Here is a 72089-nt window from a genome sequence, read left to right as displayed (position 1 = left end):
TCTCTCCGGACAGAGGTGAGGAAAGAAAAAAGCAGTGGGGGCCGGGACAGGAGGGGTATCTCAGGCAGGGCAATAGAAAGCTTCCAGAAGAGCGCACGGGGCCAGGACCATCCTGGCTGGCCTGCAGGCACCAAGTTGGCCTGCGTGCTGTCGCTGGTGTGGCTCCAGGGCCCTTCCTCTAGGCTTTCAAGCCCTTGTACATATTCAGGTGTTTTACCTGGGAAGGGTGGGAACAGTTCAGCAGCAGCTGGCCTGGGGCTCAGCTCACGTTTACTCACAGATGCCTCAGCACGGTCCACCAGCTTCGCAATGAGGACGCTCCTTGCATGGGGTGTGGGTTGCTGGCTGTATGGGAGGTGATTCCCCACCTCTGACCAATTTCAGAATTGTTTACCGCTGGAGCAAGTGCCCTGATAGGGTTTCCCTCTGTATAACTGGTGGGTTCAGGTATTTTTTTTTCTTTTATGGTTCAAGTTAGATTTTATTCCTCTTTTATGTATTTATAGATATAAGCATGGAAATAATTCATTCCTATAAATACATCTGTGTGAAGGGAAGAACTTTTTTTCTGTTTTATTTTATTTTTTTTTAATTTTGAAATTTAATTGTATTTATCTTTTTATACTGTAGGTTATTATTAGTTATGTATTTTATGCATATACATGTATACAGGTCAATCCCAATCTCCCAACTCATCCCACCACCACCACCCCATGGCTTCCCCCACTTGGTGTCCATACGTTTGTTCTCTACCTCTGTGTCTCTATTTCTTCCCTGCAAACCAGTTCATCTGTACCATTTTTTCGGTTCCACATATATGCATTAATATATAATATTTGTTTTCCTCTTTCTGACTTACTTCATTCTGTATGACAGTCTCTAGATCCATCGATGTCTCTACAAATGACCCAGTTTCATTCCTTTTTATGGCTGAGTAATATTCCATTTTATATATGTACCACATCTTTATCCATTCATCTGTCTGTGGGCATTTAGGTTACTTGCATTACCTGGCTATTGTAAATAGTGCTGCAATGAACATTGTGGTGAATGTGCCTTTTTGATTTATGGTTTTCTCTGGGTATATGCCCAGAAGTGGGATTGCTGGATCAGATGGTAATTCTATTTCTAGTTTTTTTAAGGAAACTCCATACTGTTCTCCATAGTGACTGTATCAATTTACATCCCCACCAATAGTGGAAGACGGCTCCTTTTGTCCACACCCTCCCCAGAATTTGTTGTTTGTAGATTTTCTGATGATGCTGATTCTAACAGGTGTGAGGTGATACCTCATTGTAGTTTGATTTGCATTTCTCTAATAATTATTGCTGTTGAGCAGCTTTTCATGTGCGTCTTGGCCATCTCTGTGTCTTCTTTGAAGAAACGTCTCTTTAGATCTTCTGCCCATTTCTGTATTGGGTTGTTTGTTTTTTGAATATTAAGCTGCATGAGCTGTTTATATATATATTGGAGATTAAACCTTTGTCCATTGATTCATTTACAATGAATTTCACCCATTCTGAGGGATGCCTTTTTCCATTCCCGTTTTTTTAACAAAAAAGGAACAAAAGAAAAAGAAGCAGAACACTAATGTGCGTAAAATATGCCTTTTGAAATGGTCGTTTTGAAATATGGACGTCCTTTGAATTTTTTGGTCGATATGTGACCCCAGGATTTGTTTTCAGGGCAGGTGTCATTTACAGGCCTGCAATGATTTTGAATATCAACTGACCATTAGCGCTGGGATTAAAGCTGCTGTTGCGTGAAACGGCCACAAGGTGGCAGCAGTTCTCCCGTACCAAATCTGGTAAGTAGAGCAACAGAGCCTCAATGGAAGTCGTGTTCTAGATTGGAATTTAGAATGGAATGTGCCAGGAGAAAGCCCCTCAAGTTTGTCTCACTACTTCTTGTTTGTGTTTTTAATGTTTTTTTTTTTATTATTTTCTGTTACAGCAAGTTTGATTACAATGTTTGGCTTGTTGTAGGTGTGGAAGATGTGGTTCTTTTACACATATACAGATGTCTGTTCTTCCTGGGATCCTTTTCCCATGTACGTTAGGACAGAATGTTGAGTAGTCTTCTCTTGGTATTCCGTAGGTCTTTGGTGATTATATATGTCACCTGTTTTGATTATGTCTATTAACCACGAAATCGTAATGAAACCAATCCTCACACCTTTCCATTGGTGAACCATAAGTTTGTTTAATGAATCTGTGATTGCCGTTCTCCGTGGAAATATCTGCCCTGGTATCCATTTTTAGGTAACACCTATAAGTGATATGATACGATATGTGTCTTTCACTTTCTGACTTACTCCAAGTCACGTGATTACCTCTAGACTCATCTACGGGGCTGCAAATGGCATTGTGTCCTTTTTTTCCTTGGCTTCTATTCTGCCTTAGCGAGGTCTATTTTCAACAATGTGATTCCCTGAGGGTTGTGGATTAGCTGACCTGGGCAACCTTACCCTGCCGGCCGGCGCTCTCCAGGTGTGCCTGGTTGAGGTCAATATAAACAGCGCTCCAGGCAGCAATAGCCCCTGAAGTTGTGCCTGACTCCATATTCTCTGCCCTGTCAGCAGTCTCGAGGCTGTGCTGGTGGGAGGGAGTGAGGGGCCAAGGCTTTGTTGGTGGCCCGGTGTGAGTGGGGCTCTGCTGGCCTTTCTGCAGGAGTTGCCAGGCTGCCAACTGTAAGGAAGAGGATGTGTCACCCATACCTTCCGATGGAATTTCTCTCCGGACAGAGGTGAGGAAAGAAAAAAGCAGTGGGGGCCGGGACAGGAGGGGTATCTCAGGCAGGGCAATAGAAAGCTTCCAGAAGAGCGCACGGGGCCAGGACCATCCTGGCTGGCCTGCAGGCACCAAGTTGGCCTGCGTGCTGTCGCTGGTGTGGCTCCAGGGCCCTTCCTCTAGGCTTTCAAGCCCTTGTACATATTCAGGTGTTTTACCTGGGAAGGGTGGGAACAGTTCAGCAGCAGCTGGCCTGGGGCTCAGCTCACGTTTACTCACAGATGCCTCAGCACGGTCCACCAGCTTCGCAATGAGGACGCTCCTTGCATGGGGTGTGGGTTGCTGGCTGTATGGGAGGTGATTCCCCACCTCTGACCAATTTCAGAATTGTTTACCGCTGGAGCAAGTGCCCTGATAGGGTTTCCCTCTGTATAACTGGTGGGTTCAGGTATTTTTTTTTCTTTTATGGTTCAAGTTAGATTTTATTCCTCTTTTATGTATTTATAGATATAAGCATGGAAATAATTCATTCCTATAAATACATCTGTGTGAAGGGAAGAACTTTTTTTCTGTTTTATTTTATTTTTTTTTAATTTTGAAATTTAATTGTATTTATCTTTTTATACTGTAGGTTATTATTAGTTATGTATTTTATGCATATACATGTATACAGGTCAATCCCAATCTCCCAACTCATCCCACCACCACCACCCCATGGCTTCCCCCACTTGGTGTCCATACGTTTGTTCTCTACCTCTGTGTCTCTATTTCTTCCCTGCAAACCAGTTCATCTGTACCATTTTTTCGGTTCCACATATATGCATTAATATATAATATTTGTTTTCCTCTTTCTGACTTACTTCATTCTGTATGACAGTCTCTAGATCCATCGATGTCTCTACAAATGACCCAGTTTCATTCCTTTATATGGCTGAGTAATATTCCATTTTATATATGTACCACATCTTTATCCATTCATCTGTCTGTGGGCATTTAGGTTACTTGCATTACCTGGCTATTGTAAATAGTGCTGCAATGAACATTGTGGTGAATGTGCCTTTTTGATTTATGGTTTTCTCTGGGTATATGCCCAGAAGTGGGATTGCTGGATCAGATGGTAATTCTATTTCTAGTTTTTTTAAGGAAACTCCATACTGTTCTCCATAGTGACTGTATCAATTTACATCCCCACCAATAGTGGAAGACGGCTCCTTTTGTCCACACCCTCCCCAGAATTTGTTGTTTGTAGATTTTCTGATGATGCCGATTCTAACAGGTGTGAGGTGATACCTCATTGTAGTTTGATTTGCATTTCTCTAATAATTAGTGCTGTTGAGCAGCTTTTCATGTGCGTCTCGGCCATCTCTGTGTCTTCTTTGAAGAAACGTCTCTTTAGATCTTCTGCCCATTTCTGTATTGGGTTGTTTGTTTTTTGAATATTAAGCTGCATGAGCTGTTTATATATATATTGGAGATTAAACCTTTGTCCATTGATTCATTTGCAATGAATTTCACCCATTCTGAGGGATGCCTTTTTCCATTCCCATTTTTTTTAACAAAAAAGGAACAAAAGAAAAAGAAGCAGAACACTAATGTGCGTAAAATATGCCTTTTGAAATGGTCGTTTTGAAATATGGACGTCCTTTGAATTTTTTGGTCGATATGTGACCCCAGGATTTGTTTTCAGGGCAGGTGTCATTTACAGGCCTGCAATTATTTTGAATATCAACTGACCATTAGCGCTGGGATTAAAGCTGCTGTTGCGTGAAACGGCCACAAGGTGGCAGCAGTTCTCCCGTACCAAATCTGGTAAGTAGAGCAACAGAGCCTCAATGGAAGTCGTGTTCTAGATTGGAATTTAGAATGGAATGTGCCAGGAGAAAGCCCCTCAAGTTTGTCTCACTACTTCTTGTTTGTGTTTTTAATGTTTTTTTTTTATTATTTTCTGTTACAGCAAGTTTGATTACAATGTTTGGCTTGTTGTAGGTGTGGAAGATGTGGTTCTTTTACACATATACAGATGTCTGTTCTTCCTGGGATCCTTTTCCCATGTACGTTAGGACAGAATGTTGAGTAGTCTTCTCTTGGTATTCCGTAGGTCTTTGGTGATTATATATGTCACCTGTGTTTGATTATGTCTGTTAACCACGAAATCGTAATGAAACCAATCCTCACACCTTTCCATTGGTGAACCATAAGTTTGTTTAATGAATCTGTGATTGCCGTTCTCCGTGGAAATATCTGCCCTGGTATCCATTTTTAGGTAACACCTATAAGTGATATGATACGATATGTGTCTTTCACTTTCTGACTTACTCCAAGTCACGTGATTACCTCTAGGCTCATCTACGGGGCTGCAAATGGCATTGTGTCCTTTTTTTCCTTGGCTTCTATTCTGCCTTAACGAGGTCTATTTTCAACAATGTGATTCCCTGAGGGTTGTGGATTAGCTGACCTGGGCAACCTTACCCTGCCGGCCGGCCCTCCCCAGGTGTGCCTGGTTGAGGTCAATATAAACAGCGCTCCAGGCAGCAATAGCATCTGAAGTTGTGCCTGACTCCATATTCTCTTCCCCGTCAGCAGTCGCGGGGCTGTGCTGGTGGGAGGGAGTGAGGGGCCAAGGCTTTGTTGGTGGCCCGGTGTGAGTGGGGCTCTGCTGGCCTTTCTGCAGGAGTTGCCAGGCTGCCACCTGTAAGGAAGAGGATGTGTCATCCATACCTTCCGATGGAATTTCTCTCCGGACAGAGGTGAGGAAAGAAAAAAGCAGTGGGGGCCGGGACAGGAGGGGTATTTCAGGCAGGGCAATAGAAAGCTTCCAGAAGAGCGCACGGGGCCAGGACCATCCTGGCTGGCCTGCAGGCACCAAGTTGGCCTGCGTGCTGTCGCTGGTGTGGCTCCAGGGCCCTTCCTCTAGGCTTTCAAGCCCTTGTACATATTCAGGTGTTTTACCTGGGAAGGGTGGGAACAGTTCAGCAGCAGCTGGCCTGGGGCTCAGCTCACGTTTACTCACAGATGCCTCAGCACGGTCCCCCAGCTTCACAATGAGGACGCTCCTTGCATGGGGTGTGGGTTGCTGGCTGTATGGGAGGTGATTCCCCACCTCTGACCAATTTCAGAATTGTTTACCGCTGGAGCAAGTGCCCTGATAGGGTTTCCCTCTGTATAACTGGTGGGTTCAGGTATTTTTTTTCTTTTATGGTTCAAGTTAGATTTTATTCCTCTTTTATGTATTTATAGATATAAGCATGGAAATAATTCATTCCTATAAATACATCTGTGTGAAGGGAAGAACTTTTTTCTGTTTTATTTTATTTTTTTTTAATTTTGAAATTTAATTGTATTTATCTTTTTATACTGTAGGTTATTATTAGTTATGTATTTTATGCATATACATGTATACAGGTCAATCCCAATCTCCCAACTCATCCCACCACCACCACCCCATGGCTTCCCCCACTTGGTGTCCATACGTTTGTTCTCTACCTCTGTGTCTCTATTTCTTCCCTGCAAACCAGTTCATCTGTACCATTTTTTCGGTTCCACATATATGCATTAATATACAATATTTGTTTTCCTCTTTCTGACTTACTTCATTCTGTATGACAGTCTCTAGATCCATCGATGTCTCTACAAATGACCCAGTTTCATTCCTTTTTATGGCTGAGTAATATTCCATTTTATATATGTACCACATCTTTATCCATTCATCTGTCTGTGGGCATTTAGGTTACTTGCATTACCTGGCTATTGTAAATAGTGCTGCAATGAACATTGTGGTGAATGTGCCTTTTTGATTTATGGTTTTCTCTGGGTATATGCCCAGAAGTGGGATTGCTGGATCAGATGGTAATTCTATTTCTAGTTTTTTTAAGGAAACTCCATACTGTTCTCCATAGTGACTGTATCAATTTACATCCCCACCAATAGTGGAAGACGGCTCCTTTTGTCCACACCCTCCCCAGAATTTGTTGTTTGTAGATTTTCTGATGATGCTGATTCTAACAGGTGTGAGGTGATACCTCATTGTAGTTTGATTTGCATTTCTCTAATAATTAGTGCTGTTGAGCAGCTTTTCATGTGCGTCTTGGCCATCTCTGTGTCTTCTTTGAAGAAACGTCTCTTTACATCTTCTGCCCATTTCTGTATTGGGGTGTTTGTTTTTTGAATATTAAGCTGCATGAGCTGTTTATATATATATTGGAGATTAAACCTTTGTCCATTGATTCATTTGCAATGAATTTCACCCATTCTGAGGGATGCCTTTTTCCATTCCCGTTTTTTTAACAAAAAAGGAACAAAAGAAAAAGAAGCAGAACACTAATGTGCGTAAAATATGCCTTTTGAAATGGTCGTTTTGAAATATGGACGTCCTTTGAATTTTTTGGTCGATATGTGACCCCAGGATTTGTTTTCAGGGCAGGTGTCATTTACAGGCCTGCAATGATTTTGAATATCAACTGACCATTAGCGCTGGGATTAAAGCTTCTGTTGCGTGAAACAGCCACAAGGTGGCAGCAGTTCTCCCGTACCAAATCTGGTAAGTAGAGCAACAGAGCCTCAATGGAAGTCGTGTTCTAGATTGGAATTTAGAATGGAATGTGCCAGGAGAAAGCCCCTCAAGTTTGTCTCACTACTTCTTGTTTGTGTTTTTAATGTTTTTTTTTTTATTATTTTCTGTTACAGCAAGTTTGATTACAATGTTTGGCTTGTTGTAGGTGTGGAAGATGTGGTTCTTTTACACATATACAGATGTCTGTTCTTCCTGGGATCCTTTTCCCATGTACGTTAGGACAGAATGTTGAGTAGTCTTCTCTTGGTATTCCGTAGGTCTTTGGTGATTATATATGTCACCTGTGTTTGATTATGTCTGTTAACCACGAAATCGTAATGAAACCAATCCTCACACCTTTCCATTGGTGAACCATAAGTTTGTTTAATGAATCTGTGATTGCCGTTCTCCGTGGAAATATCTGCCCTGGTATCCATTTTTAGGTAACACCTATAAGTGATATGATACGATATGTGTCTTTCACTTTCTGACTTACTCCAAGTCACGTGATTACCTCTACACTCATCTACGGGGCTGCAAATGGCATTGTGTCCTTTTTTTCCTTGGTTTCTATTCTGCCTTAGCAAGGTCTATTTTCAACAATGTGATTCCCTGAGGGTTGTGGATTAGCTGACCTGGGCAACCTTACCCTGCCGGCCGGCGCTCCCCAGGTGTGCCTGGTTGAGGTCAATATAAACAGCGCTCCAGGCAGCAATAGCCCCTGAAGTTGTGCCTGACTCCATATTCTCTGCCCTGTCAGCAGTCTCGGGGCTGTGCTGGTGGGAGGGAGTGAGGGGCCAAGGCTTTGTTGGTGGCCCGGTGTGAGTGGGGCTCTGCTGGCCTTTCTGCAGGAGTTGCCAGGCTGCCACCTGTAAAGAAGAGGATGTGTCACCCATACCTTCCGATGGAATTTCTCTCCGGACAGAGGTGAGGAAAGAAAAAAGCAGTGGGGGCCGGGACAGGAGGGGTATCTCAGGCAGGGCAATAGAAAGCTTCCAGAAGAGCGCACGGGGCCAGGACCATCCTGGCTGGCCTGCAGGCACCAAGTTGGCCTGCGTGCTGTCGCTGGTGTGGCTCCAGGGCCCTTCCTCTAGGCTTTCAAGCCCTTGTACATATTCAGGTGTTTTACCTGGGAAGGGTGGGAACAGTTCAGCAGCAGCTGGCCTGGGGCTCAGCTCACGTTTACTCACAGATGCCTCAGCACGGTCCCCCAGCTTCGCAATGAGGACGCTCCTTGCATGGGGTGTGGGTTGCTGGCTGTATGGGAGGTGATTCCCCACCTCTGACCAATTTCAGAATTGTTTACCTCTGGAGCAAGTGCCATGATAGGGTTTCCCTCTGTATAACTGGTGGGTTCAGGTATTTTTTTTCTTTTATGGTTCAAGTTAGATTTTATTCCTCTTTTATGTATTTATAGATATAAGCATGGAAATAATTCATTCCTATAAATACATCTGTGTGAAGGGAAGAACTTTTTTCTGTTTTATTTTATTTTTTTTTTAATTTTGAAATTTAATTGTATTTATCTTTTTATACTGTAGGTTATTATTAGTTATGTATTTTATGCATATACATGTATACAGGTCAATCCCAATCTCCCAACTCATCCCACCACCACCACCCCATGGCTTCCCCCACTTGGTGTCCATACGTTTGTTCTCTACCTCTGTGTCTCTATTTCTTCCCTGCAAACCAGTTCATCTGTACCATTTTTTCGGTTCCACATATATGCATTAATATACAATATTTGTTTTCCTCTTTCTGACTTACTTCATTCTGTATGACAGTCTCTAGATCCATCGATGTCTCTACAAATGACCCAGTTTCATTCCTTTTTATGGCTGAGTAATATTCCATTTTATATATGTACCACATCTTTATCCATTCATCTGTCTGTGGGCATTTAGGTTACTTGCATTACCTGGCTATTGTAAATAGTGCTGCAATGAACATTGTGGTGAATGTGCCTTTTTGATTTATGGTTTTCTCTGGGTATATGCCCAGAAGTGGGATTGCTGGATCAGATGGTAATTCTATTTCTAGTTTTTTTAAGGAAACTCCATACTGTTCTCCATAGTGACTGTATCAATTTACATCCCCACCAATAGTGGAAGACGGCTCCTTTTGTCCACACCCTCCCCAGAATTTGTTGTTTGTAGATTTTCTGATGATGCTGATTCTAACAGGTGTGAGGTGATACCTCATTGTAGTTTGATTTGCATTTCTCTAATAATTATTGCTGTTGAGCAGCTTTTCATGTGCGTCTTGGCCATCTCTGTGTCTTCTTTGAAGAAACGTCTCTTTAGATCTTCTGCCCATTTCTGTATTGGGTTGTTTGTTTTTTGAATATTAAGCTGCATGAGCTGTTTATATATATATTGGAGATTAAACCTTTGTCCATTGATTCATTTGCAATGAATTTCACCCATTCTGAGGGATGCCTTTTTCCATTCCCGTTTTTTTAACAAAAAAGGAACAAAAGAAAAAGAAGCAGAACACTAATGTGCGTAAAATATGCCTTTTGAAATGGTCGTTTTGAAATATGGACGTCCTTTGAATTTTTTGGTCGATATGTGACCCCAGGATTTGTTTTCAGGGCAGGTGTCATTTACAGGCCTGCAATGATTTTGAATATCAACTGACCATTAGCGCTGGGATTAAAGCTGCTGTTGCGTGAAACGGCCACAAGGTGGCAGCAGTTCTCCCGTACCAAATCTGGTAAGTAGAGCAACAGAGCCTCAATGGAAGTCGTGTTCTAGATTGGAATTTAGAATGGAATGTGCCAGGAGAAAGCCCCTCAAGTTTGTCTCACTACTTCTTGTTTGTGTTTTTAATGTATTTTTTTATTATTTTCTGTTACAGCAAGTTTGATTACAATGTTTGGCTTGTTGTAGGTGTGGAAGATGTGGTTCTTTTACACATATACAGATGTCTGTTCTTCCTGGGATCCTTTTCCCATGTACGTTAGGACAGAATGTTGAGTAGTCTTCTCTTGGTATTCCGTAGGTCTTTGGTGATTATATATGTCACCTGTGTTTGATTATGTCTGTTAACCACGAAATCGTAATGAAAGCAATCCTCACACCTTTCCATTGGTGAACCATAAGTTTGTTTAATGAATCTGTGATTGCCGTTCTCCGTGGAAATATCTGCCCTGGTATCCATTTTTAGGTAACACCTATAAGTGATATGATACGATATGTGTCTTTCACTTTCTGACTTACTCCAAGTCACGTGATTACCTCTAGACTCATCTACGGGGCTGCAAATGGCATTGTGTCCTTTTTTTCCTTGGCTTCTATTCTGCCTTAGCGAGGTCTATTTTCAACAATGTGATTCCCTGAGGGTTGTGGATTAGCTGACCTGGGCAACCTTACCCTGCCGGCCGGCGCTCCCCAGGTGTGCCTGGTTGAGGTCCATATAAACAGCGCTCCAGGCAGCAATAGCCCCTGAAGTTGTGCCTGACTCCATATTCTCTGCCCTGTCAGCAGTCTCGGGGCTGTGCTGGTGGGAGGGAGTGAGGGGCCAAGGCTTTGTTGGTGGCCCGGTGTGAGTGGGGCTCTGCTGGCCTTTCTGCAGGAGTTGCCAGGCTGCCACCTGTAAAGAAGAGGATGTGTCACCCATACCTTCCGATGGAATTTCTCTCCGGACAGAGGTGAGGAAAGAAAAAAGCAGTGGGGGCCGGGACAGGAGGGGTATCTCAGGCAGGGCAATAGAAAGCTTCCAGAAGAGCGCACGGGGCCAGGACCATCCTGGCTGGCCTGCAGGCACCAAGTTGGCCTGCGTGCTGTCGCTGGTGTGGCTCCAGGGCCCTTCCTCTAGGCTTTCAAGCCCTTGTACATATTCAGGTGTTTTACCTGGGAAGGGTGGGAACAGTTCAGCAGCAGCTGGCCTGGGGCTCAGCTCACGTTTACTCACAGATGCCTCAGCACGGTCCCCCAGCTTCGCAATGAGGACGCTCCTTGCATGGGGTGTGGGTTGCTGGCTGTATGGGAGGTGATTCCCCACCTCTGACCAATTTCAGAATTGTTTACCGCTGGAGCAAGTGCCCTGATAGGGTTTCCCTCTGTATAACTGGTGGGTTCAGGTATTTTTTTTCTTTTATGGTTCAAGTTAGATTTTATTCCTCTTTTATGTATTTATAGATATAAGCATGGAAATAATTCATTCCTATAAATACATCTGTGTGAAGGGAAGAACTTTTTTCTGTTTTATTTTAAATTTTTTTTTAAAAAAATTTTGAAATTTAATTGTATTTATTTTTTTATACAGCAGGTTATAATTAGTTATGTATTTTATACTTATACATGTATACAGGTCAATCCCAATCTCCCAACTCATCCCACCACCACCACCCCATGGCTTCCCACACTTGGTGTCCATACGTTTGTTCTCTACCTCTATGTCTCTATTTCTTCCCTGCAAACCAGTTCATCTGTACCATTTTTTCGGTTCCACATATATGCATTAATATACAATATTTGTTTTCCTCTTTCTGACTTACTTCATTCTGTATGACAGTCCCTAGATCCATCGATGTCTTTACAAATGACCCAGTTTCATTCCTTTTTATGGCTGAGTAATATTCCATTTTATATATGTACCACATCTTTATCCATTCATCTGTCTGTGGGCATTTAGGTTACTTGCATTACCTGGCTATTGTAAATAGTGCTGCAATGAACATTGTGGTGAATGTGCCTTTTTGATTTATGGTTTTCTCTGGGTATATGCCCAGAAGTGGGATTGCTGGATCAGATGGTAATTCTATTTCTAGTTTTTTTAAGGAAACTCCATACTGTTCTCCATAGTGACTGTATCAATTTACATCCCTGCCAATAGTGGAAGAGGGCTCATTTTGTCCACACCCTCCCCAGAATTTGTTGTTTGTAGATTTTCTGATGATGCCGATTCTAACAGGTGTGAGGTGATACCTCATTGTAGTTTTGATTTGCATTTCTCTAATAATTAGTGCTGTTGAGCAGCTCTTCATGTGCATCTTGGCCATCTCTGTGTCTTCTTTGCAGAAACGTCTCTTTAGATCTTCTGCCCATTTTTGTATTGGGTTGTTTGTTTTTTTAATATTAAGCTGCATGAGCTGTTTATATATATTGGAGATTAAACCTTTGTCCATTGATTCATTTGCAACGATTTTCGCCCATTCTGAGGGATGCCTTTTTCCATTCCCGTTTTTTTAACAAAAAAGGAAAGAAAGAAAAAGAAGCAGAACACTAATGTGCGTAAAATATGCCTTTTGAAATTGTCGTTTTGAAATATGGACGTCCTTTGAATTTTTTGGTCGATATGTGACCCCAGGATTTGTTTTCAGGGCAGGTGTCATTTACAGGCCTGCAATGATTTTGAATATCAACTGACCATTAGCGCTGGGATTAAAGCTGCTGTTGCGTGAAACAGCCACAAGGTGGCAGCAGTTCTCCCTTACCAAATCTGGTTACTAGAGCAACAGAGCCTCAATGGAAGTCGTGTTCTACATTGGAATTTAGAATGGAATGTGCCAGGAGAAAGCCCCTCAAGTTTGTCTCACTACTTCTTGTTCGTGTTTTTAATTTTTTTTTTATTTTCTATTACAGCAAGTTTCATTACAATGTTTAGCTTGTTGTAGGTGTGGAAGATGTGGTTCTTTTACACATATACAGATGTCTGTTCTTCCTGGGATCCTTTTCCCATGTACGTTAGGACAGAATGTTGAGTAGTCTTCTCTTGGTATTCCGTAGATCTTTGGTGATTATATATGTCACCTGTGTTTGATTATATCTGTTAACCCCGAAATCGTAATGAAACCAATCCTCACACCTTTCCATTGGTGAACCATAAGTTTGTTTAATGAATCTGTGATTGCCCTTCTCCGTGGAAATATCTGCCCTGGTATCCATTTTTAGGTAATACCTATAAGTGATATGATACGATATGTGTCTTTCACTTTCTGACTTACTCCAAGTCACGTGATTACATCTAGACTCATCTACGGGGCTGCAAATGGCATTGTGTCCTTTTTTTCCTTGGATTCTATTCTGCCTTAACGAGGTCCATTTTCAACAATGTGATTCCCTGATGGTTGTGGATTAGCTGACCTGGGCAGCTTTACCCTGCCGGCTCGCCCTCCCAAGGTGTGCCTGGTTGAGGTCAATATAAACAGCGCGCCAGGCAGCAATAGCCCCTAAAGTTGTGCCTGACTCCATATTCTCTGCCCCGTCAGCAGTCTCGGGGTTGTGCTGGTGGGAGGGAGTGAGGGGCCAAGGCTTTGTTGGTGGCCCGGTGTGAGTGGGGCTCTGCTGGCCTTTCTGCAGGAGTTGCCAGGCTGCCACCTGTAAAGAAGAGGATGTGTCACTCATAACTTCCGATGGAATTTCTCTCCGGACAGAGGTGAGGAAGGAAAAAAGCAGTGGGGGTCGGGACAGGAGGGGTATCTCAGGCAGGGCAATAGAAAGCTTCCAGAAGAGCGCCCGGGGCCAGGACCGTACTGGCTGACCTGCAGGCACCAAGTTGGCCTGCGTGCTGTCGCTGGTGTGGCTCCACGGCCCTTCCTCTAGGCTTTCAAGCCCTTGTACATATTCAGGTGTTTTACCTGGGAAGGGTGGGAACAGTTCAGCAGCAGCTGGCCTGGCGCTCAGCTCACGTTTACTCACAGATGCCTCAGAATGGTCCCGAGCTTTGCAATGAGGACGCTCCTTGCATGGGGGGTGGGTTGCTGGCTGTATGGGAGGTGATTCCCCACCTCTGACCAATTTCAGAATTGTTTACCGCTGGAGCAAGTGCTCTGATAGGGTTTCCCTCTGTATAACTGGTGGGTTCAGGTTTTTTTTTTCTTTTATGGTTCAAGTTAGATTTGATTCCTCTTTTATGTATTTATAGATATAAGCATGGAAATAATTCATTCCTATAAATACATCTGTGTGAAGGGAAGAACTTTTTTTTATTTTAAATTTTTTTTTTAATTTTGAAATTTAATTTTATTTATTTTTTTATACAGCAGGTTATTATTAGCTATGTATTTTATACATATACATGTATAGAGGTGAATCCCAACCTCCCAACTCATCCCACAACCACCACCCCATGGCTTCCCACACTTGGTGTCCATACGTTTGTTCTCTACCTCTGTGTCTCTATTTCTTCCCTGCAAACCAGTTCATCTGTACCATTTTTTAGGTTTCACATATATGCATTAATATACAATATTTGTTTTCCCTCTTTCTGACTTACTTCATTCTTTATGACAGTCTCTAGATCCATCGATGTCTCTACAAATGACCCAGTTTCATCCCTTTTTATGGCTGAGTAATATTCCATTTTATATATGTACCACATCTTTATACATTCATCTGTCTGTGGGCATTTAGGTTGCTTGCATTACCTGGCTATTGTAAATAGTGCTGCAATGAACATTGTGGTGAATGTGCCTTTTTGATTTATGGTTTTCTCTGGGTATATGCCCAGAAGTGGGATTGCTGGATCAGATGGTAATTCTATTTCTAGTTTTTTTAAGGAAACTCCATACTGTTCTCCATAGTGACTGTATCAATTTACATCCCCACCAATAGTGGAAGAGGGCTCCTTTTGTCCACACCCTCCCCAGAATTTGTTGTTTGTAGAATTTCTGATGATGCCGATTCTAACAGGTGTGAGGTGATACCTCACTGTAGTTTTGATTTGCATTTCTCTAATAATTAGTGCTGTTGAGCAGCTTTTCATGTGCGTTTTGGCCATCTCTGTGTCTTCTTTGAAGAAACGTCTCTTTAGATCTTCTGCCCATTTTTGTATTGGGTTGTTTGTTTTTTTAACATTAAGCTGCATGAGCTGTTTATATATATATTGGAGATTAAACCTTTGTCCATTGATTCATTTGCAACGATTTTCGCCCATTCTGAGGGATGCCTTTTTCCATTCCCATTTTTTTAACAAAAAAGGAAAGAAAGAAAAAGAAGCAGAACACTAATGTGCGTAAAATATGCCTTTTGAAATGGTCGTTTTGAAATATGGACGTCCTTTGAATTTTTTGGTCGATATGTGACCCCAGGATTTGTTTTCAGGGCAGGTGTCATTTACAGGCCTGCAATGATTTTGAATATCAACTGACCATTAGCGCTGGGATTAAAGCTGCTGTTGCGTGAAACGGCCACAAGGTGGCAGCAGTTCTCCCTTACCAAATCTGGTTACTAGAGCAACAGAGCCTCAATGGAAGTCTGTTCTACATTGGAATTTAGAATGGAATGTGCCAGGAGAAAGCCCTTCAAATTTGTCTCACTACTTCTTGTTCGTGTTTTTAATTTTTTTTTTATTTTCTATTACAGCAAGTTTCATTACAATGTTTGGCTTGTTGTAGGTGTGGAAGATGTGGTTCTTTTACACATATACAGATGTCTGTTCTTCCTGGGATCCTTTTCCCATGTACGTTAGGACAGAATGTTGAGTAGTCTTCTCTTGGTATTCCGTAGGTCTTTGGTCATTATATATGTCACCTGTGTTTGATTATGTCTGTTAACCCCGATATCGTAATGAAACCAATCCTCACACCTTTCCATTGGTGAACCATAAGTTTGTTTAATGAATCTGTGATTGCCCTTCTCCGTGGAAATATCTGCCCTGGTATCCATTTTTAGGTAACACCTATAAGTGATATGATACGATATGTGTCTTTCACTTTCTGACTTCCTCCAAGTCACGTGATTACCTCTAGACTCATTTACGGGGCTGCAAATGGCATTGTGTCCTTTTTTTCCTTGGCTTCTATTCTGCCTTAGCGAGGTCCATTTTCAACAATGTGATTCGCTGAGGGTTGTGGATTAGCTGACCTGGGCAGCCTTACCCTGCCGGCCGGCCCTCCCCAGGTGTGCCTGGTTGAGGTCAATATAAACAGCGCTCCAGGCAGCAATAGCCCCTGAAGTTGTGCCTGACTCCATATTCTCTGCCCCGTCAGCAGTCTCGGGGTTGTGCTGGTGGGAGGGAGTGAGGGGCCAAGGCTTTGTTGGTGGCCCGGTGTGAGTGGGGCTCTGCTGGCCTTTCTGCAGGAGTTGCCAGGCTACCACCTGTAAAGAAGCGGATGTGTCACTCATAACTTCCGATTGAATTTCTCTCCGGACAGAGGTGAGGAAGGATAAAAGCAGTGGGGGTCGGGACAGGAGGGGTATCTCAGGCAATAGAAAGCTTCCAGAAAAGCGCCCGGGGCCAGGACCATCCTGGCTGACCTGCAGGCACCAAGTTGGCCTGTGTGCTGTGGCTGGTGTGTCTCCATGGCCCTTCCTCTAGGCTTTCAAGCCATTGTACATATTCAGGTGTTTTACCTGGGAAGGGTGGGAACAGTTCAGCAGCAGCTGGCCTGGGGCTCAGCTCACGTTTACTCACAGATGCCTCAGAATGGTCCCGAGCTTTGCAATGAGGACGCTCCTTGCATGGGGGGTGGGTTGCTGGCTGTATGGGATGTGATTCCCCACCTCTGACTAATTTCAGAATTGTTTACCACTGGAGCAAGTGCCCTGATAGGGTTTAACTCTGTATAACTGGTGGATTCAGGTTTTTTTTTCTTTTATGGTTCAAGTTAGATTTGATTCCTCTTTTATGTATTTATAGATATAAGCATGGAAATAATTCATTCCTGTAAATACATCTGTGTGAAGCGAATAACTTTTTTCTGTTTTATTTTAAATTTTTTTTTTAAAAAAATTTGAAATTTAATTGTATTTATTTTTTTATACAGCAGGTTATTATTAGTTATGTATTTTATTCTTATACATGTATACATGTCAATCCCAATCTCCCAACTCATCCCACCACCACCACCCCATGGCTTCCCACACTTGGTGTCCATACGTATGTTCTATACCTCTGTGTCCCTATTTCTTCCCTGCAAACCAGTTCATCTGTACCATTTTTTCGGTTCCACATATATGCATTAATATACAATATTTGTTTTCCTCTTTCTGACTTACTTCATTCTGTATGACAGTCTCTAGATCCATCGATGTCTCTACAAATGACCCAGTTTCATTCCTTTTTATGGCTGAATAATATTCCATTTTATATATGTACCACATCTTTATCCATTCAACTGTCTGTGGGCATTTAGGTTACTTGCATTACCTGGCTATTGTAAATAGTGCTGCAATGAACATTGTGGTGAATGTGCCTTTTTGATTTATGGTTTTCTCTGGGTATATGCCCAGAAGTGGGATTGCTGGATCAGATGGTAATTCTATTTCTAGTTTTTTTAAGGAAACTCCATACTGTTCTCCATAGTGACTGTATCAATTTACATCCCCACCAGTAGTGGAAGAGGGCTCCTTTTGTCCACACCCTCCCCAGAATTTGTTGTTTGTAGATTATCTGATGATGCCGATTCTAACAAATGTGAGGTGATACCTCATTGTAGTTTTGATTTGCATTTCTCTAATAATTAGTGCTGTTGAGCAGCTTTTCATGTGCGTCTTGGCCATCTCTGTGTCTTCTTTGCAGAAACTTCTCTTTAGATCTTCTGCCCATTTTTGTATTGGGTTGTTTGTTTTTTTAATATTAAGCTGCATGAGCTGTTTATATATATTGGAGACTAAAACTTTGTCCATTGATTCATTTGCAACGATTTTCGCCCATTGTGAGGGATGCCTTTTTCCATTCCCGTTTTTTTTAACAAAAAAGGAAAGAAAGAAAAAGAAGCAGAACACTAATGTGCGTAAAATATGCCTTTTGATATGGTCGTTTTGAAATATGGACGTCCTTTGAATTTTTTGGTCGATATGTGACCCCAGGATTTGTTTTCAGGGCAGGTGTCATTTACAGGCCTGCAATGATTTTGAATATCAACTGACCATTAGCGCTGGGATTAAAGCTGCTGTTGCGTGAAACGGCCACAAGGTGGCAGCAGTTCTCCCTTACCAAATCTGGTAACTAGAGCAACAGAGCCTCAATGGAAGTCATGTTCTACATTGGAATTTAGAATGGAATGTGCCAGGAGAAAGCCCCTCAAGTTTGTCTCACTACTTCTTGTTCGTGTTTTTAATTTTTTTTTTTTTTTATTTTCTATTACAGCAAGTTTCATTACAATGTTTGGCTTGTTGTAGGTGTGGAAGATGTGGTTCTTTTACACATATACAGATGTCTGTTCTTCCTGGGATCCTTTTCCCATGTACGTTAGGACAGAATGTTGAGTAGTCTTCTCTTGGTATTCCGTAGGTCTTTCGTGATTATATATGTCACCTGTGTTTGATTATGTCTGTTAACCACGAAATCGTAATGAAACCAATCCTCACACCTTTCCATTGGTGAACCATAAGTTTGTTTAATGAATCTGTGATTGCCGTTCTCCGTGGAAATATCTGCCCTGGTATCCATTTTTAGGTAACACCTATAAGTGATATGATACGATATGTGTCTTTCACTTTCTGACTTCCTCCAAGTCACGTGATTACCTCTAGACTCATTTACGGGGCTGCAAATGGCATTGTGTCCTTTTTTTCCTTGGCTTCTATTCTGCCTTAGCGAGGTCCATTTTCAACAATGTGATTCGCTGAGGGTTGTGGATTAGCTGACCTGGGCAGCCTTACCCTGCCGGCCGGCCCTCCCCAGGTGTGCCTGGTTGAGGTCAATATAAACAGCGCTCCAGGCAGCAATAGCCCCTGAAGTTGTGCCTGACTCCATATTCTCTGCCCCGTCAGCAGTCTCGGGGTTGTGCTGGTGGGAGGGAGTGAGGGGCCAAGGCTTTGTTGGTGGCCCGGTGTGAGTGGGGCTCTGCTGGCCTTTCTGCAGGAGTTGCCAGGCTACCACCTGTAAAGAAGCGGATGTGTCACTCATAACTTCCGATTGAATTTCTCTCCGGACAGAGGTGAGGAAGGATAAAAGCAGTGGGGGTCGGGACAGGAGGGGTATCTCAGGCAATAGAAAGCTTCCAGAAAAGCGCCCGGGGCCAGGACCATCCTGGCTGACCTGCAGGCACCAAGTTGGCCTGTGTGCTGTGGCTGGTGTGTCTCCATGGCCCTTCCTCTAGGCTTTCAAGCCATTGTACATATTCAGGTGTTTTACCTGGGAAGGGTGGGAACAGTTCAGCAGCAGCTGGCCTGGGGCTCAGCTCACGTTTACTCACAGATGCCTCAGAATGGTCCCGAGCTTTGCAATGAGGACGCTCCTTGCATGGGGGGTGGGTTGCTGGCTGTATGGGATGTGATTCCCCACCTCTGACTAATTTCAGAATTGTTTACCACTGGAGCAAGTGCCCTGATAGGGTTTAACTCTGTATAACTGGTGGATTCAGGTTTTTTTTTTCTTTTATGGTTCAAGTTAGATTTGATTCCTCTTTTATGTATTTATAGATATAAGCATGGAAATAATTCATTCCTGTAAATACATCTGTGTGAAGCGAATAACTTTTTTCTGTTTTATTTTAAATTTTTTTTAAAAAAAAATTTGAAATTTAATTGTATTTATTTTTTTATACAGCAGGTTATTATTAGTTATGTATTTTATTCTTATACATGTATACATGTCAATCCCAATCTCCCAACTCATCCCACCACCACCACCCCATGGCTTCCCACACTTGGTGTCCATACGTATGTTCTATACCTCTGTGTCCCTATTTCTTCCCTGCAAACCAGTTCATCTGTACCATTTTTTCGGTTCCACATATATGCATTAATATACAATATTTGTTTTCCTCTTTCTGACTTACTTCATTCTGTATGACAGTCTCTAGATCCATCGATGTCTCTACAAATGACCCAGTTTCATTCCTTTTTATGGCTGAATAATATTCCATTTTATATATGTACCACATCTTTATCCATTCAACTGTCTGTGGGCATTTAGGTTACTTGCATTACCTGGCTATTGTAAATAGTGCTGCAATGAACATTGTGGTGAATGTGCCTTTTTGATTTATGGTTTTCTCTGGGTATATGCCCAGAAGTGGGATTGCTGGATCAGATGGTAATTCTATTTCTAGTTTTTTTAAGGAAACTCCATACTGTTCTCCATAGTGACTGTATCAATTTACATCCCCACCAGTAGTGGAAGAGGGCTCCTTTTGTCCACACCCTCCCCAGAATTTGTTGTTTGTAGATTATCTGATGATGCCGATTCTAACAAATGTGAGGTGATACCTCATTGTAGTTTTGATTTGCATTTCTCTAATAATTAGTGCTGTTGAGCAGCTTTTCATGTGCGTCTTGGCCATCTCTGTGTCTTCTTTGCAGAAACTTCTCTTTAGATCTTCTGCCCATTTTTGTATTGGGTTGTTTGTTTTTTTAATATTAAGCTGCATGAGCTGTTTATATATATTGGAGACTAAAACTTTGTCCATTGATTCATTTGCAACGATTTTCGCCCATTGTGAGGGATGCCTTTTTCCATTCCCGTTTTTTTTAACAAAAAAGGAAAGAAAGAAAAAGAAGCAGAACACTAATGTGCGTAAAATATGCCTTTTGATATGGTCGTTTTGAAATATGGAGGTCCTTTGAATTTTTTGGTCGATATGTGACCCCAGGATTTGTTTTCAGGGCAGGTGTCATTTACAGGCCTGCAATGATTTTGAATATCAACTGACCATTAGCGCTGGGATTAAAGCTGCTGTTGCGTGAAACGGCCACAAGGTGGCAGCAGTTCTCCCTTACCAAATCTGGTAACTAGAGCAACAGAGCCTCAATGGAAGTCATGTTCTACATTGGAATTTAGAATGGAATGTGCCAGGAGAAAGCCCCTCAAGTTTGTCTCACTACTTCTTGTTCGTGTTTTTAATTTTTTTTTTTTTTTATTTTCTATTACAGCAAGTTTCATTACAATGTTTGGCTTGTTGTAGGTGTGGAAGATGTGGTTCTTTTACACATATACAGATGTCTGTTCTTCCTGGGATCCTTTTCCCATGTACGTTAGGACAGAATGTTGAGTAGTCTTCTCTTGGTATTCCGTAGGTCTTTCGTGATTATATATGTCACCTGTGTTTGATTATGTCTGTTAACCACGAAATCGTAATGAAACCAATCCTCACACCTTTCCATTGGTGAACCATAAGTTTGTTTAATGAATCTGTGATTGCCGTTCTCCGTGGAAATATCTGCCCTGGTATCCATTTTTAGGTAACACCTATAAGTGATATGATACGATATGTGTCTTTCACTTTCTGACTTACTCCAAGTCACGTGATTACCTCTAGACTCATCTACGGGGCTGCAAATGGCATTGTGTCCTTTTTTTCCTTGGCTTCTATTCTGCCTTAACGAGGTCTATTTTCAACAATGTGATTCCCTGAGGGTTGTGGATTAGCTGACCTGGGCAACCTTACCCTGCCGGCCGGCCCTCCCCAGGTGTGCCTGGTTGAGGTCAATATAAACAGCGCTCCAGGCAGCAATAGCATCTGAAGTTGTGCCTGACTCCATATTCTCTGCCCCGTCAGCAGTCTCGGGGCTGTGCTGGTGGGAGGGAGTGAGGGGCCAAGGCTTTGTTGGTGGCCCGGTGTGAGTGGGGCTCTGCTGGCCTTTCTGCAGGAGTTGCCAGGCTGCCACCTGTAAAGAAGAGGATGTGTCACCCATACCTTCCGATGGAATTTCTCTCCGGACAGAGGTGAGGAAAGAAAAAAGCAGTGGGGGCCGGGACAGGAGGGGTATCTCAGGCAGGGCAATAGAAAGCTTCCAGAAGAGCGCACGGGGCCAGGACCATCCTGGCTGGCCTGCAGGCACCAAGTTGGCCTGCGTGCTGTCGCTGGTGTGGCTCCAGGGCCCTTCCTCTAGGCTTTCAAGCCCTTGTACATATTCAGGTGTTTTACCTGGGAAGGGTGGCAACAGTTCAGCAGCAGCTGGCCTGGGGCTCAGCTCACGTTTACTCACAGATGCATCAGCACGGTCCCCCAGCTTCGCAATGAGGACACTCCTTGCATGGGGTGTGGGTTGCTGGCTGTATGGGAGGTGATTCCCCACCTCTGACCAATTTCAGAATTGTTTACCGCTGGAGCAAGTGCCCTGATAGGGTTTCCCTCTGTATAACTGGTGGGTTCAGGTATTTTTTTTCTTTTATGGTTCAAGTTAGATTTGATTCCTCTTTTATGTATTTATAGATATAAGCATGGAAATAATTCATTCCTATAAATACATCTGTGTGAAGGGAAGAACTTTTTTCTGTTTTATTTTAAATTTTTTTTTAAAAAAATTTTGAAATTTAATTGTATTTATTTTTTTATACAGCAGGTTATAATTAGTTATGTATTTTATGCTTATACATGTATACAGGTCAATCCCAATCTCCCAACTCATCCCACCACCACCACCCCATGGCTTCCCACACTTGGTGTCCATACGTTTGTTCTCTACCTCTGTGTCTCTATTTCTTCCCTGCAAACCAGTTCATCTGTACCATTTTTTCGGTTCCACATATATGCATTAATATACAATATTTGTTTTCCTCTTTCTGACTTACTTCATTCTGTATGACAGTCTCTAGATCCATCGATGTCTCTACAAATGACCCAATTTCATCCCTTTTTATGGCTGAGTAATATTCCATTTTATATATGTACCACATCTTTATCCATTCATCTGTCTGTGGGCATTTAGGTTGCTTGCATTACCTGGCTATTGTAAATAGTGCTGCAATGAACATTGAGGTGAATGTGCCTTTTTGATTTATGGTTTTCTCTGGGTATATGCCCAGAAGTGGAATTGCTGGATCAGATGGTAATTCTATTTCTAGTTTTTTTAAGGAAACTCCATACTGTTCTCCATAGTGACTGTATCAATTTACATCCCCACCAATAGTGGAAGAGGGCTCCTTTTGTCCACACCCTCCCCAGAATTTGTTGTTTGTAGATTTTCTGATGATGCCGATTCTAACAGGTGTGAGGTGATACCTCATTGTAGTTTTGATTTGCATTTCTCTAATAATTAGTGCTGTTGAGCAGCTTTTCATGTGCGTCTTGGCCATCTCTGTGTCTTCTTTGAAGAAACGTCTCTTTAGATCTTCTGCCCATTTTTGTATTGGGTTGTTTGTTTTTTTAATATTAAGCTGCATGAGCTGTTTATATATATATTGGAGATTAAACCTTTGTCCATTGATTCATTTCAACGATTTTCGCCCATTCTGAGTGATGCCTTTTTCCATTCCCGTTTTTTGAACAAAAAAGGAAAGAAAGAAAAAGAAGCAGAACACTAATGTGCGTAAAATATGCCTTTTGAAATGGTCGTTTTGAAATATGGACGTCCTTTGAATTTTTTGTTCAGTATGTGACCCCAGGATTTGTTTTCAGGGCAGGTGTCATTTACAGGCCTGCAATGATTTTGAATATCAACTGACCATTAGCGCTGGGATTAAAGCTGCTGTTGCGTGAAACGGCCACAAGGTGGCAGCAGTTCTCCCTTACCAAATCTGGTTACAGGAGCAACAGAGCCTCAATGGAAGTCGTGTTCTACATTGGAATTTAGAATGGAATGTGCCAGGAGAAAGCCCCTGAAGTTTGTCTCACTACTTCTTGTTCGTGTTTTTAATTTTTTTTTTATTTTCTATTACAGCAAGTTTGATTACAATGTTTGGCTTGTTGTAGGTGTGGAAGATGTGGTTGTTTTACACATATACAGATGTCTGTTCTTCCTGGGACCCTTTTCACATGTACGTTATGACAGAATGTTGAGTAGTCTTCTCTTGGTATTCCGTAGGTCTTTGGTGATTATATATGTCACCTGTGTTTGATTATGTCTGTTAACCACGAAATCGTAATGAAACCAATCCTCACACCTTTCCATTGGTGAACCATAAGTTTGTTTAATGAATCTGTGATTGCCGTTCTCCGTGGAAATATCTGCCCTGGTATCCATTTTTAGGTAACACCTATAAGTGATATGATACGATATGTGTCTTTCACTTTTTGACTTACTCCAAGTCACGTGATTACCTCTAGACTCATCTACGGGGCTGCAAATGGCATTGTGTCCTTTTTTTCCTTGGCTTCTATTCTGCCTTAGAGAGGTCCATTTTCAACAATGTGATTCCCTGAGGGTTGTGGATTAGCTGACCTGGGCAGCCTTACCCTGCCGGCCGGCCCTCCCCAGGTGTGCCTGGTTGAGGTCAATATAAACAGCGCTCCAGGAAGCAATAGCCCCTGAAGTTGTGCCTGACTCCATATTCTCTGCCCCGTCAGCAGTCTCGGGGCTGTGCTGGTGGGAGGGAGTGAGGGGCCAAGGCTTTGTTGGTGGCCCAGTGTGAGTGGGGCTCTGCTGGCCTTTCTGCAGGAGTTGCCAGGCTGACACCTGTAAAGAAGAGGATGTGTCACTCATAACTTCCGATGGAATTTCTTTACGGACAGAGGTGAGGAAGGAAAAAAAGGAGTGGGGGCCGGGACAGGAGGGGTATCTCAGGCAGGGCAATAGAAAGCTTCCAGAAGAGCGCCCGGGGCCAGGACCATCCTGGCTGACCTGCAGGCACCAAGTTGGCCTGCCTGCTGTGGCCGGTGTGGCTCCTTGGACCTTCCTCTAGGCTTTCAAGCCCTTGTACATATTCAGGTGTTTTACCTGGGAAGGGTGGGAACAGTTCAGCAGCAGCTGGCCTGGGGCTCAGCTCACGTTTACTCACAGATGCCTCAGAATGCTCCCGAGATTTGCAATGAGGACGCTCCTTGCATGGGGGCTGTGTTGCTGGCTGTATGGGAGGTGATTCCCCACCTCTGACCAATTTCAGAATTGTTTACCGCTGGAGCAAGTGCCCTGATAGGGTTTCCCTCTGTATAACTGGTGGGTTCAGGTTTTTTTTTTCTTTTATGGTTCAAGTTAGATTTGATTCCTCTTTTATGTATTTATAGATATAAGCATGGAAATAATTCATTCCTATAAATACATCTGTGTGAAGGGAAGAACTTTTCTTTCTTATTTTAAATTTTTTTTTTAATTTTGAAATTTAATTTTATTTATTTTTTTATACAGCAGGTTATTATTAGCTATGTATTTTATACATATACATGTATAGAGGTGAATCCCAACCTCCCAACTCATCCCACAACCACCACCCCATGGCTTCCCACACTTGGTGTCCATACGTTTGTTCTCTACCTCTGTGTCTCTATTTCTTCCCTGCAAACCAGTTCATCTGTACCATTTTTTAGGTTTCACATATATGCATTAATATACAATATTTGTTTTCCCTCTTTCTGACTTACTTCATTCTTTATGACAGTCTCTAGATCCATCGATGTCTCTACAAATGACCCAGTTTCATCCCTTTTTATGGCTGAGTAATATTCCATTTTATATATGTACCACATCTTTATCCATTCATCTGTCTGTGGGCATTTAGGTTGCTTGCATTACCTGGCTATTGTAAATAGTGCTGCAATGAACATTGTGGTGAATGTGCCTTTTTGATTTATGGTTTTCTCTGGGTATATGCCCAGAAGTGGGATTGCTGGATCAGATGGTAATTCTATTTCTAGTTTTTTTAAGGAAACTCCATACTGTTCTCCATAGTGACTGTATCAATTTACATCCCCACCAATAGTGGAAGAGGGCTCCTTTTGTCCACACCCTCCCCAGAATTTGTTGTTTGTAGAATTTCTGATGATGCCGATTCTAACAGGTGTGAGGTGATACCTCACTGTAGTTTTGATTTGCATTTCTCTAATAATTAGTGCTGTTGAGCAGCTTTTCATGTGCGTTTTGGCCATCTCTGTGTCTTCTTTGAAGAAACGTCTCTTTAGATCTTCTGCCCATTTTTGTATTGGGTTGTTTGTTTTTTTAATATTAAGCTGCATGAGCTGTTTATATATATATTGGAGATTAAAGCTTTGTCCATTGATTCATTTGCAACGATTTTCGCCCATTCTGAGGGATGCCTTTTTCCATTCCCATTTTTTAACAAAAAAGGAAAGAAAGAAAAAGAAGCAGAACACTAATGTGCGTAAAATATGCCTTTTGAAATTGTCGTTTTGAAATATGGACGTCCTTTGAATTTTTTGGTCGATATGTGACCCCAGGATTTGTTTTCAGGGCAGGTGTCATTTACAGGCCTGCAATGATTTTGACTATCAACTGACCATTAGCGCTGGGATTAAAGCTGCTGTTGCGTGAAACGGCCACAAGGTGGCAGCAGTTCTCCCTTACCAAATCTGGTTACTAGAGCAACAGAGCCTCAATGGAAGTCGTGTTCTACATTGGAATTTAGAATGGAATGTGCCAGGAGAAAGCCCTTCAAATTTGTCTCACTACTTCTTGTTCGTGTTTTTAATTTTTTTTTTATTTTCTATTACAGCAAGTTTCATTACAATGTTTGGCTTGTTGTAGGTGTGGAAGATGTGGTTCTTTTACACATATACAGATGTCTGTTCTTCCTGGGATCCTTTTCCCATGTACGTTAGGACAGAATGTTGAGTAGTCTTCTCTTGGTATTCCGTAGGTCTTTGGTCATTATATATGTCACCTGTGTTTGATTATGTCTGTTAACCCCGATATCGTAATGAAACCAATCCTCACACCTTTCCATTGGTGAACCATAAGTTTGTTTAATGAATCTGTGATTGCCCTTCTCCGTGGAAATATCTGCCCTGGTATCCATTTTTAGGTAACACCTATAAGTGATATGATACGATATGTGTCTTTCACTTTCTGACTTACTCCAAGTCACGTGATTACCTCTAGACTCATTTACGGGGCTGCAAATGGCATTGTGTCCTTTTTTTCCTTGGCTTCTATTCTGCCTTAGCGAGGTCCATTTTCAACAATGTGATTCGCTGAGGGTTGTGGATTAGCTGACCTGGGCAGCCTTACCCTGCCGGCCGGCCCTCCCCAGGTGTGCCTGGTTGAGGTCAATATAAACAGCGCTCCAGGCAGCAATAGCCCCTGAAGTTGTGCCTGACTCCATATTCTCTGCCCCGTCAGCAGTCTCGGGGTTGTGCTGGTGGGAGGGAGTGAGGGGCCAAGGCTTTGTTGGTGGCCCGGTGTGAGTGGGGCTCTGCTGGCCTTTCTGCAGGAGTTGCCAGGCTGCCACCTGTAAAGAAGCGGATGTGTCACTCATAACTTCCGATGGAATTTCTCTCCGGACAGAGGTGAGGAAGGATAAAAGCAGTGGGGGCCGGGACAGGAGGGGTATCTCAGGCAATAGAAAGCTTCCAGAAAAGCGCCCGGGGGCAGGACCATCCTGGCTGACCTGCAGGCACCAAGTTGGCCTGCATGCTGTGGATGGTGTGGCTCCACGGCCCTTCCTCTAGGCTTTCAAGCCCTTGTACATATTCAGGTGTTTTACCTGGGAAGGGTGGGAACAGTTCAGCAGCAGCTGGCCTGGGGCTCAGCTCACGTTTACTCACAGATGCCTCAGAATGGTCCCGAGCTTTGCAATGAGGACGCTCCTTGCATGGGGGGTGGGTTGCTGGCTGTATGGGAGGTGATTCCCCACCTCTGACTAATTTCAGAATTGTTTACCACTGGAGCAAGTGCCCTGATAGGGTTTAATTCGGTATAACTGGTGGGTTCAGGTTTTTTTTTTCTTTTATGGTTCAAGTTAGATTTGATTCCTCTTTTATGTATTTATAGATATAAGCATGGAAATAATTCATTCCTGTAAATACATCTGTGTGAAGCGAATAACTTTTTTCTGTTTTATTTTAAATTTTTTTTTAAAAAAATTTGAAATTTAATTGTATTTATTTTTTTATACAGCAGGTTATTATTAGTTATGTATTTTATGCTTATACATGTATACAGGTCAATCCCAATCTCCCAACTCATCCCACCACCACCACCCCATGGCTTCCCACACTTGGTGTCCATACGTATGTTCTATACCTCTGTGTCTCTATTTCTTCCCTGCAAACCAGTTCATCTGTACCATTTTTTCGGTTCCACATATATGCATTAATATACAATATTTGTTTTCCTCTTTCTGACTTACTTCATTCTGTATGACAGTCTCTAGATCCATCGATGTCTCTACAAATGACCCAGTTTCATTCCTTTTTATGGCTGAATAATATTCCATTTTATATATGTACCACATCTTTATCCATTCATCTGTCTGTGGGCATTTAGGTTACTTGCATTACCTGGCTATTGTAAATAGTGCTGCAATGAACATTGTGGTGAATGTGCCTTTTTGATTTATGGTTTTCTCTTGGTATATGCCCAGAAGTGGGATTGCTGGATCAGATGGTAATTCTATTTCTAGTTTTTTTAAGGAAACTCCATACTGTTCTCCATAGTGACTGTATCAATTTACATCCCCACCAGTAGTGGAAGAGGGCTCCTTTTGTCCACACCCTCCCCAGAATTTGTTGTTTGTAGATTTTCTGATGATGCCGATTCTAACAGGTGTGAGGTGATACCTCATTGTAGTTTTGATTTGCATTTCTCTAATAATTAGTGCTGTTGAGCAGCTTTTCATGTGCGTCTTGGCCATCTCTGTGTCTTCTTTGCAGAAACGTCTCTTTAGATCTTCTGCCCATTTTTGTATTGGGTTGTTTGTTTTTTTAATATTAAGCTGCATGAGCTGTTTATATATATTGGAGATTAAAACTTTGTCCATTGATTCATTTGCAACGATTTTCGCCCATTGTGAGGGATGCCTTTTTCCATTCCCGTTTTTTTAACAAAAAAGGAAAGAAAGAAAAAGAAGCAGAACACTAATGTGCGTAAAATATGCCTTTTGATATGGTCGTTTTGAAATATGGAGGTCCTTTGAATTTTTTGGTCGATATGTGACCCCAGGATTTGTTTTCAGGGCAGGTGTCATTTACAGGCCTGCAATGATTTTGAATATCAACTGACCATTAGCGCTGGGATTAAAGCTGCTGTTGCGTGAAACGGCCACAAGGTGGCAGCAGTTCTCCCTTACCAAATCTGGTAACTAGCGCAATGGAAGTCGTGTTCTAGATTGGAATTTAGAATGGAATGTGCCAGGAGAAAGCCCCTCAAGTTTGTCTCACTACTTCTTGTTCGTGTTTTTAATTTTTTTTTTTTTATTTTCTATTACAGCAAGTTTCATTACAATGTTTGGCTTGTTGTAGGTGTGGAAGATGTGGTTCTTTTACACATATACAGATGTCTGTTCTTCCTGGGTTCCTTTTCCCATGTACGTTAGGACAGAATGTTGAGTAGTCTTCTCTTGGTATTCCGTAGATCTTTGGTGATTATATATGTCACCTGTGTTTGATTATATCTGTTAACCCCGAAATCGTAATGAAACCAATCCTCACACCTTTCCATTGGTGAACCATAAGTTTGTTTAATGAATCTGTGATTGCCCTTCTCCGTGGAAATATCTGCCCTGGTATCCATTTTTAGGTAACACCTATAAGTGATATGATACGATATGTGTCTTTCACTTTCTGACTTACTCCAAGTCACGTGATTACATCTAGACTCATCTACGGGGCTGCAAATGGCATTGTGTCCTTTTTTTCTTGGCTTCTATTCTGCCTTAGCGAGGTCCATTTTCAACAATGTGATTCCTTGAGGGTTGTGGATTAGCTGACCTGGGCAGTCTTACCCTGCCGGCTCGCCCTCCCAAGGTGTGCCTAGTTGAGGTCAATATAAACAGCGCGCCATGCAGCAATAGCCCATGAAGTTGTGCCTGACTCCATATTCTCTGCCCCGTCAGCAGTCTCGGGGCTGTGCTGGTGGGAGGGAGTGAGGGGCCAAGGCTTTGTTGGTGGCCCGGTGTAAGTGGGGCTCTGCTGGCCTTTCTGCAGGAGTTGCCAGGCTTCCACCTGTAAAGAAGAGGATGTGTCACCCATACCTTGTGATGGAATTTCTCTCCAGACAGAGGTGAGGAAGGAAAAAAGCAGTGGGGGCCGGGACAGGAGGGGTATCTCAGGCAGGGCAATAGAAAGCTTCCAGAAGAGCGCCCGGGGCCAGGACCGTCCTGGCTGACCTGCAGGCACCAAGTTGGCCTGCGTGCTGTCGCTGGTGTGGCTCCACGGCCCTTCCTCTAGGCTTTCAAGCCCTCGTACATATTCAGGTGTTTTACCTGGGAAGGGTGGGAACAGTTCAGCAGCAGCTGGCCTGGGGCTCAGCTCACGTTTACTCACAGATTCCTCAGCAGGGTCCCCCAGCTTCGCAATGAGGACGCTCCTTGCATGGGGTGTGGGTTGCTGGCTGTATGGGAGGTGATTCCCCACCTCTGACCAATTTCACAATTGTTTACCGCTGGAGCAAGTGCCCTGATAGGGTTTCCCTCTGTATAACTGGTGGGTTCAGGTATTTTTTTTCTTTTATGGTTCAAGTTAGATTTTATTCCTCTTTTGTGTATTTATAGATATAAGCATGGAAATAATTCATTCCTATAAATACATCTGTGTGAAGGGAAGAACTTATTTCTGTTTTATTTTAAATTTTTTTTTAATTTTGAAATTTAATTGTATTTATTTTTTTATACAGTAGGTTATTATTAGTTATGTATTTTATGCATATACATGTATACAGGTCAATCCCAATCTCCCAACTCATCCCACCACCACCACCCCATGGCTTCCCACACTTGGTGTCCATACGTTTGTTCTCTACCTCTGTGTCTCTATTTCTTCCCTGCAAACCAGTTCATCTGTACCATTTTTTCGGTTCCACATATATGCATTAATATACAATATTTGTTTTCCTCTTTCTGACTTACTTCATTCTGTATGACAGTCTCTAGATCCATCGATGTCTCTACAAATGACCCAGTTTCATTCCTTTTTATGGCTGAGTAATATTCCATTTTATATATGTACCACATCTTTATCCATTCATCTGTCTGTGGGCATTTAGGTTACTTGCATTACCTGGCTATTGTAAATAGTGCTGCAATGAACATTGTGGTGAATGTGCCTTTTTGATTTATGGTTTTCTCTGGGTATATGCCCAGAAGTGGGATTGCTGGATCAGATGGTAATTCTATTTCTAGTTTTTTTAAGGAAACTCCATACTGTTCTCCATAGTGACTGTATCAATTTACATCCCCACCAATAGTGGAAGACGGCTCCTTTTGTCCACACCCTCCCCAGAATTTGTTGTTTGTAGATTTTCTGATGATGCCGATTCTAACAGGTGTGAGGTGATACCTCATTGTAGTTTGATTTGCATTTCTCTAATAATTAGTGCTGTTGAGCAGCTTTTCATGTGCGTCTTGGCCATCTCTGTGTCTTCTTTGAAGAAACGTCTCTTTAGATCTTCTGCCCATTTCTGTATTGGGTTGTTTGTTTTTTGAATATTAAGCTGCATTAGCTGTTTATATATATATTGGAGATTAAACCTTTGTCCATTGATTCATTTGCAACGATTTTCACCCATTCTGAGGGAAGCCTTTTTCCATTCCCGTTTTTTTAACAAAAAAGGAAAGAAAGAAAAAGAAGCAGAACACTAATGTGCGTAAAATATGCCTTTTGAAATGGTCGTTTTGAAATATGGACGTCCTTTGAATTTTTTGGTCGATATGTGACCCCAGGATTTGTTTTCAGGGCAGGTGTCATTTACAGGCCTGCAATGATTTTGAATATCAAGTGACCATTAGAGCTGGGATTAAAGCTGCTGTTGCGTGAAACGTCCAGAAGGTGGCAGCAGTTCTCCCGTACCAAATCTGGTAACTAGAGCAACAGAGCCTCAATGGAAGTCGTGTTCTAGATTGGAATTTAGAATGGAATGTGCCAGGAGAAAGCCCCTCAAGTTTGTCTCACTACTTCTTGTTTGTGTTTTTAATTTTTTTTTTTTTATTATTTTCTGTTACAGCAAGTTTGATTACAATGTTTGGCTTGTTGTAGGTGTGGAAGATGTGGTTCTTTTACACATATACAGATGTCTGTTCTTCCTGGGATCCTTTTCCCATGTACGTTAGGACAGAATGTTGAGTAGTCTTCTCTTGGTATTCCGTAGGTCTTTGGTGATTATATATGTCACCTGTGTTTGATTATGTCTGTTAACCACGAAATCATAATGAAACCAATCCTCACACCTTTCCATTGGTGAACCATAAGTTTGTTTAATGAATCTGTGATTGCCGTTCTCCGTGGAAATATCTGCCCTGGTATCCATTTTTAGGTAACACCTATAAGTGATATGATACGATATGTGTCTTTCACTTTCTGACTTACTCCAAGTCACGTGATTACCTCTAGACTCATCTACGGGGCTGCAAATGGCATTGTGTCCTTTTTTTCCTTGGCTTCTATTCTGCCTTAACGAGGTCTATTTTCAACAATGTGATTCCCTGAGGGTTGTGGATTAGCTGACCTGGGCAACCTTACCCTGCCGGCCGGCCCTCCCCAGGTGTGCCTGGTTGAGGTCAATATAAACAGCGCTCCAGGCAGCAATAGCATCTGAAGTTGTGCCTGACTCCATATTCTCTGCCCCGTCAGCAGTCTCGGGGCTGTGCTGGTGGGAGGGAGTGAGGGGCCAAGGCTTTGTTGGTGGCCCGGTGTGAGTGGGGCTCTGCTGGCCTTTCTGCAGGAGTTGCCAGGCTGCCACCTGTAAAGAAGAGGATGTGTCACCCATACCTTCCGATGGAATTTCTCTCCGGACAGAGGTGAGGAATGAAAAAAGCAGTGGGGGCCGGGACAGGAGGGGTATCTCAGGCAGGGCAATAGAAAGCTTCCAGAAGAGCGCACGGGGCCAGGACCATCCTGGCTGGCCTGCAGGCACCAAGTTGGCCTGCGTGCTGTCGCTGGTGTGGCTCCAGGGCCCTTCCTCTAGGCTTTCAAGCCCTTGTACATATTCAAGTGTTTTACCTGGGAAGGGTGGGAACAGTTCAGCAGCAGCTGGCCTGGGGCTCAGCTCACGTTTACTCACAGATGCCTCAGCACGGTCCCCCAGCTTCGCAATGAGGACGCTCCTTGCATGGGGTGTGGGTTGCTGGCTGTATGGGAGGTGATTCCCCACCTCTGACCAATTTCAGACTTGTTTACCGCTGGAGCAAATGCCTTGATAGGGTTTCCCTCTGTATAACTGGTGGGTTCAGGTATTTTTTTTCTTTTATGGTTCAAGTTAGATTTTATTCCTCTTTTATGTATTTATAGATATAAGCATGGAAATAATTCATTCCTATAAATACATCTGTGTGAAGGGAAGAACTTTTTTCTGTTTTCTTTTATTTTTTTTAATTTTGAAATTTAATTGTATTTATCTTTTTATAGTGTAGGTTATTATTAGTTATGTATTTTATGCATATACATGTATACAGGTCAATCCCAATCTCCCAACTCATCCCACCACCACCACCCCATGGCTTCCCCCACTTGGTGTCCATACGTTTGTTCTCTACCTCTGTGTCTCTATTTCTTCCCTGCAAACCAGTTCATCTGTACCATTTTTTCGGTTCCACATATATGCATTAATATACAATATTTGTTTTCCTCTTTCTGACTTACTTCATTCTGTATGACAGTCTCTAGATCCATCGATGTCTCTACAAATGACCCAGTTTCATTCCTTTTTATGGCTGAGTAATATTCCATTTTATATATGTACCACATCTTTATCCATTCATCTGTCTGTGGGCATTTAGGTTACTTGCATTACCTGGCTATTGTAAATAGTGCTGCAATGAACATTGTGGTGAATGTGCCTTTTTGATTTATGGTTTTCTCTGGGTATATGCCCAGAAGTGGGATTGCTGGATCAGATGGTAATTCTATTTCTAGTTTTTTTAAGGAAACTCCATACTGTTCTCCATAGTGACTGTATCAATTTACATCCCCACCAATAGTGGAAGACGGCTCCTTTTGTCCACACCCTCCCCAGAATTTGTTGTTTGTAGATTTTCTGATGATGCTGATTCTAACAGGTGTGAGGTGATACCTCATTGTAGTTTGATTTGCATTTCTCTAATAATTAGTGCTGTTGAGCAGCTTTTCATGTGCGTCTTGGCCATCTCTGTGTCTTCTTTGAAGAAACGTCTCTTTAGATCTTCTGCCCATTTCTGTATTGGGTTGTTTGTTTTTTGAATATTAAGCTGCATGAGCTGTTTATATATATATTGGAGATTAAACCTTTGTCCATTGATTCATTTGCAATGAGTTTCACCCATTCTGAGGGATGCCTTTTTCCATTTCCGTTTTTTTAACAAAAAAGGAACAAAAGAAAAAGAAGCAGAACACTAATGTGCGTAAAATATGCCTTTTGAAATGGTCGTTTTGAAATATGGACGTCCTTTGAATTTTTTGGTCGATATGTGACCCCAGGATTTGTTTTCAGGGCAGGTGTCATTTACAGGCCTGCAATGATTTTGAATATCAACTGACCATTAGCACTGGGATTAAAGCTGCTGTTGCGTGAAACGGCCACAAGGTGGCAGCAGTTCTCCCGTACCAAATCTGGTAACTAGAGCAACAGAGCCTCAATGGAAGTCGTGTTCTAGATTGGAATTTAGAATGGAATGTGCCAGGAGAAAGCCCCTCAAGTTTGTCTCACTACTTCTTGTTTGTGTTTTTAATTGTTTTTTTTATTATTTTCTGTTACAGCAAGTTTGATTACAATGTTTGGCTTGTTGTAGGTGTGGAAGATGTGGTTCTTTTACACATATACAGATGTCTGTTCTTCCTGGGATCCTTTTCCCATGTACGTTAGGACAGAATGTTGAGTAGTCTTCTCTTGGTATTCCGTAGGTCTTTGGTCATTATATATGTCACCTGTGTTTGATTATGTCTGTTAACCCCGATATCGTAATGAAACCAATCCTCACACCTTTCCATTGGTGAACCATAAGTTTGTTTAATGAATCTGTGATTGCCGTTCTCCGTGGAAATATCTGCCCTGGTATCCATTTTTAGGTAACACCTATAAGTGATATGATACGATATGTGTCTTTCACTTTCTGACTTACTCCAAGTCACGTGATTACATCTAGACTCATTTACGGGGCTGCAAATGGCATTGTGTCCTTTTTTTCCTTGGCTTCTATTCTGCCTTAGCGAGGTCCATTTTCAACAATGTGATTCGCTGAGGGTTGTGGATTAGCTGACCTGGGCAGCCTTACCCTTCCGGCCGGCCCTCCCCAGGTGTGCCTGGTTGAGGTCAATATAAACAGCGCTCCAGGCAGCAATAGCCCCTGAAGTTGTGCCTGACTCCATATTCTCTGCCCCGTCAGCAGTCTCGGGGTTGTGCTGGTGGGAGGGAGTGAGGGGCCAAGGCTTTGTTGGTGGCCCGGTGTGAGTGGGGCTTTGCTGGCCTTTCTGCAGGAGTTGCCAGGCTGCCACCTGTAAAGAAGCGGATGTGTCACTCATAACTTCCGATGGAATTTCTCTCCGGACAGAGGTGAGGAAGGATAAAAGCAGTGGGGGCCGGGACAGGAGGGGTATCTCAGGCAATAGAAAGCTTCCAGAAAAGCGCCCGGGGCCAGGACCATCCTGGCTGACCTGCAGGCACCAAGTTGGCCTGCATGCTGTGGCTGGTGTGGCTCCACGGCCCTTCCTCTAGGCTTTCAAGCCCTTGTACATATTCAGGTGTTTTACCTGGGAAGGGTGGGAACAGTTCAGCAGCAGCTGGCCTGGGGCTCAGCTCACGTTTACTCACAGATGCCTCAGAATGGTCCCGCGCTTTGCAATGAGGACGCTCCTTGCATGGGGGGTGGGTTGCTGGCTGTATGGGAGGTGATTCCCCACCTCTGACTAATTTCAGAATTGTTTACCACTGGAGCAAGTGCCCTGATAGGGTTTAACTCTGTATAACTGGTGGGTTCAGGTTTTTTTTTTCTTTTATGGTTCAAGTTAGATTTGATTCCTCTTTTATGTATTTATAGATATAAGCATGGAAATAATTCATTCCTGTAAATACATCTGTGTGAAGCGAATAACTTTTTTCTGTTTTATTTTAAATTTTTTTTTAAAAAAAATTTGAAATTTAATTGTATTTATTTTTTTATACAGCAGGTTATTATTAGTTATGTATTTTATGCTTATACATGTATACAGGTCAATCCCAATCTCCCAACTCATCCCACCACCACCACCCCATGGCTTCCCACACTTGGTGTCCATACGTATGTTCTATACCACTGTGTCTCTATTTCTTCCCTGCAAACCAGTTCATCTGTACCATTTTTTCGGTTCCACATATATGCATTAATATACAATATTTGTTTTCCTCTTTCTGACTTACTTCATTCTGTATGACAGTCTCTAGATCCATCGATGTCTCTACAAATGACCCAGTTTCATTCCTTTTTATGGCTGAATAATATTCCATTTTATATATGTACCACATCTTTATCCATTCATCTGTCTGTGGGCATTTAGGTTACTTGCATTACCTGGCTATTGTAAATAGTGCTGCAATGAACATTGTGGTGAATGTGCCTTTTTGATTTATGGTTTTCTCTGGGTATATGCCCAGAAGTGGGATTGCTGGATCAGATGGTAATTCTATTTCTAGTTTTTTTAAGGAAACTCCATACTGTTCTCCATAGTGACTGTATCAATTTACATCCCCACCAGTAGTGGAAGAGGGCTCCTTTTGTCCACACCCTCCCCAGAATTTGTTGTTTGTAGATTTTCTGATGATGCCGATTCTAACAAATGTGAGGTGATACCTCATTGTAGTTTTGATTTGCATTTCTCTAATAATTAGTGCTGTTGAGCAGCTTTTCATGTGCGTCTTGGCCATCTCTGTGTCTTCTTTGCAGAAACGTCTCTTTAGATCTTCTGCCCATTTTTGTATTGGGTTGTTTGTTTTTTTAATATTAAGCTGCATGAGCTGTTTATATATATTGGAGATTAAAACTTTGTCCATTGATTCATTTGCAACGATTTTCGCCCATTGTGAGGGATGCCTTTTTCCATTCCCGTTTTTTTAACAAAAAAGGAAAGAAAGAAAAAGAAGCAGAACACTAATGTGCGTAAAATATGCCTTTTGATATGGTCGTTTTGAAATATGGAGGTCCTTTGAATTTTTCGGTCGATATGTGACCCCAGGATTTGTTTTCAGGGCAGGTGTCATTTACAGGCCTGCAATGATTTTGAATATCAACTGACCATTAGCGCTGGGATTAAAGCTGCTGTTGCGTGAAACGGCCACAAGGCGGCAGCAGTTCTCCTGTACCAAATCTGGTAACTAGAGCAACAGAGCCTCAATGGAAGTCGTGTTCTAGATTGGAATTTAGAATGGAATGTGCCAGGAGAAAGCCCCTCAAGTTTGTCTCACTACTTCTTGTTTGTGTTTTTAATTTTTTTTTTTTATTATTTTCTGTTACAGCAAGTTTGATTACAATGTTTGGCTTGTTGTAGGTGTGGAAGATGTGGTTCTTTTACACATATACAGATGTCTGTTCTTCCTGGGATCCTTTTCCCATGTACGTTAGGACAGAATGTTGAGTAGTCTTCTCTTGGTATTCCGTAGGTCTTTGGTGATTATATATGTCACCTGTGTTTGATTATGTCTGTTAACCCCGATATCGTAATGAAACCAATCCTCACACCTTTCCATTGGTGAACCATAAGTTTGTTTAATGAATCTGTGATTGCTGTTCTCCGTGGAAATATCTGCCCTGGTATCCATTTTTAGGTAACACCTATAAGTGATATGATACGATATGTGTCTTTCACTTTCTGACTTACTCCAAGTCACGTGATTACCTCTAGACTCATCTACGGGCTTGCAAATGGCATTGTGTCCTTTTTTTCCTTGGCTTCTATTCTGCCTTAGCGAGGTCTATTTTCAACAATGTGATTCCCTGAGGGTTGTGGATTAGCTGACCTGAGCAACCTTACCCTGCCGGCCGGCCCTCCCCAGGTGTGCCTGGTTGAGGTCAATATAAACAGCGCTCCAGGCAGCAATAGCCCCTGAAGTTGTGCCTGACTCCATATTCTCTGCCCCGTCAGCAGTCTCGGGGCTGTGCTGGTGGGAGGGAGTGAGGGGCCAAGGCTTTGTTGGTGGCCCGGTGTGAGTGGGGCTCTGCTGGCCTTTCTGCAGGAGTTGCCAGGCTGCCACCTGTAAAGAAGAGGATGTGTCACCCATACCTTCCGATGGAATTTCTCTCCGGACAGAGGTGAGGAAGGAAAAAAGCAGTGGGGGCCGGGACAGGAGGGGTATCTCAGGCAGGGCAATAGAAAGCTTCCAGAAGAGCGCACGGGGCCAGGACCATCCTGTCTGGCCTGCAGGCACCAAGTTGGCCTGCGTGCTGTCGCTGGTGTGGCTCCAGGGCCCTTCCTCTAGGCTTTCAAGCCCTTGTACATATTCAGGTGTTTTACCTGGGAAGGGTGGGAACAGTTCAGCAGCAGCTGGCCTGGGGCTCAGCTCACGTTTACTCACAAATGCCTCAGCACTGTCCCCCAGCTTCGCAATGAGGACGCTCCTTGCATGGGGTGTGGATTGCTGGCTGTATGGGAGGTGATTCCCCACCTCTGACCAATTTCAGAATTGTTTACCGCTGGAGCAAGTGCCCTGATAGTCTTTCCCTCTGTATAACTGGTGGGTTCATGTATTTTTTTTCTTTTATGGTTCAAGTTAGATTTTATTCCTCTTTTATGTATTTATAGATATAAGCATGGAAATAATTCATTCCTATAAATACATCTGTGTGAAGGGAAGAACTTTTTTCTGTTTTATTTTAAATTTTTTTTAATTTTGAAATTTAATTGTATTTATTTTTTATACAGTAGGTTATTATTAGTTATGTATTTTATGCATATACATGTATACAGGTCAATCCCAATCTCCCAACTCATCCCACCACCACCACCCCATGGCTTCCCCCACTTGGTGTCCATACGTTTGTTCTCTACCTCTGTGTCTCTATTTCTTCCCTGCAAACCAGTTCATCTGTACCATTTTTTCGGTTCCACATATATGCATTAATATACAATATTTGTTTTCCTCTTTCTGACTTACTTCATTCTGTATGACAGTCTCTAGATCCATCGATGTCTCTACAAATGACCCAGTTTCATTCCTTTTTATGGCTGAGTAATATTCCATTTTATATATGTACCACATCTTTATCCATTCATCTGTCTGTGGGCATTTAGGTTACTTGCATTACCTGGCTATTGTAAATAGTGCTGCAATGAACATTGTGGTGAATGTGCCTTTTTGATTTATGGTTTTCTCTGGGTATATGCCCAGAAGTGGGATTGCTGGATCAGATGGTAATTCTATTTCTAGTTTTTTTAAGGAAACTCCATACTGTTCTCCATAGTAACTGTATCAATTTACATCCCCACCAGTAGTGGAAGAGGGCTCCTTTTGTCCACACCCTCCCCAGAATTTGTTGTTTGTAGATTTTCTGATGATGCCGATTCTAACAAATGTGAGGTGATACCTCATTGTAGTTTTGATTTGCATTTCTCTAATAATTAGTGCTGTTGAGCAGCTTTTCATGTGCGTCTTGGCCATCTCTGTGTCTTCTTTGCAGAAACGTCTCTTTAGATCTTCTGCCCATTTTTGTATTGGGTTGTTTGTTTTTTGAATATTAAGCTGCATGAGCTGTTTATATATATTGGAGATTAAAACTTTGTCCATTGATTCATTTGCAACGATTTTCGCCCATTGTGAGGGATGCCTTTTTCCATTCCCGTTTTTTTAACAAAAAAGGAAAGAAAGAAAAAGAAGCAGAACACTAATGTGCGTAAAATATGCCTTTTGATATGGTCGTTTTGAAATATGGACGTCCTTTGAATTTTTTGGTCGATATGTGACCCCAGGATTTGTTTTCAGGGCAGGTGTCATTTACAGGCCTGCAATGATTTTGAATATCAACTGACCATTAGCGCTGGGATTAAAGCTGCTGTTGCGTGAAACGGCCACAAGGTGGCAGCAGTTCTCCCTTACCAAATCTGGTAACTAGAGCAACAGAGCCTCAATGGAAGTCGTGTTCTAGATTGGAATTTAGAATGGAATGTGCCAGGAGAAAGCCCCTCAAGTTTGTCTCACTACTTCTTGTTCGTGTTTTTAATTTTTTTTTTTTTATTTTCTATTACAGCAAGTTTCATTACAATGTTTGGCTTGTGGTAGGTGTGGAAGATGTGGTTCTTTTACACATATACAGATGTCTGTTCTTCCTGGGATCCTTTTCCCATGTACGTTAGGACAGAATGTTGAGTAGTCTTCTCTTGGTATTCCGTAGATCTTTGGTGATTATATATGTCACCTGTGTTTGATTATATCTGTTAACCCCGAAATCGTAATGAAACCAATCCTCACACCTTTCCATTGGTGAACCATAAGTTTGTTTAATGAATCTGTGATTGCCCTTCTCCGTGGAAATATCTGCCCTGGTATCCATTTTTAGGTAACACCTATAAGTGATATGATACGATATGTGTCTTTCACTTTCTGACTTACTCCAAGTCACGTGATTACATCTAGACTCATCTACGGGGCTGCAAATGGCATTGTGTCCTTTTTTCCTTGGCTTCTATTCTGCCTTAGCGAGGTCCATTTTCAAAAATGTGATTCCTTGAGGGTTGTGGATTAGCTGACCTGGGCAACCTTACCCTGCCGGCTCGCCCTCCCAAGGTGTGCCAGGTTGAGGTCAATATAAACAGCGCGCCAGGCAGCAATAGCCCCTGAAGTTGTGCCTGACTCCATATTCTCTGCCCCGTCAGCAGTCTCGGGGCTGTGCTGGTGGGAGGGAGTGAGGGGCCAAGGCTTTGTTGGTGGCCCGGTGTGAGTGGGGCTCTGCTGGCCTTTCTGCAGGAGTTGCCAGGCTGCCACCTGTAAAGAAGAGGATGTGTCACCCATACCTTCCGATGGAATTTCTCTCCAGACAGAGGTGAGGAAGGAAAAAAGCAGTGGGGGCCGGGACAGGAGGGGTATCTCAGGCAGGGCAATAGAAAGCTTCCAGAAGAGCGCCCGGGTCCAGGACCTTCCTGGCTGACCTGCAGGCACCAAGTTGGCCTGCGTGCTGTCGCTGGTGTGGCTCCACGGCCCTTCCTCTAGGCTTTCAAGCCCTCGTACATATTCAGGTGTTTTACCTGGGAAGGGTGGGAACAGTTCAGCAGCAGCTGGCCTGGGGCTCAGCTCACGTTTACTCACAGATTCCTCAGCAGGGTCCCCCAGCTTCGCAATGAGGACGCTCCTTGCATGGGGTGTGGGTTGCTGGCTGTATGGGAGGTGATTCCCCACCTCTGACCAATTTCACAATTGTTTACCGCTGGAGCAAGTGCTCTGATAGGGTTTCCCTCTGTATAACTGGTGGGTTCAGGTATTTTTTTTCTTTTATGGTTCAAGTTAGATTTTATTCCTCTTTTATGTATTTATAGATATAAGCATGGAAATAATTCATTCCTATAAATACATCTGTGTGAAGGGAAGAACTTTTTTCTGTTTTATTTTAAATTTTTTTTTAATTTTGAAATTTAATTGTATTTATTTTTTTATACAGTAGGTTATTATTAGTTATGTATTTTATGAATATACATGTATACAGGTCAATCCCAATCTCCCAACTCATCCCACCACCACCACCCCATGGCTTCCCCCACTTGGTGTCCATACGTTTGTTCTCTACCTCTGTGTCTCTATTTCTTCCCTGCAAACCAGTTCATCTGTACCATTTTTTATGTTCCACATATATGCATTAATATACAATATTTGTTTTCCTCTTTCTGACTTACTTCATTCTGTATGACAGTCTCTAGATCCATCGATGTCTCTACAAATGACCCAGTTTCATTCCTTTTTATGGCTGAGTAATATTCCATTTTATATATGTACCACATCTTTATCCATTCATCTGTCTGTGGGCATTTAGGTTACTTGCATTACCTGGCTATTGTAAATAGTGCTGCAATGAACATTGTGGTGAATGTGCCTTTTTGATTTATGGTTTTCTCTGGGTATATGCCCAGAAGAGGGATTGCTGGATCAGATGGTAATTCTATTTCTAGTTTTAAGGAAACTCCATACTGTTCTCCATAGTGACTGTATCAATTTACATCCCCACCAATAGTGGAAGACGGCTCCTTTTGTCCACACCCTCCCCAGAATTTGTTGTTTGTAGATTTTCTGATGATGCCGATTCTAACAGGTGTGAGGTGATACCTCATTGTAGTTTGATTTGCATTTCTCTAATAAATAGTGCTGTTGAGCAGCTTTTCATGTGCGTCTTGGCCATCTCTGTGTCTTCTTGAAGAAACGTCTCTTTAGATCTTCTGCCCATTTCTGTATTGGGTTGTTTGTTTTTTGAATATTAAGCTGCATGAGCTGTTTATATATATATTGGAGATTAAACCTTTGTCCATTGATTCATTTGCAACGATTTTCACCCATTCTGAGGGAAGCCTTTTTCCATTCCCGTTTTTTTAACAAAAAAGGAAAGAAAGAAAAAGAAGCAGAACACTAATGTGCGTAAAATATGCCTTTTGAAATGGTCGTTTTGAAATATGGACGTCCTTTGAATTTTTTGGTCGATATGTGACCCCAGGATTTGTTTTCAGGGCAGGTGTCATTTACAGGCCTGCAATGATTTTGAATATCAACTGACCATTAGCGCTGGGATTAAAGCTGCTGTTGCGTGAAACGGCCACAAGGTGGCAGCAGTTCTCCCGTACCAAATCTGGTTACTAGAGCAACAGAGCCTCAATGGAAGTTGTGTTCTACATTGGAATTTAGAATGGAATGTGCCAGGAGAAAGCCCCTCAAGTTTGTCTCACTACTTCTTGTTCGTGTTTTTAATTTTTTTTTTAAATTTTCTGTTACAGCAAGTTTCATTACAATGTTTGGCTTGTTGTAGGTGTGGAAGATGTGGTTCTTTTACACATATACAGATGTCTGTTCTTCCTGGGATCCTTTTCCCATGTACGTTAGGACAGAATGTTGAGTAGTCTTCTCTTGGTATTCCGTAGGTCTTTGGTGATTATATATGTCACCTGTGTTTGATTATGTCTGTTAACCACGAAATCGTAATGAAACCAATCCTCACACCTTTCCATTGGTGAACCATAAGTTTGTTTAATGAATCTGTGATTGCCGTTCTCCGTGGAAATATCTGCCCTGGTATCCATTTTTAGGTAACACCTATAAGTGATATGATACGATATGTGTCTTTCACTTTCTGACTTACTCCAAGTCACGTGATTACCTCTAGACTCATCTACGGGGCTGCAAATGGCATTGTGTCCTTTTTTTCCTTGGCTTCTATTCTGCCTTAGCGAGGTCTATTTTCAACAATGTGATTCCCTGAGGGTTGTGGATTAGCTGACCTGGGCAACCTTACCCTGCCGGCCGGCCCTCCCCAGGTGTGCCTGGTTGAGATCAATATAAACAGCGCTCCATGCAGCAATAGCCCCTGAAGTTGTGCCTGACTCCATATTCTCTGCCCTGTCAGCAGTCTCGGGGCTGTGCTGGTGGGAGGGAGTGAGGGGCCAAGGCTTTGTTGGTGGCCCGGTGTGAGTGGGGCTCTGCTGGCCTTTCTGCAGGAGTTGCCAGGCTGCCACCTGTAAAGAAGAGGATGTGTCACCCATACCTTCCGATGGAATTTCTCTCCGGACAGAGGTGAGGAAAGAAAAAAGCAGTGGGGGCCGGGACAGGAGGGGTATCTCAGGCAGGGCAATAGAAAGCTTCCAGAAGAGCGCACGGGGCCAGGACCATCCTGGCTGGCCTGCAGGCACCAAGTTGGCCTGCGTGCTGTCGCTGGTGTGGCTCCAGGGCCCTTCCTCTAGGCTTTCAAGCCCTTGTACATATTCAGGTGTTTTACCTGGGAAGGGTGGGAACAGTTCAGCAGCAGCTGGCCTGGGGCTCAGCTCACGTTTACTCACAGATGCCTCAGCACGGTCCCCCAGCTTCGCAATGAGGACGCTCCTTGCATGGGGTGTGGGTTGCTGGCTGTATGGGAGGTGATTCCCCACCTCTGACCAATTTCAGAATTGTTTACCGCTGGAGCAAGTGCCCTGATAGGGTTTCCCTCTGTATAACTGGTGGGTTCAGGTATTTTTTTTCTTTTATGGTTCAAGTTAGATTTTATTCCTCTTTTATGTATTTATAGATATAAGCATGGAAATAAGTCATTCCTATAAATACATCTGTGTGAAGGGAAGAACTTTTTTCTGTTTTATTTTATTTTTTTTTTAATTTTGAAATTTAATTTTATTTATCTTTTTATACTGTAGGTTATTATTAGTTATGTATTTTATGCCTATACATGTATACAGGTCAATCCCAATCTCCCAGCTCATCCCACCAACACCACCCCATGGCTTCCCCCACTTGGTGTCCATACGTTTGTTCTCTACCTCTGTGTCTCTATTTCTTCCCTGCAAACCAGTTCATCTGTACCATTTTTTCGGTTCCACATATATGCATTAATATACAATATTTGTTTTCCTCTTTCTGACTTACTTCATTCTGTATGACAGTCTCTAGATCCATCGATGTCTCTACAAATGACCCAGTTTCATTCCTTTTTATGGCTGAGTAATATTCCATTTTATATATGTACCACATCTTTATCCATTCATCTGTCTGTGGGCATTTAGGTTACTTGCATTACCTGGCTATTGTAAATAGTGCTGCAATGAACATTGTGGTGAATGTGCCTTTTTGATTTATGGTTTTCTCTGGGTATATGCCCAGAAGTGGGATTGCTGGATCAGATGGTAATTCTATTTCTAGTTTTTTTAAGGAAACTCCATACTGTTCTCCATAGTGACTGTATCAATTTACATCCCCACCAATAGTGGAAGACGGCTCCTTTTGTCCACACCCTCCCCAGAATTTGTTGTTTGTAGATTTTCTGATGATGCTGATTCTAACAGGTGTGAGGTGATACCTCATTGTAGTTTGATTTGCATTTCTCTAATAATTAGTGCTGTTGAGCAGCTTTTCATGTGCGTCTTGGCCATCTCTGTGTCTTCTTTGAAGAAACGTCTCTTTAGATCTTCTGCCCATTTCTGTATTGGGTTGTTTGTTTTTTGAATATTAAGCTGCATGAGCTGTTTATATATATATTGGAGATTAAACCTTTGTCCATTGATTCATTTGCAATGAGTTTCACCCATTCTGAGGGATGCCTTTTTCCATTCCCGTTTTTTTAACAAAAAAGGAACAAAAGAAAAAGAAGCAGAACACTAATGTGCGTAAAATATGCCTTTTGAAATGGTCGTTTTGAAATATGGACGTCCTTTGAATTTTTTGGTCGATATGTGACCCCAGGATTTGTTTTCAGGGCAGGTGTCATTTACAGGCCTGCAATGATTTTGAATATCAACTGACCATTAGCACTGGGATTAAAGCTGCTGTTGCGTGAAACGGCCACAAGGTGGCAGCAGTTCTCCCGTACCAAATCTGGTAACTAGAGCAACAGAGCCTCAATGGAAGTCGTGTTCTAGATTGGAATTTAGAATGGAATGTGCCAGGAGAAAGCCCCTCAAGTTTGTCTCACTACTTCTTGTTTGTGTTTTTAATTTTTTTTTTATTATTTTCTGTTACAGCAAGTTTGATTACAATGTTTGGCTTGTTGTAGGTGTGGAAGATGTGGTTCTTTTACACATATACAGATGTCTGTTCTTCCTGGGATCCTTTTCCCATGTACGTTAGGACAGAATGTTGAGTAGTCTTCTCTTGGTATTCCGTAGGTCTTTGGTGATTATATATGTCACCTGTGTTTGATAATGTCTGTTAACCACGAAATCGTAATGAAACCAATCCTCACACCTTTCCATTGGTGAACCATAAGTTTGTTTAATGAATCTGTGATTGCCGTTCTCCGTGGAAATATCTGCCCTGGTATCCATTTTTAGGTAACACCTATAAGTGATATGATACGATATGTGTCTTTCACTTTCTGACTTACTCCAAGTCACGTGATTACCTCTAGACTCATCTACGGGGCTGCAAATGGCATTGTGTCCTTTTTTTCCTTGGCTTCTATTCTGCCTTAACGAGGTCTATTTTCAACAATGTGATTCCCTGAGGGTTGTGGATTAGCTGACCTGGGCAACCTTACCCTGCCGGCCGGCCCTCCCCAGGTGTGCCTGGTTGAGGTCAATATAAACAGCGCTCCAGGCAGCAATAGCATCTGAAGTTGTGCCTGACTCCATATTCTCTGCCCCGTCAGCAGTCTCGGGGCTGTGCTGGTGGGAGGGAGTGAGGGGCCAAGGCTTTGTTGGTGGCCCGGTGTGAGTGGGGCTCTGCTGGCCTTTCTGCAGGAGTTGCCAGGCTGCCACCTGTAAAGAAGAGGATGTGTCACCCATACCTTCCGATGGAATTTCTCTCCGGACAGAGGTGAGGAAAGAAAAAAGCAGTGGGGGCCGGGACAGGAGGGGTATCTCAGGCAGGGCAATAGAAAGCTTCCAGAAGAGCGCACGGGGCCAGGACCATCCTGGCTGGCCTGCAGGCACCAAGTTGGCCTGCGTGCTGTCGCTGGTGTGGCTCCAGGGCCCTTCCTCTAGGCTTTCAAGCCCTTGTACATATTCAGGTGTTTTACCTGGGAAGGGTGGGAACAGTTCAGCAGCAGCTGGCCTGGGGCTCAGCTCACGTTTACTCACAGATGCCTCAGCACGGTCCCCCAGCTTCGCAATGAGGACGCTCCTTGCATGGGGTGTGGGTTGCTGGCTGTATGGGAGGTGATTCCCCACCTCTGACCAATTTCAGAATTGTTTACCGCTGGAGCAAGTGCCCTGATAGGGTTTCCCTCTGTATAACTGGTGGGTTCAGGTATTTTTTTTCTTTTATGGTTCAAGTTAGATTTTATTCCTCTTTTATGTATTTATAGATATAAGCATGGAAATAATTCATTCCTATAAATACATCTGTGTGAAGGGAAGAACTTTTTTCTGTTTTATTTTATTTTATTTTTTTAATTTTGAAATTTAATTGTATTTACCTTTTTATACAGTAGGTTATTATTAGTTATGTATTTTATGCATATACATGTATACAGGTCAATCCCAATCTCCCAACTCATCCCACCACCACCACCCCATGGCTTCCCCCACTTGGTGTCCATACGTTTGTTCTCTACCTCTGTGTCTCTATTTCTTCCCTGCAAACCAGTTCATCTGTACCATTTTTTCGGTTCCACATATATGCATTAATATACAATATTGGTTTTCCTCTTTCTGACTTACTTCATTCTGTATGACAGTCTCTAGATCCATCGATGTCTCTACAAATGACCCAGTTTCATTCCTTTTTATGGCTGAGTAATATTCCATTTTATATATGTACCACATCTTTATCCATTCATCTGTCTGTGGGCATTTAGGTTACTTGCATTACCTGGCTATTGTAAATAGTGCTGCAATGAACATTGTGGTGAATGTGCCTTTTTGATTTATGGTTTTCTCTGGGTATATGCCCAGAAGTGGGATTGCTGGATCAGATGGTAATTCTATTTCTAGTTTTTTTAAGGAAACTCCATACTGTTCTCCATAGTGACTGTATCAATTTACATCCCCACCAATAGTGGAAGACGGCTCCTTTTGTCCACACCCTCCCCAGAATTTGTTGTTTGTAGATTTTCTGATGATGCTGATTCTAACAGGTGTGAGGTGATACCTCATTGTAGTTTGATTTGCATTTCTCTAATAATTAGTGCTGTTGAGCAGCTTTTCATGTGCGTCTTGGCCATCTCTGTGTCTTCTTTGAAGAAACGTCTCTTTAGATCTTCTGCCCATTTCTGTATTGGGTTGTTTGTTTTTTGAATATTAAGCTGCATGAGCTGTTTATATATATATTGGAGATTAAACCTTTGTCCATTGATTCATTTGCAATGATTTTCACCCATTCTGAGGGATGCCTTTTTCCATTCCCGTTTTCTTAACAAAAAAGGAACAAAAGAAAAAGAAGCAGAACACTAATGTGCGTAAAATATGCCTTTTGAAATGGTCGTTTTGAAATATGGACGTCCTTTGAATTTTTTGGTCGATATGTGACCCCAGGATTTGTTTTCAGGGCAGGTGTCATTTACAGGCCTGCAATGATTTTGAATATCAACTGACCATTAGCGCTGGGATTAAAGCTGCTGTTGCGTGAAACGGCCACAAGGTGGCAGCAGTTCTCCCGTACCAAATCTGGTAACTAGAGCAACAGAGCCTCAATGGAAGTCGTGTTCTAGATTGGAATTTAGAATGGAATGTGCCAGGAGAAAGCCCCTCAAGTTTGTCTCACTACTTCTTGTTTGTGTTTTTAATTTTTTTTTTAATTTTCTGTTACAGCAAGTTTGATTACAATGTTTGGCTTGTTGTAGGTGTGGAAGATGAGGTTCTTTTACACATATACAGATGTCTGTTCTTCCTGGGATCCTTTTCCCATGTACGTTAGGACAGAATGTTGAGTAGTCTTCTCTTGGTATTCCGTAGGTCTTTGGTGATTATATATGTCACCTGTGTTTGATTATGTCTGTTAACCACGAAATCGTAATGAAACCAATCCTCACACCTTTCCATTGGTGAACCATAAGTTTGTTTAATGAATCTGTGATTGCCGTTCTCCGTGGAAATATCTGCCCTGGTATCCATTTTTAGGTAACACCTATAAGTGATATGATACGATATGTGTCTATCACTTTCTGACTTACTCCAAGTCACGTGATTACCTCTAGACTCATCTACGGGGCTGCAAATGGCATTGTGTCCTTTTTTTCCTTGGCTTCTATTCTGCCTTAGCGAGGTCTATTTTCAACAATGTGATTCCCTGAGGGTTGTGGATTAGCTGACCTGGGCAACCTTACCCTGCCGGCCGGCCCTCCCCAGGTGTGCCTGGTTGAGGTCAATATAAACAGCGCTCCAGGCAGCAATAGCCCCTGAAGTAGTGCCTGACTCCATATTCTCTGCCCTGTCAGCAGTCTCGGGGCTGTGCTGGTGGGAGGGAGTGAGGGGCCAAGGCTTTGTTGGTGGCCCGGTGTGAGTGGGGCTCTGCTGGCCTTTCTGCAGGAGTTGCCAGGCTGCCACCTGTAAAGAAGAGGATGTGTCACCCATACCTTCCGATGGAATTTCTCTCCGGACAGAGGTGAGGAAAGAAAAAAGCAGTGGGTCCGGGACAGGAGGGGTATCTCAGGCAGGGCAATAGAAAGCTTCCAGAAGAGCGCACGGGGCCAGGACCATCCTGGCTGAACTGCAGGCACCAAGTTGGCCTGCGTGCTGTGGCTGGTGTGGCTCCTGGGACATTCCTCTAGGCTTTCAAGCCCTTGTACATATTCAGGTGTTTTACCTGGGAAGGGTGGGAACAGTTCAGCAGCAGCTGGCCTGGGGCTCAGCTCACGTTCACTCACAGATGCCTCAGCACGGTCCCCCAGCTTCGCAATGAGGACGCTCCTTGCATGAGGTGTGGGATGCTGGCTGTATGGGAGGTGATTCCCCACCTCTGACCAATTTCAGAATTGTTTACCGCTGGAGCAAGTGCCCTGATAGGGTTTCCCTCTGTATAACTGGTGGGTTCAGGTATTTTTTTTCTTTTATGGTTCAAGTTAGATTTTATTCCTCTTTTGTGTATTTATAGATATAAGCATGGAAATAATTCATTCCTATAAATACATCTGTGTGAAGGGAAGAACTTTTTTCTGTTTTATTTTAAATTTTTTTTTAATTTTGAAATTTAATTGTATTTATTTTTTTATACAGTAGGTTATTATTAGTTATGTATTTTATGCATATACATGTATACAGGTCAATCCCAATCTCCCAACTCATCCCACCACCACCACCCCATGGCTTCCCCCACTTGGTGTCCATACGTTTGTTCTCTACCTCTGTGTCTCTATTTCTTCCCTGCAAACCAGTTCATCTGTACCATTTTTTCGGTTCCACATATATGCATTAATATACAATATTTGTTTTCCTCTTTCTGACTTACTTCATTCTGTATGACAGTCTCTAGATCCATCGATGTCTCTACAAATGACCCAGTTTCATTCCTTTTTATGGCTGAGTAATATTCCATTTTATATATGAACCACATCTTTATCCATTCATCTGTCTGTGGGCATTTAGGTTACTTGCATTACCTGGCTATCGTAAATAGTGCTGCAATGAACATTGTGGTGAATGTGCCTTTTTGATTTATGGTTTTCTCTGGGTATATGCCCAGAAGTGGGATTGCTGGATCAGATGGTAATTCTATTTCTAGTTTTTTTAAGGAAACTCCATACTGTTCTCCATAGTGACTGTATCAATTTACATCCCCACCAATAGTGGAAGACGGCTCCTTTTATCCACACCCTCCCCAGAATTTGTTGTTTGTAGATTTTCTGATGATGCCGATTCTAACAGGTGTGAGGTGATACCTCATTGTAGTTTGATTTGCATTTCTCTAATAATTAGTGCTGTTGAGCAGCTTTTCATGTGCGTCTTGGCCATCTCTGTGTCTTCTTTGAAGAAACGTCTCTTTAGCTCTTCTGCCCATTTCTGTATTGGGTTGTTTGTTTTTTGAATATTAAGCTGCATGAGCTGTTTATATATATATTGGAGATTAAACCTTTGTCCATTGATTCATTTGCAATGATTTTCACCCATTCTAAGGGATGCCTTTTTCCATTTCCGTTTTTTAACAAAAAAGGAACAAAAGAAAAAGAAGCAGAACACTAATGTGCGTAAAATATGCCTTTTGAAATGGTCGTTTTGAAATATGGACATCCTTTGAATTTTTTGGTCGATATGTGACCCCAGGATTTGTTTTCAGGGCAGGTGTCATTTACAGGCCTGCAATGATTTTGAATATCAACTGACCATTAGCACTGGGATTAAAGCTGCTGTTGCGTGAAACGGCCACAAGGTGGCAGCAGTTCTCCCGTACCAAATCTGGTAACTAGAGCAACAGAGCCTCAATGGAAGTCGTGTTCTAGATTGGAATTTAGAATGGAATGTGCCAGGAGAAAGCCCCTCAAGTGTGTCTCACTACTTCTTGTTTGTGTTTTTAATTTTTTTTTTTTATTATTTTCTGTTACAGCAAGTTTGATTACAATGTTTGGCTTGTTGTAGGTGTGGAAGATGTGGTTCTTTTACACATATACAGATGTCTGTTCTTCCTGGGATCCTTTTCCCATGTACGTTAGGACAGAATGTTGAGTAGTCTTCTCTTGGTATTCCGTAGGTCTTTGGTCATTATATATGTCACCTGTGTTTGATTATGTCTGTTAACCCCGATATTGTAATGAAACCAATCCTCACACCTTTCCATTGGTGAACCATAAGTTTGTTTAATGAATCTGTGATTGTTGTTCTCCGTGGAAATATCTGCCCTGGTATCCATTTTTAGGTAACACCTATAAGTGATATGATACGATATGTGTCTTTCACTTTCTGACTTACTCCAAGTCACGTGATTACCTCTAGACTCATCTACGGGCTTGCAAATGGCATTGTGTCCTTTTTTTCCTTGGCTTCTATTCTGCCTTAGCGAGGTCTATTTTCAACAATGTGATTCTCTGAGGGTTGTGGATTAGCTGACCTGAGCAACCTTACCCTGCCGGCCGGCCCTCCCCAGGTGTGCCTGGTTGAGGTCAATATAAACAGCGCTCCAGGCAGCAATAGCCCCTGAAGTTGTGCCTGACTCCATATTCTCTGCCCCGTCAGCAGTCTCGGGGCTGTGCTGGTGGGAGGGAGTGAGGGGCCAAGGCTTTGTTGGTGGCCCGGTGTGAGTGGGGCTCTGCTGGCCTTTCTGCAGGAGTTGCCAGGCTGCCACCTGTAAAGAAGAGGATGTGTCACCCATACCTTCCGATGGAATTTCTCTCCGGACAGAGGTGAGGAAGGAAAAAAGCAGTGGGGGCCGGGACAGGAGGGGTATCTCAGGCAGGGCAATAGAAAGCTTCCAGAAGAGCGCACGGGGCCAGGACCATCCTGTCTGGCCTGCAGGCACCAAGTTGGCCTGCGTGCTGTCGCTGGTGTGGCTCCAGGGCCCTTCCTCTAGGCTTTCAAGCCCTTGTACATATTCAGGTGTTTTACCTGGGAAGGGTGGGAACAGTTCAGCAGCAGCTGGCCTGGGGCTCAGCTCACGTTTACTCACAAATGCCTCAGCACTGTCCCCCAGCTTCGCAATGAGGACGCTCCTTGCATGGGGTGTGGATTGCTGGCTGTATGGGAGGTGATTCCCCACCTCTGACCAATTTCAGAATTGTTTACCGCTGGAGCAAGTGCCCTGATAGGGTTTCAGTCTGTATAACTGGTGGGTTCAGGTATTTTTTTTCTTTTATGGTTCAAGTTAGATTTTATTCCTCTTTTATGTATTTATAGATATAAGCATGGAAATAATTCATTCCTATAAATACATCTGTGTGAAGGGAAGAACTTTTTTCTGTTTTATTTTAAATTTTTTTTTAATTTTGAAATTTAATTTTATTTATTTTTTATACAGTAGGTTATTATTAGTTATGTATTTTATGCATATACATGTATACAGGTCAATCCCAATCTCCCAACTCATCCCACCACCACCACCCCATGGCTTCCCCCACTTGGTGTCCATACGTTTGTTCTCTACCTCTGTGTCTCTATTTCTTCCCTGCAAACCAGTTCATCTGTACCATTTTTTCGGTTCCACATATATGCATTAATATACAATATTTGTTTATCTCTTTCTGACTTACTTCATTCTGTATGACAGTCTCTAGATCCATCGATGTCTCTACAAATGACCCAGTTTCATTCCTTTTTATGGCTGAGTAATATTCCATTTTATATATGTACCACATCTTTATCCATTCATCTGTCTGTGGGCATTTAGGTTACTTGCATTACCTGGCTATTGTAAATAGTGCTGCAATGAACATTGTGGTGAATGTGCCTTTTTGATTTATGGTTTTCTCTGGGTATATGCCCAGAAGTGGGATTGCTGGATCAGATGGTAATTCTATTTCTAATTTTTTTAAGGAAACTCCATACTGTTCTCCATAGTGACTGTATCAATTTACATCCCCACCAGTAGTGGAAGAGGGCTCCTTTTGTCCACACCCTCCCCAGAATTTGTTGTTTGTAGATTTTCTGATGATGCCGATTCTAACAAATGTGAGGTGATACCTCATTGTAGTTTTGATTTGCATTTCTCTAATAATTAGTGCTGTTGAGCAGCTTTTCATGTGCATCTTGGCCATCTCTGTGTCTTCTTTGCAGAAACGTCTCTTTAGATCTTCTGCCCATTTTTGTATTGGGTTGTTTGTTTTTTTAATATTAAGCTGCATGAGCTGTTTATATATATTGGAGATTAAAACTTTGTCCATTGATTCATTTGCAACGATTTTCGCCCATTCTGAGGGATGCCTTTTTCCATTCCCGTTTTTTTAACAAAAAAGGAAAGAAAGAAAAAGAAGCAGAACACTAATGTGCGTAAAATATGCCTTTTGATATGGTCGTTTTGAAATATGGACGTCCTTTGAATTTTTTGGTCGATATGTGACCCCAGGATTTGTTTTCAGGGCAGGTGTCATTTACAGGCCTGCAATGATTTTGAATATCAACTGACCATTAGCGCTGGGATTAAAGCTGCTGTTGCGTGAAACGGCCACAAGGTGGCAGCAGTTCTCCCTTACCAAATCTGGTAACTAGAGCAACAGAGCCTCAATGGAAGTCGTGTTCTAGATTGGAATTTAGAATGGAATGTGCCAGGAGAAAGCCCCTCAAGTTTGTCTCACTACTTCTTGTTCGTGTTTTTAATTTTTTTTTTTATTTTCTATTACAGCAAGTTTCATTACAATGTTTGGCTTGTGGTAGGTGTGGAAGATGTGGTTCTTTTACACATATACAGATGTCTGTTCTTCCTGGGATCCTTTTCCCATGTACGTTAGGACAGAATGTTGAGTAGTCTTCTCTTGGTATTCCGTAGATCTTTGGTGATTATATATGTCACCTGTGTTTGATTATATCTGTTAACCCCGAAATCGTAATGAAACCAATCCTCACACCTTTCCATTGGTGAACCATAAGTTTGTTTAATGAATCTGTGATTGCCCTTCTCCGTGGAAATATCTGCCCTGGTATCCATTTTTAGGTAACACCTATAAGTGATATGATACGATATGTGTCTTTCACTTTCTGACTTACTCCAAGTCACGTGATTACATCTAGACTCATCTACGGGGCTGCAAATGGCATTGTGTCCTTTTTTCCTTGGCTTCTATTCTGCCTTAGCGAGGTCCATTTTCAACAATGTGATTCCCTGAGGGTTGTGGATTAGCTGACCTGGGCAGTCTTACCCTGCCGTCTCGCCCTCCCAAGGTGTGCCTGGTTGAGGTCAATATAAACAGCGCTCCAGGCAGCAATAGCCCCTGAAGTTGTGCCTGACTCCATATTCTCTGCCCCGTCAGCAGTCTCGGGGCTGTGCTGGTGGGAGGGAGTGAGGGGCCAAGGCTTTGTTGGTGGCCCGGTGTGAGTGGGGCTCTGCTGGCCTTTCTGCAGGAGTTGCCAGGCTGCCACCTGTAAAGAAGAGGATGTGTCACCCATACCTTCCGATGGAATTTCTCTCCAGACAGAGGTGAGGAAGGAAAAAAGCAGTGGGGGCCGGGACAGGAGGGGTATCTCAGGCAGGGCAATAGAAAGCTTCCAGAAGAGCGCCCGGGTCCAGGACCTTCCTGGCTGACCTGCAGGCACCAAGTTGGCCTGCGTGCTGTCGCTGGTGTGGCTCCACGGCCCTTCCTCTAGGCTTTCAAGCCCTCGTACATATTCAGGTGTTTTACCTGGGAAGGGTGGGAACAGTTCAGCAGCAGCTGGCCTGGGGCTCAGCTCACGTTTACTCACAGATTCCTCAGCAGGGTCCCCCAGCTTCGCAATGAGGACGCTCCTTGCATGGGGTGTGGGTTGCTGGCTGTATGGGAGGTGATTCCCCACCTCTGACCATTTTCACAATTGTTTACCGCTGGAGCAAGTGCTCTGATAGGGTTTCCCTCTGTATAACTGGTGGGTTCAGGTATTTTTTTTCTTTTATGGTTCAAGTTAGATTTGATTCCTCTTTTATGTATTTATAGATATAAGCATGGAAATAATTCATTCCTATAAATACATCTGTGTGAAGGGAAGAACTTTTTTCTGTTTTATTTTAAATTTTTTTTTTAATTTTGAAATTTAATTGTATTTATTTTTTTATACAGTAGGTTATTATTAGTTATGTATTTTATGAATATACATGTATACAGGTCAATCCCAATCTCCCAACTCATCCCACCACCACCACCCCATGGCTTCCCCCACTTGGTGTCCATACGTTTGTTCTCTACCTCTGTGTCTCTATTTCTTCCCTGCAAACCAGTTCATCTGTACCATTTTTTAGGTTCCACATATATGCATTAATATACAATATTTGTTTTCCTCTTTCTGACTTACTTCATTCTGTATGACAGTCTCTAGATCCATCGATGTCTCTACAAATGACCCAGTTTCATTCCTTTTTATGGCTGAGTAATATTCCATTTTATATATGTACCACATCTTTATCCATTCATCTGTCTGTGGGCATTTAGGTTACTTGCATTACCTGGCTATTGTAAATAGTGCTGCAATGAACATTGTGGTGAATGTGCCTTTTTGATTTATGGTTTTCTCTGGGTATATGCCCAGAAGAGGGATTGCTGGATCAGATGGTAATTCTATTTCTAGTTTTAAGGAAAATCCATACTGTTCTCCATAGTGACTGTATCAATTTACATCCCCACCAATAGTGGAAGACGGCTCCTTTTGTCCACACCCTCCCCAGAATTTGTTGTTTGTAGATTTTCTGATGATGCCGATTCTAACAGGTGTGAGGTGATACCTCATTGTAGTTTGATTTGCATTTCTCTAATAAATAGTGCTGTTGAGCAGCTTTTCATGTGCGTCTTGGCCATCTCTGTGTCTTCTTTGAAGAAACGTCTCTTTAGATCTTCTGCCCATTTCTGTATTGGGTTGTTTGTTTTTTGAATATTAAGCTGCATGAGCTGTTTATATATATATTGGAGATTAAACCTTTGTCCATTGATTCATTTGCAACGATTTTCACCCATTCTGAGGGAAGCCTTTTTCCATTCCCGTTTTTTTAACAAAAAAGGAAAGAAAGAAAAAGAAGCAGAACACTAATGTGCGTAAAATATGCCTTTTGAAATGGTCGTTTTGAAATATGGACGTCCTTTGAATTTTTTGGTCGATATGTGACCCCAGGATTTGTTTTCAGGGCAGGTGTCATTTACAGGCCTGCAATGATTTTGAATATCAACTGACCATTAGCGCTGGGATTAAAGCTGCTGTTGCGTGAAACGGCCACAAGGTGGCAGCAGTTCTCCCGTACCAAATCTGGTTACTAGAGCAACAGAGCCTCAATGGAAGTTGTGTTCTACATTGGAATTTAGAATGGAATGTGCCAGGAGAAAGACCCTCAAGTTTGTCTCACTACTTCTTGTTCGTGTTTTTAATTTTTTTTTAATTTTCTGTTACAGCAAGTTTCATTACAGTGTTTGGCTTGTTGTAGGTGTGGAAGATGTGGTTCTTTTACACATATACAGATGTCTGTTCTTCCTGGGATCCTTTTCCCATGTACGTTAGGACAGAATGTTGAGTAGTCTTCTCTTGGTATTCCGTAGGTCTTTGGTGATTATATATGTCACCTGTGTTTGATTATATCTGTTAACCCCGAAATCGTAATGAAACCAATCCTCACACCTTTCCATTGGTGAACCATAAGTTTGTTTAATGAATCTGTGATTGCCCTTCTCCGTGGAAATATCTGCCCTGGTATCCATTTTTAGGTAACACCTATAAGTGATATGATACGATATGTGTCTTTCACTTTCTGACTTACTCCAAGTCACGTGATTACATCTAGACTCATCTACGGGGCTGCAAATGGCATTGTGTCCTTTTTTCCTTGGCTTCTATTCTGCCTTAGCGAGGTCCATTTTCAACAATGTGATTCCTTGAGGGTTGTGGATTAGCTGACCTGGGCAGTCTTACCCTGCCGGCTCGCCCTCCCAAGGTGTGCCTGGTTGAGGTCAATATAAACAGCGCGCCAGGCAGCAATAGCCCCTGAAGTTGTGCCTGACTCCATATTCTCTGCCCCGTCAGCAGTCTCGGGGCTGTGCTGGTGGGAGGGAGTGAGGGGCCAAGGCTTTGTTGGTGGCCCGGTGTGAGTGGGGCTCTGCTGGCCTTTCTGCAGGAGTTGCCAGGCTGCCACCTGTAAAGAAGAGGATGTGTCACCCATACCTTCCGATGGAATTTCTCTCCAGACAGAGGTGAGGAAGGAAAAAAGCAGTGGGGGCCGGGACAGGAGGGGTATCTCAGGCAGGGCAATAGAAAGCTTCCAGAAGAGCGCCCGGGTCCAGGACCTTCCTGGCTGACCTGCAGGCACCAAGTTGGCCTGCGTGCTGTCGCTGGTGTGGCTCCACGGCCCTTCCTCTAGGCTTTCAAGCCCTCGTACATATTCAGGTGTTTTACCTGGGAAGGGTGGGAACAGTTCAGCAGCAGCTGGCCTGGGGCTCAGCTCACGTTTACTCACAGATTCCTCAGCAGGGTCCCCCAGCTTCGCAATGAGGACGCTCCTTGCATGGGGTGTGGGTTGCTGGCTGTATGGGAGGTGATTCCCCACCTCTGACCAATTTCACAATTGTTTACAGCTGGAGCAAGTGCTCTGATAGGGTTTCCCTCTGTATAACTGGTGGGTTCAGGTATTTTTTTTCTTTTATGGTTCAAGTTAGATTTGATTCCTCTTTTATGTATTTATAGATATAAGCATGGAAATAATTCATTCCTATAAATATATCTGTGTGAAGGGAAGAACTTTTTTCTGTTTTATTTTAAATTTTTTTTTAATTTTGAAATTTAATTGTATTTATTTTTTTATACAGTAGGTTATTATTAGTTATGTATTTTATGAATATACATGTATACAGGTCAATCCCAATCTCCCAACTCATCCCACCACCACCACCCCATGGCTTCCCCCACTTGGTGTCCATACGTTTGTTCTCTACCTCTGTGTCTCTATTTCTTCCCTGCAAACCAGTTCATCTGTACCATTTTTTAGGTTCCACATATATGCATTAATATACAATATTTGTTTTCCTCTTTCTGACTTACTTCATTCTGTATGACAGTCTCTAGATCCATCGATGTCTCTACAAATGACCCAGTTTCATTCCTTTTTATGGCTGAGTAATATTCCATTTTATATATGTACCACATCTTTATCCATTCATCTGTCTGTGGGCATTTAGGTTACTTGCATTACCTGGCTATTGTAAATAGTGCTGCAATGAACATTGTGGTGAATGTGCCTTTTTGATTTATGGTTTTCTCTGGGTATATGCCCAGAAGAGGGATTGCTGGATCAGATGGTAATTCTATTTCTAGTTTTAAGGAAAATCCATACTGTTCTCCATAGTGACTGTATCAATTTACATCCCCACCAATAGTGGAAGACGGCTCCTTTTGTCCACACCCTCCCCAGAATTTGTTGTTTGTAGATTTTCTGATGATGCTGATTCTAACAGGTGTGAGGTGATACCTCATTGTAGTTTGATTTGCATTTCTCTCATAAATAGTGCTGTTGAGCAGCTTTTCATGTGCGTCTTGGCCATCTCTGTGTCTTCTTTGAAGAAACGTCTCTTTAGATCTTCTGCCCATTTCTGTATTGGGTTGTTTGTTTTTTGAATATTAAGCTGCATGAGCTGTTTATATATATATTGGAGATTAAACCTTTGTCCATTGATTCATTTGCAACGATTTTCACCCATTCTGAGGGAAGCCTTTTTCCATTCCCGTTTTTTTAACAAAAAAGGAAAGAAAGAAAAAGAAGCAGAACACTAATGTGCGTAAAATATGCCTTTTGAAATGGTCGTTTTGAAATATGGACGTCCTTTGAATTTTTTGGTCGATATGTGACCCCAGGATTTGTTTTCAGGGCAGGTGTCATTTACAGGCCTGCAATGATTTTGAATATCAACTGACCATTAGCGCTGGGATTAAAGCTGCTGTTGCGTGAAACGGCCACAAGGTGGCAGCAGTTCTCCCGTACCAAATCTGGTTACTAGAGCAACAGAGCCTCAATGGAAGTTGTGTTCTACATTGGAATTTAGAATGGAATGTGCCAGGAGAAAGCCCCTCAAGTTTGTCTCACTACTTCTTGTTCGTGGTTTTAATTTTTTTTTTAAATTTTCTGTTACAGCAAGTTTGATTACAATGTTTGGCTTGTTGTAGGTGTGGAAGATGTGGTTCTTTTACACATATACAGATGTCTGTTCTTCCTGGGATCCTTTTCCCATGTACGTTAGGACAGAATGTTGAGTAGTCTTCTCTTGGTATTCCGTAGGTCTTTGGTGATTATATATGTCACCTGTGTTTGATTATGTCTGTTAACCACGAAATCGTAATGAAACCAATCCTCACACCTTTCCATTGGTGAACCATAAGTTTGTTTAATGAATCTGTGATTGCCGTTCTCCGTGGAAATATCTGCCCTGGTATCCATTTTTAGGTAACACCTATAAGTGATATGATACGATATGTGTCTTTCACTTTCTGACTTACTCCAAGTCACGTGATTACCTCTAGACTCATCTACGGGACTGCAAATGGCATTGTGTCCTTTTTTTCCTTGGCTTCTATTCTGCCTTAGCGAGGTCTATTTTCAACAATGTGATTCCCTGAGGGTTGTGGATTAGCTGACCTGGGCAACCTTACCCTGCCGGCCGGCCCTCCCCAGGTGTGCCTGGTTGAGATCAACATAAACAGCGCTCCAGGCAGCAATAGCCCCTGAAGTTGTGCCTGACTCCATATTCTCTGCCCTGTCAGCAGTCTCGGGGCTGTGCTGGTGGGAGGGAGTGAGGGGCCAAGGCTTTGTTGGTGGCCCGGTGTGAGTGGGGCTCTGCTGGCCTTTCTGCAGGAGTTGCCAGGCTGCCACCTGTAAAGAAGAGGATGTGTCACCCATACCTTCCGATGGAATTTCTCTCCGGACAGAGGTGAGGAAAGAAAAAAGCAGTGGGGGCCGGGACAGGAGGGGTATCTCAGGCAGGGCAATAGAAAGCTTCCAGAAGAGCGCACGGGGCCAGGACCATCCTGGCTGGCCTGCAGGCACCAAGTTGGCCTGCGTGCTGTCGCTGGTGTGGCTCCAGGGTGCTTCCTCTAGGCTTTCAAGCCCTTGTACATATTCAGGTGTTTTACCTGGGAAGGGTGGGAACAGTTCAGCAGCAGCTGGCCTGGGGCTCAGCTCACGTTTACTCACAGATGCCTCAGCACGGTCCCCCAGCTTCGCAATGAGGACGCTCCTTGCATGGGGTGTGGGTTGCTGGCTGTATGGGAGGTGATTCCCCACCTCTGACCAATTTCAGAATTGTTTACCGCTGGAGCAAGTGCCCTGATAGGGTTTCCCTCTGTATAACTGGTGGGTTCAGGTATTTTTTTTCTTTTATGGTTCAAGTTAGATTTTATTCCTCTTTTATGTATTTATAGATATAAGCATGGAAATAAGTCATTCCTATAAATACATCTGTGTGAAGGGAAGAACTTTTTTCTGTTTTATTTTATTTTTTTTTAATTTTGAAATTTAATTGTATTTACCTTTTTATACTGTAGGTTATTATTAGTTATGTATTTTATGCCTATACATGTATACAGGTCAATCCCAATCTCCCAGCTCATCCCACCACGACCACCCCATGGCTTCCCCCACTTGGTGTCCATACGTTTGTTCTCTACCTCTGTGTCTCTATTTCTTCCCTGCAAACCAGTTCATCTGTACCATTTTTTCGGTTCCACATATATGCATTAATATACAATATTTGTTTTCCTCTTTCTGACTTACTTCATTCTGTATGACAGTCTCTAGATCCATCGATGTCTCTACAAATGACCCAGTTTCATTCCTTTTTATGGCTGAGTAATATTCCATTTTATATATGTACCACATCTTTATCCATTCATCTGTCTGTGGGCATTTAGGTTACTTGCATTACCTGGCTATTGTAAATAGTGCTGCAATGAACATTGCGGTGAATGTGCCTTTTTGATTTATGGTTTTCTCTGGGTATATGCCCAGAAGTGGGATTGCTGGATCAGATGGTAATTCTATTTCTAGTTTTTTTAAGGAAACTCCATACTGTTCTCCATAGTGACTGTATCAATTTACATCCCCACCAATAGTGGAAGACGGCTCCTTTTGTCCACACCCTCCCCAGAATTTGTTGTTTGTAGATTTTCTGATGATGCTGATTCTAACAGGTGTGAGGTGATACCTCATTGTAGTTTGATTTGCATTTCTCTAATAATTAGTGCTGTTGAGCAGCTTTTCATGTGTGTCTTGGCCATCTCTGTGTCTTCTTTGAAGAAACGTCTCTTTAGATCTTCTGCCCATTTCTGTATTGGGTTGTTTGTTTTTTGAATATTAAGCTGCATGAGCTGTTTATATATATATTGGAGATTAAACCTTTGTCCATTGATTCATTTGCAATGAGTTTCACCCATTCTGAGGGATGCCTTTTTCCATTCCCGTTTTTTTAACAAAAAAGGAACAAAAGAAAAAGAAGCAGAACACTAATGTGCGTAAAATATGCCTTTTGAAATGGTCGTTTTGAAATATGGACGTCCTTTGAATTTTTTGGTCGATATGTGACCCCAGGATTTGTTTTCAGGGCAGGTGTCATTTACAGGCCTGCAATGATTTTGAATATCAACTGACCATTAGCACTGGGATTAAAGCTGCTGTTGCGTGAAACGGCCACAAGGTGGCAGCAGTTCTCCCGTACCAAATCTGGTAACTAGAGCAACAGAGCCTCAATGGAAGTCGTGTTCTAGATTGGAATTTAGAATGGAATGTGCCAGGAGAAAGCCCCTCAAGTTTGTCTCACTACTTCTTGTTTGTGTTTTTAATTTTTTTTTTTATTATTTTCTGTTACAGCAAGTTTGATTACAATGTTTGGCTTGTTGTAGGTGTGGAAGATGTGGTTCTTTTACACATATACAGATGTCTGTTCTTCCTGGGATCCTTTTCCCATGTACGTTAGGACAGAATGTTGAGTAGTCTTCTCTTGGTATTCCGTAGGTCTTTGGTGATTATATATGTCACCTGTGTTTGATTATGTCTGTTAACCACGAAATCGTAATGAAACCAATCCTCACACCTTTCCATTGGTGAACCATAAGTTTGTTTAATGAATCTGTGATTGCCGTTCTCCGTGGAAATATCTGCCCTGGTATCCATTTTTAGGTAACACCTATAAGTGATATGATACGATATGTGTCTTTCACTTTCTGACTTACTCCAAGTCACGTGATTACCTCTAGACTCATCTACGGGGCTGCAAATGGCATTGTGTCCTTTTTTTCCTTGGCTTCTATTCTGCCTTAACGAGGTCTATTTTCAACAATGTGATTCCCTGAGGGTTGTGGATTAGCTGACCTGGGCAACCTTACCCTGCCGGCCGGCCCTCCCCAGGTGTGCCTGGTTGAGGTCAATATAAACAGCGCTCCAGGCAGCAATAGCATCTGAAGTTGTGCCTGACTCCATATTCTCTGCCCCGTCGGCAGTCTCGGGGCTGTGCTGGTGGGAGGGAGTGAGGGGCCAAGGCTTTGTTGGTGGCCCGGTGTGAGTGGGGCTCTGCTGGCCTTTCTGCAGGAGTTGCCAGGCTGCCACCTGTAAAGAAGAGGATGTGTCACCCATACCTTCCGATGGAATTTCTCTCCGGACAGAGGTGAGGAAAGAAAAAAGCAGTGGGGGCCGGGACAGGAGGGGTATCTCAGGCAGGGCAATAGAAAGCTTCCAGAAGAGCGCACGGGGCCAGGACCATCCTGGCTGGCCTGCAGGCACCAAGTTGGCCTGCGTGCTGTCGCTGGTGTGGCTCCAGGGCCCTTCCTCTAGGCTTTCAAGCCCTTGTACATATTCAGGTGTTTTACCTGGGAAGGGTGGGAACAGTTCAGCAGCAGCTGGCCTGGGGCTCAGCTCACGTTTACTCACAGATGCCTCAGCACGGTCCCCCAGCTTCGCAATGAGGACGCTCCTTGCATGGGGTGTGGGTTGCTGGCTGTATGGGAGGTGATTCCCCACCTCTGACCAATTTCAGAATTGTTTACCGCTGGAGCAAGTGCCCTGATAGGGTTTCCCTCTGTATAACTGGTGGGTTCAGGTATTTTTTTTCTTTTATGGTTCAAGTTAGATTTGATTCCTCTTTTATGTATTTATAGATATAAGCATGGAAATAATTCATTCCTATAAATACATCTGTGTGAAGGGAAGAACTTTTTTCTGTTTTATTTTATTTTATTTTTTTAATTTTGAAATTTAATTGTATTTACCTTTTTATACAGTAGGTTATTATTAGTTATGTATTTTATGCATATACATGTATACAGGTCAATCCCAATCTCCCAACTCATCCCACCACCACCACCCCATGGCTTCCCCCACTTGGTGTCCATACGTTTGTTCTCTACCTCTGTGTCTCTATTTCTTCCCTGCAAACCAGTTCATCTGTACCATTTTTTAGGTTCCACATATATGCATTAATATACAATATTTGTTTTCCTCTTTCTGACTTACTTCATTCTGTATGACAGTCTCTAGATCCATCGATGTCTCTACAAATGACCCAGTTTCATTCCTTTTTATGGCTGAGTAATATTCCATTTTATATATGTACCACATCTTTATCCATTCATCTGTCTGTGGGCATTTAGGTTACTTGCATTACCTGGCTATTGTAAATAGTGCTGCAATGAACATTGTGGTGAATGTGCCTTTTTGATTTATGGTTTTCTCTGGGTATATGCCCAGAAGTGGGATTGCTGGATCAGATGGTAATTCTATTTCTAGTTTTTTTAAGGAAACTCCATACTGTTCTCCATAGTGACTGTATCAATTTACATCCCCACCAATAGTGGAAGACGGCTCCTTTTGTCCACACCCTCCCCAGAATTTGTTGTTTGTAGATTTTCTGATGATGCCGATTCTAACAGGTGTGAGGTGATACCTCATTGTAGTTTGATTTGCATTTCTCTAATAATTAGTGCTGTTGAGCAGCTTTTCATGTGCGTCTTGGCCATCTCTGTGTCTTCTTTGAAGAAACGTCTCTTTAGATCTTCTGCCCATTTCTGTATTGGGTTGTTTGTTTTTTGAATATTAAGCTGCATGAGCTGTTTATATATATATTGGAGATTAAACCTTTGTCCATTGATTCATTTGCAACGATTTTCACCCATTCTGAGGGAAGCCTTTTTCCATTCCCGTTTTTTTAACAAAAAAGGAAAGAAAGAAAAAGAAGCAGAACACTAATGTGCGTAAAATATGCCTTTTGAAATGGTCGTTTTGAAATATGGACGTCCTTTGAATTTTTTGGTCGATATGTGACCCCAGGATTTGTTTTCAGGGCAGGTGTCATTTACAGGCCTGCAATGATTTTGAATATCAACTGACCATTAGCGCTGGGATTAAAGCTGCTGTTGCGTGAAACGGCCACAAGGTGGCAGCAGTTCTCCCGTACCAAATCTGGTTACTAGAGCAACAGAGCCTCAATGGAAGTTGTGTTCTACATTGGAATTTAGAATGGAATGTGCCAGGAGAAAGCCCCTCAAGTTTGTCTCACTACTTCTTGTTCGTGTTTTTAATTTTTTTTTAAATTTTCTGTTACAGCAAGTTTCATTACAATGTTTGGCTTGTTGTAGGTGTGGAAGATGTGGTTCTTTTACACATATACAGATGTCTGTTCTTCCTGGGATCCTTTTCCCATGTACGTTAGGACAGAATGTTGAGTAGTCTTCTCTTGGTATTCCGTAGGTCTTTGGTGATTATATATGTCACCTGTGTTTGATTATATCTGTTAACCCCGAAATCGTAATGAAACCAATCCTCACACCTTTCCATTGGTGAACCATAAGTTTGTTTAATGAATCTGTGATTGCCCTTCTCCGTGGAAATATCTGCCCTGGTATCCATTTTTAGGTAACACCTATAAGTGATATGATACGATATGTGTCTTTCACTTTCTGACTTACTCCAAGTCACGTGATTACATCTAGACTCATCTACGGGGCTGCAAATGGCATTGTGTCCTTTTTTCCTTGGCTTCTATTCTGCCTTAGCGAGGTCCATTTTCAACAATGTGATTCCTTGAGGGTTGTGGATTAGCTGACCTGGGCAGTCTTACCCTGCCGGCTCGCCCTCCCAAGGTGTGCCTGGTTGAGGTCAATATAAACAGCGCGCCAGGCAGCAATAGCCCCTGAAGTTGTGCCTGACTCCATATTCTCTGCCCCGTCAGCAGTCTCGGGGCTGTGCTGGTGGGAGGGAGTGAGGGGCCAAGGCTTTGTTGGTGGCCCGGTGTGAGTGGGGCTCTGCTGGCCTTTCTGCAGGAGTTGCCAGGCTGCCACCTGTAAAGAAGAGGATGTGTCACCCATACCTTCCGATGGAATTTCTCTCCAGACAGAGGTGAGGAAGGAAAAAAGCAGTGGGGGCCGGGACAGGAGGGGTATCTCAGGCAGGGCAATAGAAAGCTTCCAGAAGAGCGCCCGGGTCCAGGACCTTCCTGGCTGACCTGCAGGCACCAAGTTGGCCTGCGTGCTGTCGCTGGTGTGGCTCCACGGCCCTTCCTCTAGGCTTTCAAGCCCTCGTACATATTCAGGTGTTTTACCTGGGAAGGGTGGGAACAGTTCAGCAGCAGCTGGCCTGGGGCTCAGCTCACGTTTACTCACAGATTCCTCAGCAGGGTCCCCCAGCTTCGCAATGAGGACGCTCCTTGCATGGGGTGTGGGTTGCTGGCTGTATGGGAGGTGATTCCCCACCTCTGACCAATTTCACAATTGTTTACCGCTGGAGCAAGTGCTCTGATAGGGTTTCCCTCTGTATAACTGGTGGGTTCAGGTATTTTTTTTCTTTTATGGTTCAAGTTAGATTTGATTCCTCTTTTATGTATTTATAGATATAAGCATGGAAATAATTCATTCCTATAAATATATCTGTGTGAAGGGAAGAACTTTTTTCTGTTTTATTTTAAATTTTTTTTTAATTTTGAAATTTAATTGTATTTATTTTTTTATACAGTAGGTTATTATTAGTTATGTATTTTATGAATATACATGTATACAGGTCAATCCCAATCTCCCAACTCATCCCACCACCACCACCCCATGGCTTCCCCCACTTGGTGTCCATACGTTTGTTCTCTACCTCTGTGTGTCTATTTCTTCCCTGCAAACCAGTTCATCTGTACCATTTTTTAGGTTCCACATATATGCATTAATATACAATATTTGTTTTCCTCTTTCTGACTTACTTCATTCTGTATGACAGTCTCTAGATCCATCGATGTCTCTACAAATGACCCAGTTTCATTCCTTTTTATGGCTGAGTAATATTCCATTTTATATATGTACCACATCTTTATCCATTCATCTGTCTGTGGGCATTTAGGTTACTTGCATTACCTGGCTATTGTAAATAGTGCTGCAATGAACATTGTGGTGAATGTGCCTTTTTGATTTATGGTTTTCTCTGGGTATATGCCCAGAAGAGGGATTGCTGGATCAGATGGTAATTCTATTTCTAGTTTTAAGGAAAATCCATACTGTTCTCCATAGTGACTGTATCAATTTACATCCCCACCAATAGTGGAAGACGGCTCCTTTTGTCCACACCCTCCCCAGAATTTGTTGTTTGTAGATTTTCTGATGATGCCGATTCTAACAGGTGTGAGGTGATACCTCATTGTAGTTTTGATTTGCATTTCTCTAATAAATAGTGCTGTTGAGCAGCTTTTCATGTGCGTCTTGGCCATCTCTGTGTCTTCTTTGAAGAAACGTCTCTTTAGATCTTCTGCCCATTTCTGTATTGGGTTGTTTGTTTTTTGAATATTAAGCTGCATGAGCTGTTTATATATATATTGGAGATTAAACCTTTGTCCATTGATTCATTTGCAACGATTTTCACCCATTCTGAGGGAAGCCTTTTTCCATTCCCGTTTTTTTAACAAAAAAGGAAAGAAAGAAAAAGAAGCAGAACACTAATGTGCGTAAAATATGCCTTTTGAAATGGTCGTTTTGAAATATGGACGTCCTTTGAATTTTTTGGTCGATATGTGACCCCAGGATTTGTTTTCAGGGCAGGTGTCATTTACAGGCCTGCAATGATTTTGAATATCAACTGACCATTAGCGCTGGGATTAAAGCTGCTGTTGCGTGAAACGGCCACAAGGTGGCAGCAGTTCTCCCGTACCAAATCTGGTTACTAGAGCAACAGAGCCTCAATGGAAGTTGTGTTCTACATTGGAATTTAGAATGGAATGTGCCAGGAGAAAGCCCCTCAAGTTTGTCTCACTACTTCTTGTTCGTGTTTTTAATTTTTTTTTAAATTTTCTGTTACAGCAAGTTTCATTACAGTGTTTGGCTTGTTGTAGGTGTGGAAGATGTGGTTCTTTTACACATATACAGATGTCTGTTCTTCCTGGGATCCTTTTCCCATGTACGTTAGGACAGAATGTTGAGTAGTCTTCTCTTGGTATTCCGTAGGTCTTTGGTGATTATATATGTCACCTGTGTTTGATTATATCTGTTAACCCCGAAATCGTAATGAAACCAATCCTCACACCTTTCCATTGGTGAACCATAAGTTTGTTTAATGAATCTGTGATTGCCCTTCTCCGTGGAAATATCTGCCCTGGTATCCATTTTTAGGTAACACCTATAAGTGATATGATACAATATGTGTCTTTCACTTTCTGACTTACTCCAAGTCACGTGATTACATCTAGACTCATCTACGGGGCTGCAAATGGCATTGTGTCCTTTTTTCCTTGGCTTCTATTCTGCCTTAGCGAGGTCCATTTTCAACAATGTGATTCCTTGAGGGTTGTGGATTAGCTGACCTGGGCAGTCTTACCCTGCCGGCTCGCCCTCCCAAGGTGTGCCTGGTTGAGGTCAATATAAACAGCGCGCCAGGCAGCAATAGCCCCTGAAGTTGTGCCTGACTCCATATTCTCTGCCCCGTCAGCAGTCTCGGGGCTGTGCTGGTGGGAGGGAGTGAGGGGCCAAGGCTTTGTTGGTGGCCCGGTGTGAGTGGGGCTCTGCTGGCCTTTCTGCAGGAGTTGCCAGGCTGCCACCTGTAAAGAAGAGGATGTGTCACCCATACCTTCCGATGGAATTTCTCTCCAGACAGAGGTGAGGAAGGAAAAAAGCAGTGGGGGCCGGGACAGGAGGGGTATCTCAGGCAGGGCAATAGAAAGCTTCCAGAAGAGCGCCCGGGTCCAGGACCTTCCTGGCTGACCTGCAGGCACCAAGTTGGCCTGCGTGCTGTCGCTGGTGTGGCTCCACGGCCCTTCCTCTAGGCTTTCAAGCCCTCGTACATATTCAGGTGTTTTACCTGGGAAGGGTGGGAACAGTTCAGCAGCAGCTGGCCTGGGGCTCAGCTCACGTTTACTCACAGATTCCTCAGCAGGGTCCCCCAGCTTCGCAATGAGGACGCTCCTTGCATGGGGTGTGGGTTGCTGGCTGTATGGGAGGTGATTCCCCACCTCTGACCAATTTCACAATTGTTTACCGCTGGAGCAAGTGCTCTGATAGGGTTTCCCTCTGTATAACTGGTGGGTTCAGGTATTTTTTTTCTTTTATGGTTCAAGTTAGATTTGATTCCTCTTTTATGTATTTATAGATATAAGCATGGAAATAATTCATTCCTATAAATATATCTGTGTGAAGGGAAGAACTTTTTTCTGTTTTATTTTAAATTTTTTTTTAATTTTGAAATTTAATTGTATTTATTTTTTTATACAGTAGGTTATTATTAGTTATGTATTTTATGAATATACATGTATACAGGTCAATCCCAATCTCCCAACTCATCCCACCACCACCACCCCATGGCTTCCCCCACTTGGTGTCCATACGTTTGTTCTCTACCTCTGTGTCTCTATTTCTTCCCTGCAAACCAGTTCATCTGTACCATTTTTTAGGTTCCACATATATGCATTAATATACAATATTTGTTTTCCTCTTTCTGACTTACTTCATTCTGTATGACAGTCTCTAGATCCATCGATGTCTCTACAAATGACCCAGTTTCATTCCTTTTTATGGCTGAGTAATATTCCATTTTATATATGTACCACATCTTTATCCATTCATCTGTCTGTGGGCATTTAGGTTACTTGCATTACCTGGCTATTGTAAATAGTGCTGCAATGAACATTGTGGTGAATGTGCCTTTTTGATTTATGGTTTTCTCTGGGTATATGCCCAGAAGAGGGATTGCTGGATCAGATGGTAATTCTATTTCTAGTTTTAAGGAAAATCCATACTGTTCTCCATAGTGACTGTATCAATTTACATCCCCACCAATAGTGGAAGACGGCTCCTTTTGTCCACACCCTCCCCAGAATTTGTTGTTTGTAGATTTTCTGATGATGCTGATTCTAACAGGTGTGAGGTGATACCTCATTGTAGTTTGATTTGCATTTCTCTAATAATTAGTGCTGTTGAGCAGCTTTTCATGTGCGTCTTGGCCATCTCTGTGTCTTCTTTGAAGAAACGTCTCTTTAGATCTTCTGCCCATTTCTGTATTGGGTTGTTTGTTTTTTGAATATTAAGCTGCATGAGCTGTTTATATATATATTGGAGATTAAACCTTTGTCCATTGATTCATTTGCAACGATTTTCACCCATTCTGAGGGAAGCCTTTTTCCATTCCCGTTTTTTTAACAAAAAAGGAAAGAAAGAAAAAGAAGCAGAACACTAATGTGCGTAAAATATGCCTTTTGAAATGGTCGTTTTGAAATATGGACGTCCTTTGAATTTTTTGGTCGATATGTGACCCCAGGATTTGTTTTCAGGGCAGGTGTCATTTACAGGCCTGCAATGATTTTGAATATCAACTGACCATTAGCGCTGGGATTAAAGCTGCTGTTGCGTGAAACGGCCACAAGGTGGCAGCAGTTCTCCCGTACCAAATCTGGTTACTAGAGCAACAGAGCCTCAATGGAAGTTGTGTTCTACATTGGAATTTAGAATGGAATGTGCCAGGAGAAAGCCCCTCAAGTTTGTCTCACTACTTCTTGTTCGTGTTTTTAATTTTTTTTTTAAATTTTCTGTTACAGCAAGTTTGATTACAATGTTTGGCTTGTTGTAGGTGTGGAAGATGTGGTTCTTTTACACATATACAGATGTCTGTTCTTCCTGGGATCCTTTTCCCATGTACGTTAGGACAGAATGTTGAGTAGTCTTCTCTTGGTATTCCGTAGGTCTTTGGTGATTATATATGTCACCTGTGTTTGATTATGTCTGTTAACCACGAAATCGTAATGAAACCAATCCTCACACCTTTCCATTGGTGAACCATAAGTTTGTTTAATGAATCTGTGATTGCCGTTCTCCGTGGAAATATCTGCCCTGGTATCCATTTTTAGGTAACACCTATAAGTGATATGATACGATATGTGTCTTTCACTTTCTGACTTACTCCAAGTCACGTGATTACCTCTAGACTCATCTACGGGACTGCAAATGGCATTGTGTCCTTTTTTTCCTTGGCTTCTATTCTGCCTTAGCGAGGTCTATTTTCAACAATGTGATTCCCTGAGGGTTGTGGATTAGCTGACCTGGGCAACCTTACCCTGCCGGCCGGCCCTCCCCAGGTGTGCCTGGTTGAGATCAACATAAACAGCGCTCCAGGCAGCAATAGCCCCTGAAGTTGTGCCTGACTCCATATTCTCTGCCCTGTCAGCAGTCTCGGGGCTGTGCTGGTGGGAGGGAGTGAGGGGCCAAGGCTTTGTTGGTGGCCCGGTGTGAGTGGGGCTCTGCTGGCCTTTCTGCAGGAGTTGCCAGGCTGCCACCTGTAAAGAAGAGGATGTGTCACCCATACCTTCCGATGGAATTTCTCTCCGGACAGAGGTGAGGAAAGAAAAAAGCAGTGGGGGCCGGGACAGGAGGGGTATCTCAGGCAGGGCAATAGAAAGCTTCCAGAAGAGCGCACGGGGCCAGGACCATCCTGGCTGGCCTGCAGGCACCAAGTTGGCCTGCGTGCTGTCGCTGGTGTGGCTCCAGGGCGCTTCCTCTAGGCTTTCAAGCCCTTGTACATATTCAGGTGTTTTACCTGGGAAGGGTGGGAACAGTTCAGCAGCAGCTGGCCTGGGGCTCAGCTCACGTTTACTCACAGATGCCTCAGCACGGTCCCCCAGCTTCGCAATGAGGACGCTCCTTGCATGGGGTGTGGGTTGCTGGCTGTATGGGAGGTGATTCCCCACCTCTGACCAATTTCAGAATTGTTTACCGCTGGAGCAAGTGCCCTGATAGGGTTTCCCTCTGTATAACTGGTGGGTTCAGGTATTTTTTTTCTTTTATGGTTCAAGTTAGATTTTATTCCTCTTTTATGTATTTATAGATATAAGCATGGAAATAAGTCATTCCTATAAATACATCTGTGTGAAGGGAAGAACTTTTTTCTGTTTTATTTTATTTTTTTTTAATTTTGAAATTTAATTGTATTTACCTTTTTATACTGTAGGTTATTATTAGTTATGTATTTTATGCCTATACATGTATACAGGTCAATCCCAATCTCCCAGCTCATCCCACCACGACCACCCCATGGCTTCCCCCACTTGGTGTCCATACGTTTGTTCTCTACCTCTGTGTCTCTATTTCTTCCCTGCAAACCAGTTCATCTGTACCATTTTTTCGGTTCCACATATATGCATTAATATACAATATTTGTTTTCCTCTTTCTGACTTACTTCATTCTGTATGACAGTCTCTAGATCCATCGATGTCTCTACAAATGACCCAGTTTCATTCCTTTTTATGGCTGAGTAATATTCCATTTTATATATGTACCACATCTTTATCCATTCATCTGTCTGTGGGCATTTAGGTTACTTGCATTACCTGGCTATTGTAAATAGTGCTGCAATGAACATTGTGGTGAATGTGCCTTTTTGATTTATGGTTTTCTCTGGGTATATGCCCAGAAGTGGGATTGCTGGATCAGATGGTAATTCTATTTCTAGTTTTTTTAAGGAAACTCCATACTGTTCTCCATAGTGACTGTATCAATTTACATCCCCACCAATAGTGGAAGACGGCTCCTTTT

Source organism: Mesoplodon densirostris, chromosome 13 (genome assembly GCF_025265405.1).
Source record: "Mesoplodon densirostris isolate mMesDen1 chromosome 13, mMesDen1 primary haplotype, whole genome shotgun sequence".
NCBI lineage: Eukaryota > Metazoa > Chordata > Mammalia > Artiodactyla > Ziphiidae > Mesoplodon > Mesoplodon densirostris.
Note: the sequence above shows the minus strand (reverse complement) of the source record.